The sequence below is a fragment of the Nicotiana sylvestris genome, chromosome 12 (assembly GCF_000393655.2).
Source record: "Nicotiana sylvestris chromosome 12, ASM39365v2, whole genome shotgun sequence".
Lineage (NCBI taxonomy): Eukaryota > Viridiplantae > Streptophyta > Magnoliopsida > Solanales > Solanaceae > Nicotiana > Nicotiana sylvestris.
In genome coordinates, this window is record NC_091068.1 from 132,706,130 (window position 1) to 132,778,218 (window position 72,089).

The 72,089-nt window shown below is 37.6% G+C and overlaps 3 protein-coding genes across 4 annotated transcripts; 1 reads left to right on the forward strand and 2 right to left on the reverse strand.

The window, feature by feature from the left end:
• Positions 1–45,741: 45,741 nt before the first annotated feature.
• LOC104231107 (oxysterol-binding protein-related protein 3A) lies at positions 45,742–54,600 on the forward strand. The gene is made up of 10 exons (XM_009784045.2): positions 45,742–46,071; positions 47,433–47,526; positions 48,367–48,483; positions 48,558–48,630; positions 48,727–48,845; positions 48,963–49,084; positions 49,787–49,963; positions 50,713–50,857; positions 51,903–52,081; positions 54,168–54,600. Exons 1-10 carry the CDS (start codon positions 45,956–45,958, stop codon positions 54,415–54,417), a joined length of 1,392 nt encoding a protein of 463 aa, XP_009782347.1. The 5' UTR covers positions 45,742–45,955; the 3' UTR covers positions 54,418–54,600.
• Positions 54,601–59,386: 4,786 nt separating this feature from the next.
• On the reverse strand, positions 59,387–61,234 carry LOC104231106 (UPF0161 protein At3g09310). 2 transcript variants are annotated; one of them, XM_009784043.2, is made up of 5 exons: positions 61,021–61,231; positions 60,867–60,936; positions 60,355–60,414; positions 60,084–60,224; positions 59,387–59,925 (listed from the first exon to the last, which is right to left on the reverse strand). In XM_009784043.2, exons 1-5 carry the CDS (start codon positions 61,132–61,134, stop codon positions 59,867–59,869), a joined length of 444 nt encoding a protein of 147 aa, XP_009782345.1. In that variant the 5' UTR covers positions 61,135–61,231; the 3' UTR covers positions 59,387–59,866. The 2 variants fall into 2 exon arrangements, with proteins under 2 accessions (XP_009782345.1, XP_009782346.1); XM_009784044.2 differs by lacking the exon at positions 60,867–60,936 and having other exon boundaries at positions 61,021–61,234.
• A 5,388-nt stretch (positions 61,235–66,622) lies between these two features.
• Positions 66,623–70,943, reverse strand: LOC104231105 (probable protein S-acyltransferase 16). The gene is made up of 7 exons (XM_009784042.2): positions 70,519–70,943; positions 68,349–68,441; positions 68,164–68,265; positions 67,870–67,947; positions 67,692–67,790; positions 67,512–67,607; positions 66,623–67,318 (listed from the first exon to the last, which is right to left on the reverse strand). The coding sequence occupies exons 1-7, from the start codon at positions 70,789–70,791 to the stop codon at positions 67,205–67,207; spliced, it is 855 nt and encodes a 284-aa protein (XP_009782344.1). The 5' UTR covers positions 70,792–70,943; the 3' UTR covers positions 66,623–67,204.
• Between the last annotated feature and the right edge of the window lie 1,146 nt (positions 70,944–72,089).

The window sequence follows — 72,089 nt, forward strand, 5'->3', positions numbered from 1 at the left end:
TTCAGGATAGTGTAAAAACAAGATTGGGAAACAGGTTTAAGGACAGAATCACACATAGAACAGAGGCAAACACATTGAAACTAAATAGACTCGAAACTAAAAGGTTTGAAACAGGCTGACAAAGAACATTTTTTAAACATGCTTCACAAAAACAATAAAGAGTTCAAAATGGGATAACTTATATTAAATCAATCATGAATCAATAGGCATATTGGTTATTAATAGACGTTAACAAAGAGGGAGCAACATGGTGGGAACAGGATCAAGTAAATACATGGTAACAGACTTAGCAGTAAGCTGAAGAGTTTACATGGTGAATTAGTGTCACAAACACAATTAATACCAAATGGCAGTCGTAAGTTACACACATTCACACAAGTTCATCAATTAATTCTCAGAGTTTAAACCTATCTAAAACACATAGAGCAATGAATCTAATAACAGTAGCATATTGGGCAAGTGACATAGTAGGGAAATTTTAATAACTTACTAGGTTAGATGAAACAAAAAGAAGCTAGGTAGTGTAGCAATAATCATCAACAACAGTAAACAGCAAGAAGGTTTTTGGCCTTGGCTTCCAGCCGGCAAAGAATTAAAGTAGAGTAGAATATAGTATCTAGTTTCAGTAGTGAGAGATACTCTGATCCTTAAGGGGGAATGAGGGGAGAGGTTTAAATAGCACTAGACTAGGCACATAAATATGGCAATAATCAATCAAGAAAACATCTAATAGTCAATTAAGGGAAGAAAACTCAGAACCCTATTTAAGGTAAGCTAGAAGTAACAAGTGCATAGATGTGTAAAACATAGAGTCAGAGATTTTAACACGGTAATTAGGGACTCAAACAGATTTGAGGGATCAAAGACTCCTAAGTTTAGGATAAGTAAAATTGGTCAACATTTAACAGCAAGAATCATAAAACATATAGACAGAATCACTAAAGGAAACAATGAAAGAAAGAATCAAAAACCCTATTTTTAGGGTAAGTAAAATTAGTCAGAAATTAATGGCAAGAATCATAATAAAGATGCATAGAGACATATAGACAGTAATAATTAAAGATTGAACCGGATTTGGTCCGATTTCAAAGAATCAAAACCCTAATTTTTAGGGTAAGTAAAAATTAATGAGAAATATCTACGAAAAATCATAATAGAGATGCACATAGATAGATATACGGAAACATTACAGAGAAATAATTAACAAAAATAGAAAACTATAACAGATCTTGAAAGATCTGAACCCTAGCTTTAGGGTATATGAAGAGTCGAGAAAATCTCAGAGATTCATATCATAAAGAGACAAAGAATGAACATAGATGGAAAGAAGCAAAGATCTGAACCAGATTTGATTCAAAATAAGAGAGTTCTGCTTGCCATGTTAGGCAAACAATTATGTAACACCATAAATGGGTAGCCAGTAGCGAGACAATATGAATAAGTTAAGAAGATCGTTGATGGATTCCATGTCTGGATTGGAATCAAATGGGAGATGGGGCTACAGCGCTAGGGTTTCTTCACGCGGGGCTGTAAAATGATTAGGGTTAGGGGTTTCGTTAGGTTAAAAGGGGCGAGTGTAACGTGGACCGTTGATCTTAAAGATCAACGGTCCTGATTTAAGGGATCCTGGATCGGATATTAAATAGGTATGGGGACTGGGCTGATAAGTATCGGGATGGTGTAAAGGTGTTGGGCTTGTGTATTGGGTAGTTTTAGGTCTGAAAATAGGAGTAATTTATGGCTAGTTTTTAAATACCCAACATTTAATAAATAAATAATTTATAAAAGTGATTAATAAATATAAAAAATATCATTTGTGCACTAAAATGATTAAGAGTAATTACTTAACATTATAAATATGTAACAACTCATTTTCTACATAAATAATATAATTATACTTGCATATGGGCTATTATTGCAAAGATGTGCAATTTGGCTTTAAAAATGCAAATGTAATTATAAAAAATGTCCTAAAAAAATATTTAAATATTATATTGGCATAAATGATAAATTTAGATGATTAAATCATCATAAAAATAATATGAAGGATGATTATTTGATTTTTATATAATAAATGCAGGAAGAAATTGATTTAAAGCCTTTAAAAACTATGGAAAATTATGAAAAATGCTTGTATACATTTATAAACCAAGTGATGATGCATGTGCACAATATATATATATATATATATATATATATATATGTGTGTGTGTGTGTGTGTGTGTGTGTGTGTGTGTGTGCGTGCGTGCGTGCGTGTGTGTGTGTGTGTGTGTGGAAAATATGAGGGAAAATTGGGTATCAACACCAGCAAGTAAAATATGAGCATCAGAGACCGGGTGGATTGCTTCAGAGGTTAGAGATTCTAGAGTGGAAATGGGAGTGGATCACCATGGATTTTGTAGTTGGGCTCCCACAGACTTCGAGGAAGTTTGATGCTATTTGGGTTATTGTAGATAGGCTGACCAAGTCTGAATACTTCATTCCAGTTGGTACTACTTATTCTTCAGATCGGTTGGCTGAGATTTGCATCCGAGAGATTGTTCACCTTTACGGTGTGCCAGTTCTATCATTTCAGATAGAGACACGCAGTTTACATCACAGTTTTGGAGAGTCGTGCAGTGAGAGTTTGGCACCCAAGTTGAATTGAGTACTACATTTTACCCTCAGACGGACGGACAGTCCGAGCGCACTATTCAGATATTGGAGGATATGCTACGCGCGTATGCCATTGATTTTGGGGTTCATGGGACCAGTTTCTGCCACTCGCGGAGTCTGCTTACTACAACAGCTACCAGTCGAGCATTTAGATGGCTCCGTATGAGGATTTATATGGGAGGCGGTGTAGATCTCCGATGGGTTGGTTTAAGCCGGGTGAGGCTAGGCTACTGGGTATAGACTTGGTTCAGGATGCTCTGGATAAGGTTAAATTGATTCATGAGCGGCTTCGCACGGTGCAGTCTAGACAGAAGAGTTATGCCGATAGGAAGGTCAGTGATGTTGCTTACATGGTTGGGGAGAAGGTTCTACTGAAGGTTTCACCGATGAAGGGTGTTATGAGGTTCGGGAAGAAGGGCAAGTTGAGCCCTCGGTTCATTGGGCCTTTTGAGGTACTGTAGAGGATTAGAGAGTTGGCTTACAAGCTTGCCTTTCCACCTAATTTGTCAAGTGTGCATCCAGTATTTCATGTTTTTATGCTTCGGAAGTATGTCGGCGATCCATCTCATGTTTTGGATTTCAACACAATTTAGTTGGATGGTGATTTCACTTATGATGTGTAGCTGGTGGCCATTTTGGATCGGCAGGTTCGAAAGTTGAGGTCAAAGGATATAGCTTCAGTGAACAATGAAGAGGTCAGCCCAATGAGGAAGCTACTTGGGAGACCAAGCGGGAGATGCAGAGCAAATATCCACACCTATTTTGACTCCAAATATGTTTCTAGACTCGTTCGAGGACAAACATTTGCTTAAGAGGGGAAGGATGTTACGACCCGGCCAGTCATTTTGAGAGTTGTAGTCTCGTTTCCCTATTTACTACTCATTTTGTGCTCTACAGGTGTTATATGACTTACCGGGTTAGTTGGTTCAGGTCCGGAGAGATTTCAGAGTGAATTAAGATACTTAGTCTCTTAATTGAAAGCTCAAGTTGGAAAATTTGAGTGAATGTTGACTTATGTGTAAACGACTCCGGATTCGAGTTTTGAGGATTCCGTTAGCTCCATTGAGTGATTTTGGACTTAGGAGCGTGTACGGATTGTGATTTGGAGGTCTGTAGTAGAATTAGGCTTAAAATAGGAAAATTTAAAATTTTAGAAAGTTTGACCGGGGGTGGACTTATTAATATCGGGGTCGGATTGGATTTCCGGAAGTTGGAGTAGGTTTGTGGTGTCACTTATGACTTCTGTGCCAAATTTGAGGTCAATCAGACGTGATTTGATAGGTTTCAACATCGTTTGTAGAATTTGAAAATTTCAATGTGCATTAGGCTTGAATTGGGGTGTGATACATGTTTTTGATGTTGTTTGAAGTGATTTGAAGGCTCGACTAAGTTCGTATCGTGATTTAGGACTTGTTGGTATGTATGGTTGAGGTCCCGGAGTCGTCGGGTTGATTTCGGGTGGCTAACGGATCAAAGTTGGATGTTATAGGATTGTTGAAGTGTGATTCCTGCTGGTGTAATCGCACCTGCAGACAGGGAACTACAGGTGCGAGCTGGCAGAAGCGGGAAGGAAGCCGCATAAACGGCCAAGGAAGTGAGGCAGCAAATGGTCGCAGGCGCGATGGTTTTGCGCATCTGCGTGACCGCAGAAGCGGATTTGGCCGTGTAGCTGGTCTCCATAGAAACGAATATTCGTCTCGTAGACGCGAGTCCGCATGAGCAGAAACTTGGACGCAGGTGCAGAGTTAGCCACAGAAGCGGGCTCTGAAGCGCACCTGTGAGGTCGCAGAAGCGGTTAAGTTGTCGTAGGTGCAGAAAGCCTAGGCAGAACCTATATAAACGAAGGTTCCGAGATTTTTTCCATTTCTAACATTTTGAGCTCGAATTTTTGAGGTTTTTGAGAGGGTTTTTGAAGAGATTGTTGAGGTAATCTTCTCGTATCCATTTTTCTTCAATAATTATGTTTCCCCACTGATTTTTCACCTAGTTGGTATGTTTTTGAGGTGAAATTTGAGAGTTTGAGGTTAGGAATTTGGAGAGTTGATTTTGGGAGTTTTAGTGGAGAAATGATATTGGATTTTGATAAATTGTATGCTTAGACTCGTGAGTGAATGGGATTTCGGTTTTTTTGACTTTTGTTGGATTTCAGTTTTTTTGGGCCCGGGGGCCGAGTTTGAGTCGATTTCGAATTTTTGAGTTATAGCTTCGTAATTTCTTATAGAATTCATTGCTTTAGCCCATATTGATTGTATTGTACTGCTTGTGACTAGATTCAGGTCATTTGGAGGTGGATTTGCGAGGTTAATAGTTTTGCCCGGATTGAGGTAAGTAACACTTCTAAACTTGGTTCTGAGGGTTCGAAACCCCGAATTATATGTTATATGATTGGTATTGAGGTGACACACATGACAAGCGACGGCTGTGCAGGAGTGCACTGTGAGAATTATGATTTGGTCGATTCTATGGCACTGTATAGTGGTTCTATTTTGTTGATATCCGTGTTTTCATCATGTGATAAAGTAATTGAGCTATCGATCATGCTAGATATCATGTTTAAACTTTACACCGGTACTATTAGGACCATAGTGGTCGTTTCTTATTGTTGTCTTACTGACTTTATTGATATTTCGTACTCAGTCATATTCATTCATTCATATCATATCTCAGTCTCTATTGTTAATTATTGATACATCATATCATTATTTTCGGGCTAGTTTCATGACATTATTAGCCCGTGAGTGAGAACAGAGAGATTGATGACTGAGTGAGGCCGAGAGCCTGATTATGAATGACAGTTATGAGATCGGGCTGCACGCTGTAGCGGTTATACTGATTTATGATAGCGTTTGGGCTGAAGGAGCCCCTCTAGAGTCTGCACACACCCCTAGTGAGCGCGGTTGATTATATTGAGGGATGGATCTTCCTTGAACATGGATCTTGTCCGAAACATTATATACCTGGAGATGAATCTTCTCCGTGGGTTGGATTGGCTCAACTCGGTAATGGGTGACTGATGGTCATTGATGTATATATTCCGAGATACAGTACCGAGTGATTGACCATTTGAGAGTGTGAGCACATAAGGCTGTCGACATGGTGTATCACATACAGTATGTGCATTGGCATGTAGAAGTAGAGGAGTTATATTCTTCATACCATACATATTTACTCTATTTTTAGTGTTTGAGTTATCTATTGAACTTGAAAGCATGCCTACGTTTCTCCACTGTTATTTTTATATTGAATTGTGTCGGTTGAGTTCGTCACTACCTTTCAGTAGGGTTGTGCATTTGGATCGGATATCCGAAATCCGATCCGATCCACTCTATTTCGGATTTTCGGATTTCAAATTTCGGATTTTCGGATTGGATACGAATTGTGTTTTATGAAATTTCGGATTTTCGGATTGGATTCGGATTGCTATGATTTTAATTCGATCCGATCCGATATCCGAAATTATATGTACCTATATAAATACACACTAAAATTTTAGGGTTATGCTTATTCATTTTTCACACACCCCCTCACTCACTTAGATTTTTCCGCCTCTCTTGCACCTCTCTTCTCTTTAGTGAAGACTAAAAGAGTCTCAATGACTCAAACTTCCGATTTTACTTTGATTTTAAGTCTCTTTCTTCCGCCTCTCTTCTCTTCTCTTCTGTCTTTTATGTCTATTTCATGTTCTATTCTTCAACTTTTGATTTTATTTTGATTTTTTTGTTTGGTTTGGTAGATGGAAGATGAGATAGAGACACCGAATGAACTTTAAATTGTTGAAATTTTTTGTGACAATCCAATCCGACAATCCGAAAAATTATCCGATCCAAAGTTTAAAATCCGATCCAATCCAATGTTAATTCGGATCGGATTCGGATTGCCCTTTTCAGAATCCGAAATCCGAATCTGAAATAGGCTAAATCCGATCCAATCTGATCCGTGCACAACCCTACCTTTCAGTCCAAAGTTTGGATTTGTTATTTATTGAGTTATTTGTGCTCACGCTACACCCTGCACCTCGCGTGCAGATCCAGGTGCTTCCGATCACGACGGCTGTTGAGTGAGGAGTTGAGATCTTAGAGACTATCGAGGTAAATTGCATGGCGTTCTTAGGCCTTGACTCTCCTTCATTATCTTTATTTGTATTTCAGTTCTTATTCCCTAGACATTATAGTAGACTGTATCCCGGTATAGATGTTTATGTACTCAGTGAGACCCCGATTTTGGGATAGTTGTATTGTGTTGCAGATTTATTTCTGTTTCAAAAAGGTTTTACTTTAATATAAATTGCTTCCATATATATTTTCAAAGCCTTTACTGTGTTGAAATGATTGAGTAGTGGTTTGCCTAGTTCCACAATAGGCGCCATCACAACGGTTAGTTTTGACCTCCCAGAAGCTTGGCTGGGAGAAAAGGCTTTTTTTTAATTAAGAAAATACTTATTTTATAGAATTGAGGTGTTTGATAAGATTTAACGAAAAGAATAAATGCTTATGAGAGCAGAATTTATTTTTTTGAAGTTGAAAAAGTGCTTTTCAAATCGATTAATCAAACACAAACTACTATTCTTCAAAAGTACTTTTGATTAAAAAATAATTTTTAAAATAAGCAGATTTTGAAAGTTTGGCTAAACACACTATTACTTTTTTCTTAAAAAAGAAAAAAGAAAAAAGAAAAAAGGAGTTAGAATAAGTTTAAGCTATTTACTTTCACATTATGAAGGGGAGCATTGGCTTAACTGGTAAAATTGATGTCATGTGACCAGGAGGTCACGGGTTCGCGTCGTGAAAACAGCCTCCTGCAAAAAATGTTTGATAAGACTGCGTACAATAGATCTTTGTCATCCGGTCCTTTCTCGGATTCCGCATATTGCGAGAACTTAGTGCAATGCCCGCCCTTTTTTTACTTTCCCATTATCATTTGGACGGTCCCGAACTTTTCAAAAATAGAGTTGGTGCCATATTGTGATTTTTAGATGTTTCGGATGCTTTTGTCTACCAAGCTAGTACACCAATTAAGTCAATCGTAGCAGAATTAGAAGACATGGAGACAAAGAACCTGAAAGTGCTATTGTTGTAAACTTTAACTATTGGGTGGACATAATTTTAAGTTGACATTTACTTTAAGCAATGAAGTCCAAAAAATCCAATACTGAGATAATTACTGTCTCCTGCTACGCTTGTGCAAGCAACTGTATTTTAATGGGCAAATAAATTGGGCGTTTGGACATAAGAATTGTAAAATTTCTATTAAAAAAAAAAGTGAATTTTTCTTTCAAGTGAAAACGGCATTTGAAAATCAGAGTTGTGTTTGGACATGAATATAATTTTGGACTGTTTTTGAATTTTTGTAAGTGATCTGAGTGAAAATTTTGAAATACAGCTTTTTGGAGTTTTTCAAATTTTCGAAAAAATTCCAAAATTCATTTTCAAGTGAAAATTAAGAATTTTATGACCAAACACTAATTTCGAAAAAAGTTAAAGATTTCGGAAAAAAAAAAATTAATGGCCAAACAGGTTCTTTAAGAACTAGTAAAGAGATTGGGATGACACCCATTAGAAATGGGTAAAGTGGCGGATTTGCCCCCATTCCTAACTGTTGGGACTTTATTACAATAGTGGCCATTATTTAGACATTAGCACATTCTGATTTTGACAAATAATGACATTTTGAAAATTTCGTGGCAATTCAGAATTTAAAATTTATGAATTTTTATTACGATTTTAAGTTAATATATAATTATAAGTAGATTTACAATTAAATATTTAAAAATATTCGATAGTAGATTTCTTAATACATATACAATAACCACGTTTTATTTCGTGGATCCATCCCTTTGGCTATTTCATTAGAGATAAACGTTTATTTGTTCATATCTGTAAATATCATCGGGGAAAGGATTAAGAGCACACATTTTTCTTTTGTTCAAACCACACAAGTGTAGCAAGTTCCTTAATTCTCTTACCTTTGCCCGAAAAATCATGATACTAAAAAATGTGTTAGAAAAAAAATAGTAGAATATCGGAAATTAGGCCTTGATAGTGTAATTACTGTCTTTAAAAAATTTAAGTCTTTCAATTTTGTTGCTGCAGGAATTATGGCAGAATTCCTCTAGGATTCTATAAAGTCTCTGAAATTCGAGTGTCAGCAATTAACTCGAATTTTCACTAAAACAAACTTTATGAATTGTAGATAACAGAAAGAGAAAAAGATGGAAAAACTGTTATTTTTCTGATGATTTTCATTTTGGAGAGAAATGGGGTATTTATAAACCGTTTTAGATGTCTATTAGAATTAACAGACTCAACCTTTGCTAGCATGCACCTATTAAAACCAATAGTGACCTTTTTGAATTTAAAAGAAAATGTTAAAAATGTTTTTCTGAAATTTAATTAAAAACATTCAAATTAATTAATAAAATAGTAGGTGATTAAAATATTAATTTCGGGATACTTAATTGGCCCCAAGTACTTAAGTGCGTGGCCAATCTTGACTATTAATAATATAGTCAAATTCCAATTTCCCTCCAAAACATCCTCAAAAATATTCAAAATATATAAGACAAAGAAATGGTTTTAAATACCTCTTCCTTTCTTTCTTTTTCCAATGAGAGACAAAACAACATCTTCTCAAATACTCTCATCAAACACTAACTAATCTAACAAAATGATCAACAAACATCTGGATATTATATCAGAAGACACAATTTACGGTCACAATACAACATGTACGATAATTTTAAGGGAAAAAAAAAAGACATTTTCCATGCTTTATTGAGACAAACGACCTTATTGTTAGAGTTTGATAACTCTAACAAACTATGATAAGCAATAGTATTAAATAAAGACATATTTATCGTATCTTCCGATTCCTTAATATATTTATAAAATCTTGGCCAGCTCATTCATGGGTTGTATCGACAGTTAGCTTAGATCACTGGTCATGTTCTAAACCATGTGCCCATGTGGCTAACATGCTAAAGTTGAAGCCGTAGAGGTTGTGCCACTAAGTTGAGAGGACATAATGCACCCCAATAATGACGCACAAACCGAAGATTATATATATATATATATATATATATATATATATATATATATATATATATATATATATATATATAAATTTATGGAAAAATGCTTGAACTTCGGTCATTTCTGTCTTAAGTTCACGCAAAAATACCTAAAGTTTGCATGCTATCAAATTGTCTAAAGATAGGCAACTTGGCCGAACTTCTGGGACGAATGCATGGGTGGATTTAGGGGCCCAAATAACGGGCACGTGACCTCATGATTTTTTTGTGATATTAGATATTTTATAAAATTACTCTATTATTCATCGTCTTTATGCTTTAAAAGGACTGAATAATGCACTCTTTACCCAAAGAAATTAATATAACATTGGGCCACTGTATAAGATAAAATACGTTCGTATTAAATGTTCGCATGATAAAGCGTCGTGCCGCTGAAGACAGAAGGCAATCAGGTCTGAAGGCAACGATCTCGGTTGTTCTCGGCAATGGCGGATCTAGAATTTTTAAGTCATGGATGTTGAACTATTACTTATCTAAAAATTACTATTAAGACTGGGTGCTCAAGTAATATATTTGTAAAAATTACTAGCTTTTTCATATAAATAATAGTTCACGATTCCAAAAGTAATAGGTGCTTGAGCACCCATAACCATCCACATACATCCACCATTGGCTTTCGGAGGGCATGGTGTTCATAAAGGCGAAATGAATGTATGTCACCTGGTAGCATTTAATGGGTGTTGAACTATTACTTATCTAAAAATTACTATTAAGATTGAGTGCTCAAGTAATATATTTGTAAGAATTACTAGTTTGTTCATATAAATAATAGTTCACGATTCCAAAAGTAATGGGTGCTCATAATCATCCACATACATCCACCATTGGCTTTCGGGGGGCATGGTGTTCATAAAGGCGAAATGAATGTATGTCACCTAGTAGCATTTAATGGAGAATATTCTATAGCATTAAGTATATGATCCGTTACAGAGAATATGGCATTCACTGAACCTTAGTGAGAGAAACTCTACATTCTCACTAACCTACAGAACATCTTCATCTTCTCTTTTCAATCATTAAAATGACTACAAACATCAACCTCCATATCCCCCCTAAACCACCAGTTAAGGACACTACCACCCAAAAAGAAGAAATTAAAAGCTTCAAAGAAAAACTGATCGAAGGAGTAGATCATTCCCTAACGATTGTTGAGACCTCTACAAATATGGATACTGCTGCTAAGGTCCAAGAATCTTTTGCTATGCCAAATCACCAAATGATGATAGATGACAAGAGAATTCAACTCACATAGGAAGATCAAGCACGTATATATCAACCTTGGAAATATTCTCTCATTATCAAGCTAATTGGTAAGAAAATTCAACACCATATACTAAAAAAGAAAATCCAGAAAGCCTGGAAAATTATAGATAATTTCTCCCTCATTGATTTGGGAGCAGACTACTACATAGCCAAATTAAAATGTGAAGAACACATGATTAAAGTCTTAAATGTTGGCCCATGGTTCATATTTGGCCATTTCCTCTCTATTCAAAGATGGAAGCCAAACTTTGTGGCAATAGAAGTTAAGAGCTCCCTCACAGCCATTTGGATCCGTCTGCCCCAGTCACCAACCGAGTTTTATGATGGTACCATCTTGGCAAAAATTGAAAATGCCATTGGTAAAATTACTAAAGGTTGATGTGTGCACCTCTTCCACTCTTAGGGGTCGCTATGCCAGATTATGCATAGAGCTTCCTCTTGAAGTCCCAGTAATCTCATTATCAACATTGGCCATCATAAACAAATCATCCAATATGAGGGGGAGAATACCCTATGCAAACAATGTGGAAGACTAGGTCATGTTGCATTGAAGTGTTTTTATGCTAAAACATTACTGTCATCAAACAACTCTATGGTTAATAATAGTCCTATGCCTAAAGAGGTGAGCAACGACAGTGAAGTAAATGAACTAGCATGGCAAACAGTTAAGTTCCCAAAGAAGAAAAGGACCAATGGGAGAAATTCTGGAAATAACCAAAACCCAAGTATTCAAGCAAAACCTTTTCATCCAATGCCAGGTAAGTACTCTTCCTCTACCCCTAATAATATGTATATCCCCATTAACACTCAATTTTTGAATAACAATAAATCTACAAACAATGATTTCTATCTTTCTCAAGGAAATCTTGTGGATTGCAACAACAAATTTTCCACCTTGGTTAATCCACCCATAGAAATAAAAATAAAAGAAAACTATTTACAAAAGTCTAATAAATTTTCTAAGTTAAACATTGATAACGTGTCTTTACCTAGCTCTCCTAATCACAACGTGGCTGACATGGAGGTCACTGATTTACTTTACATGAAAGCCCAAATTACCACTCCTAATCAAATTATGGAAGATAACAAGGCTACTAAAAATAATATTACCCTAAAAACAATAGATGCTCTTTCCGAAAATTTTCCACTAAACCTTCCTATCAACACTAATTCTTCCACTAACCTCTGCATGGTAAAAGACCAGGCCTCACAACACTTGTCTCACATGCCCCCACCTCCTAGCCAAATGGCCAATAGTGATCACCACGTGCTTGTCCCTACCGATGCACCAAATCCCCTTAAAATATATTCTCCTGGATGCAAAGAAAGCATACAAATAGACCCAATCATTGGCACCCTAGATAACCATTCTACTGAAACCCTTCTATCTTCCTTTGTACAACCCATCACAGAAAATATAAATCACTCTCTAAGTAATCAATATGCCAAAATTTCCTCTATCTCAATGAAAAAGATACAGCCTTGTCCAAATCCTAAGGCATCAAAGAGCTCACTCAATGGCAAACCCACCCCTAAATGTGGACAATCCACAGGGAAATCAAATAGTATTCTTCATCAAACCACCACTCCCTCAAGATCACCAACCTCTTTTGTGGATAGAACAGGCACTGATGGGTCATGCAGTAACATTCAACATGATGTTAGATGGCCAAGAAACTGTGATCATCCTCTAAAACTCTCACTTCCTAGCAAAACTTGTCAGCGAAGGAATGCATATGGCCATGAGCAATTACCACAACCATGTTTGGCTAAACAATATACTTCAACATTTAGCCCCTAACTTGAATGCTCAACAAGCCCAAGTCATGAGGAATCGGTGGAACCTCCCTCACCACTTCTTTCGCCCAGGGGAGATTCAAAACTTGAACCCAATCTTCATGCCATGGGCAGTAGCCCCCCCACTTTCAACAGAACCAAGCTCAAGCAGCCCCCCAGTAAACTATCCACCTCCACAACCAAAAAACCCCAATGTGCAAGAACACGTAGAGCCACCAGTAGAGAATGTAGATGAAATGAACTTACTAGGGTCAGAAGAGATAATAGAATTCTCAAGTCTAAACGATGTAAAAGTCTATCTTTTTAGAGAGATGCAAGAGAAGAGATATGTGCTCAGTTGCCCACCAACATTGTACAAGTTCTCAATGGACATCAGACCTCCTCAAGATCCAACGGTTGGGAACCATGCAATGATACTAGTTCTATCCATGAGGAGGAACCCAGTGCTCCATGCAAGAATGGAGAACAACTCAATCAACAACCATGTATCAATGATGTATAGGACTACTAGTATAATCATTTGGAATATTCGCGGTGGAAACAATGACAACTTTCGTATCAACTTTAGGGAGATGGTTGATACTCACAAATCCTGCATGGTTACCTTGTTAGAAACTCGTATGGAAACCATACCACCCTTCTTAATGACTTTCCCTTCACAAATATGGTCGAGGTTCCAGTAGAGGGCCAAGCGGGGGGTATGGTCATCATGTGGGATGCCAGCATAGTGAAAGTGCATGATTTTGTTAGGAGGAACCAAGAAATCCACGCCAACATTGAGGTAACTCCCTTTAATACTGTTTGGTTATTCTCCTCAGTTTACGCGAGTACTAGCTTAGGGAAAAGATGTACGCTGTGGAATAATATAGAACAAATCCATTTAAATAACTCCAAGTCTTGGCTCCTATGGGGAGATTTTAATAATATTTTTTATGCAAATGATAAGTTTGGAGGGAATCCTATAAACCGTAGAAGAAGTAACACCCTATGGAATAGTATCAACAAATACAACCTCTTAGACCTAGGGTATAAAGGTTGTAAATATACTTGGACTAATAATAGGAAAAAATCTAGAGGCCTTATAATGGAGAGATTAGATAGAATTTTTATTAATAATGATTGGCTATCCCTTTTTCCAAAAGCTATGGTCATTCATTTGTCCAGAACCCACTCCGATCATAGTCCGTTATTAGTTGTATTAAATCCTAGTAATATCAATTTCTCTAATAAACCTTTTAGACTTGAGACTATTTGGTGTAGGCATCGGATTTTATTAACATAGTCAAAACTTGTTGGTCCAACAATTGCTTAACAGAAGTTCAAACAACTTTTAAAAGCACGATAGTAAACTGGAAAAATGAAACATTTGGTGACATCTTTAAAAAGAAAAAAATCATGCTAGCCTGGCTAAATGGAATTCAAACATCTCCCTCTTACCATAGAAGTTTCTTCCTGCAAGACCTTGAATCTAAGTTCCAATTAAAATATAATAGTATATTAAAAATGGAGCAAGACTTTTGGAAACTACGATCAAGGATCTCTTGGTTGAACGATGGGGATGCAAATACAAGGTTCTACCATGTTATGGCCTCTAATCTAAGCGTTGTAATGCCATCATGTATTTTAAAAACAACAATGGTGATTGGATTATTGACCCCCTTCCATCCTTAGCCATACTCTAGACTTCTTTAGAAATGTTTTCACAACTTCAAAAACCTCCTCACATAGGAAGGACACCCTAGGGATCCATCAAGCCTTAATAAAATTGATTTAGCTAGCCTTGACAAGGCTTTAACAAATGAGTAAAACAAATGCTGATTTTTCATTCAAACCCTTTAAAGCACCTGGGCCGGATGGAATTCACCCTTTTTTTATCAAAAATACTGGCACATCATCAAACTCAGTAGAGTCTTACTGTCGCAAGGTTTTTGATACTCAAACTCTGCCTAGTGGTATAAATTCAGAAATAACTTATAATTCTGGAGGTTCTCTAAGCAGCTACTGGAAATTTTGTTAGGATTTTGGTTATTTCGAATAGCCCAATTAAAATCATTGAAGTTGTGATAGGTCTTTTTTGATTCTGGGCTGAAAATGAGTTGAGTTCTGGATATTTTTAAAACTGGTTTGGTTTTATTGTTGGGAAATACTGTTTCATTGCTAGTTTGAGCTGATTTCACTATTCCATTGACTGATTCTGGACTGATTCCTACTATTTGCTACTGATAACCTTCCATCTCTTAATTCTGTTCATTTTCAGGTATTCTCCTCAACGATTGAGTGGCCAACGAACCTTTGAAAGAGATTTGTTATGTATAGACGATAGAGGATTCTCTGAAAATGTAATTAGATTATTCTCTACTTGAAGTTTGTGTTTTCCTTAAGTTAATATGAGTTATTCAGTCTTGTCTAGTTCTCTTCCTTCTTTCTTAAATGGCTTATATGGATAATGGTAAATGTATAACTAGTTTCATGCTGAAATATTTAAGTTTTGTGCTAAACTATGAAGTAAGGTTCTGATTTGTTGTTGTTCAAGAGATGCTCTACATGTAATTCTTAAATTGCATATGTTACTTTAGGACTCCTTTGCTACTGATGTGTTGTTGGAATGAATTCATGAAGTTAAAGATTTGATTTACCATTTAGAGACTCAAGGGAAATATAATTGTTTCCCTGTATCTTGTTATTGGTAGTGAAAGAGGGCCTACAAGTTCCCTACGATCATCTTATAAGACCAGTTTTGAAATTGAGTGCAGACCTATACACCTGTAGGTTTGTTTATTGATTGAGAATGAGCCCATGTATTTGGTGTAATAAGTTATTTACTTTTGAGATTTTGTACCGGTGGGGACTCGAATGGGGATTTCGTTGCTGGATTTTTCACGATGGGTTGGGCCTAAAAGAGCTTGAATGTTAATATTCATAAGTTAGCTGGATCGGTTCACATTTAATTGGGTGAAGTTTAGAAATAATTGAATCGGTTTGTTTTCCTGTTTTCCTATAGTTTCTTTTTCGTTAATTGGCATTAACTGACCGAGCGAGGGTTTGATTTTGAGGAATGGGCCAACGTTGGCCCAATTGAGGAATATCATGACAGCCTTGGTAGTCTATCTCCTGCCATTTGGGCGTCTCTTCCATTCAGAGGTGGACTTCCCATTAGGCCCAAACCTAAGATTAATGTATATGGAATTCATAAATGTTGGTTTGACGAGTCGAGTTTGAATTGCAGTTTAACGTAATTTTCCATCTTTGCAAATAATCTTCGGTTAGTCAATTATGTTCTTTATATAGGTAAAGTTGGGAGGCGAGCCATATTGAGCAAAGCACAGTCTATGGCCCTCATGGCTTCAAGATAAGGAATTTTAGGCAATTAAGTGAGGTGTGTCATATTAAGTAAAAATAGTTTATGACCCTCTCAATGTAATTTGATGTCCCTATTAAAATCAGAACTGAGGTGCGCTGTGCCAAACCAAATTTTAAATGCACGGCCCTCATTTAATTAGTGTGTTTGCTTTAGAAATCGAGGTGTTCCATTTAGCGAATTTTCGGCCCTCGCAAAGTTGCAAATGCGTAGTTGCTTTAGGTGCGTTCTTTAATAATCTACTTCCTTAAACTCGGGTGTGCATTTCATGTGACCCAAATCCAAATCTCAACAACGTTGAATAAAATGTGTTTTGGATTGCGGGTGTATGGCGCCATCCAAAGACATGTTTTAGACGACGTTAAATCTTCGTTAAAATGAATAAAAGTGGTTTTAAGGTTAAAATGCACATAGGTTCAAAACGTCTTAAAATCAGATAATTATGCCAATTATAGTAGTTGAGCGACCGTGCTAGAACCATGGAACTCGAAAATGCCTAACACCTTCTCCTGGGTTAACAGAATTCCTTATCCGGATTTCTGGTTCACGGACTGTAATACAGAGTTAATCCTGGAAAAAGCTTTTGATAGATTAGAGTGATCATTTGTCTACAAAACTCTTAGATTCTTCAATTTCCTCCCAAAAATCAGTAAATTAATTATGCATTACATCACTACCAGCTCTATGGGAATCCTGGTTAACGGGGCAACTACTGAGTTCTGTAGTCCTAGTAGGGGTATCCGACAAGGTGACCCCCTATCACCCTATATATTCATACTTTGCATAGTATTACTTTCAAAACTCATCAATTATCAAACAGACATTTTAAATTGGGATCCCATTAAAATCTCTCAAAAAGGCCCTTTTTCATGTCCTATTTGCGGATGATATCACCCTAATGGGTAAGGCTAACAAAAAAAACTGGTCATTGTATTAAGGTTAGTATGGATTTTTTCAGCTCACAATCAGGCTTATCCATCAATTACACAAAGTCCAAAATTATCCTTCCAAAATTCAGTCCTCCTCATATCTCCTCCTACTTCTCAAACCTCTTTGGAATGAAAGTTGCACATGATTTTAGAAAATACCTAGGCTTCCCAATTCTAAACCATAGTCCAAAGCCAAGAGATTTCAAATTCATAATTGACAAGCTTCATAGCAAAATGTCCCACTGGAAATATTCTTTTCTAAATATAGCCGGTCGTGCAACTCTTGCAACTAGCACTCTAAATTCTATCCCTTCCTACTCCATGCAATACACTTATCTACCTAGTAAAATACTAAAGCAAATCGACAAGATTCAAAGGGATTTCATTTGGGGGAGTACTAGCTCTACTAAAAAAACTCCATTTAGTGAATTGAAACCTCGTCACCAATAGTAAACAGGAAGGAGGCCTTGGCATCCAAAAAGCCTCCTCCAAAAATATTGCCTTACTAACAGGTCTTTCATGGAGGCTTTTACAAAATTCAAACACTCCTAGGACTCAACACATCACCTATAAATATGCCAATAAAAAAACTGTCAATCCTTCTTCTTTTATTTGGAAATTCATCCTAAAGGGATGGAATTTTTGCAATAATGGTATCTTATGGCATCCACACTCAAATTCTAAAATGAACATTTGGTCTTCAAATTGGATCCATGACTCCAGTTCTCTGAGAAAAAATTTATGTGGTCCAATAAATAAAAAGGACCTTAATATCCCCATCAAGGATATTATAAAAGACGGCAATTGGAATCTCACTAATATCTCCTTTAATATTCCTATTACCCTTATGAAAAAAATTATGGCTACCCCTTTACCTAATAAGTTTATTAAAAAAGATACTATGACATAGGGTATTACCTCTAGTGGTCTTTTCATTACTAAATCATGCTACTCTCTCATAAACCCTTTTACCCCACCTAAGTTAGATTTTGAGTGGATTTGGGATCTTCAATGCCCAAACAAAATCAAGTTCTTCTTCTAGAAATATATGTATAATCATATCCCTTGCAGAGCTTTCTTATCCCACATTGGTATGAACATCGATAAGGTTTGCACCATTTGTAGAATTAATGTTGAAAGTGTTGAACATATTTTTATAGACTGCCCTATCACTCAACCTTGTTGGGAAAAATTGGGCATCACAAATTTGCAATTAAAAGATGGCACCCACTAGCTATTGAGACTGAAAGATATTTTTATTCAAAAAAACCTTTATTCTAATAACTGAAAAACCATTCTCCCCTTTGCCATTTGGAATATATGGAAAAATAAAAATAACAATAATATTAATAACTTTAGCAATAAGGTCTATCACACGGATATCCTCCAACAAGCCTGGGAATACAACTTCTTCACAGAAAAGAATCTCTTTAAGGAGAACAGGATTCAAATTGAGATCAGATGGAACAAACCTCCCCAAAATACAATCAAACTGAATATTGATGGAGCTTTCTCCAAATCTACTCTGGAAGCTGGCCTGGGTGGAGTTTTCAGAAACAAAAATGGCGACTGGATTTTTGGGTACTGCAAATCAACTTATGCATCATCAGTCATGCATTGTGAACTAATGGCTCTACATGAAGGATTAAAGATTGCTCAACAACTTGATCTTCCTAATATCGAAATAGAGACAGACTCAACGGATACCATATCAATGCTTAATGAAAATAACCGTAACTTTTACAATCTAATTTTGGAATGCATGTTGTTAATGAACCAGTTAAAGCACCCAATTCTGAGGCATAACTTTAGGGAAGGAAATGTGATAGCCCACCTCTTGGAGAAGGAAGCAGTGAAAAATTTCAAAGTTTTAAAATGTGTCCACCATCCACGTCCACCTTGTTTCGTTGAACCTTAGTTGCTAAAGGAAAAGTATGGCTATAGTATTAGGTCAAAGTTTGTTTCTACTACTGTCTGTGAAAAACTTGCCAATTTTGGCAATGAAAATGTCCTAAGGGACTATGTAAGAACTGTGTAATGTTTGTGTTTGTGTTAGTAATACAATATTATCTTTTGCTTTTAAAAAAAGAATATGACATTCACTGCCTATCATTACACAAATTCAATGGCTCTCATAATTGTTATTTAAGAGGGGCTTGATCTTAGGACCTTGTTCACTAGGTACAACTATAATAGTGAGTCCTACAACCATTGTAAGGACACGAATTTTCTAACAAGCATATACTATACTTTGTTCAAAGCTCAATAATATTTTATTTTCTTGCTTATTAATATTGTTACTATTGCCTTTGGAAGCTCTGCTCCCAGAACCAGGATTTCTGCTGCTTTATCTCGATTTCAACGCTAAGTCCTATATTCTTGTTTAATGTATTTATCATTTTAGGGTCAAATCGATTCACTTAATAGACCGCGTATAAATTCAACTATATCATTTACGAGTAAACATGCACTTGGTTAAATGTTAAGTTATTTATTCAACGAAAGATTGATTAATTTTCACTAAATATATTCTTTTTTATTCTTTCTTTAGTGTGGGCGCTCATGTTCTATAAACCCTAGATCTGCCTCGGAAGAATGTCTGAATTTCAGACATCGGATATTTGAAGTTGATTTAAAGCAAATAAACTTGTAAAATTTTAGAAACTTCAGATACTTAAATGAGGTCTGGAAATACTATAAATGCCGTATTTTTTATTTGTGGTAATAATAAGAGAGGCTAAAAACTATATTGACCATGGTCCAAAGCTAAATTGGGTGACGATTCGGGTCTAATATTTTATACGGTCAAAATCGGGCTTGCCCTTTTTGTATGACTAATCGAGACTGGAATGTGACAGGTCAAGGTTCGACCCCATGTTATATCGGACCAAGATGCAAAGTTAGATTGCCGAGCTCGTGACCCAGAGACCGATCGAGATCGAGATTAGCCAAGATCGAGACCGAGCAAGATAGAGATCGAGCAAGATCGAGGAAAGCTTACCGAACCAAATAACGGAAAGCCAAAATATCCGCGATCGGGCGAGGATCACGACGAAAATCTCATCACGTACCAAGAAGAGGCTGATTAATTAACTAATCATGGGATTTCTTATTGTATTTAGAATTGTATCAACAGTAGGACTCCCCTACTATTTAAAGGGGGTCTAATCATTTATAAAACAGATCACATTCACGCAATACAAAGAAATATACTACCTTTCTCTAGTTTTCATTATCTTGTTACTCTGCTCTTATATCGACCGAAACTTCACTTGGTTCAAGGGTGATCGAACTCGAGGGCCAAGACTATTCGATTCGTTTGGTTTGCATTTATTTCTTTTACAGTTAATTTTGATATTAATATTTATCTTCTTAATTTGTGCCAAGTTATATCACGTATCCTTAAAACCACATATAAATTCAATTGTTATCCGATTTTAGGGTAAACAGTTTGGCGCCCATTGTGGGGCTAAGGATAATAGTGGTTACTCGGTACAAACTTTCATAACACACACTATTTCCACTTGTTCTTTGAAGTATCTTTGATTCCAGGATCAGAATGTCGAACTCTCAATCAGTACCCCTTAACATCGGCAATAGTTCTGGCCACCACGGCAAGAATGATAACATATCACCAGGACACAACATACCCCTAGTTGGCCTTGATGGAGTTCTGGCTGTAGATCCAATCAACATCAGCGCACATATAGGCCTCAACGCTAATTTGGCAGTCAACCCCGAGGGCAGCGTCTGCGGGACAACTGATCAGCTACTCAAAGTGCACGTGGCGGCGAGTACGGTGGGGTCAACCTACAAGTGATCTTCGAAATGCTGCAGGCCCAACAGGCAGCGTTAGCCTAGCTCCAAAATCAGAATCACACACCAAGCAGGGTTGAGCTCGAGCCATCCCAGGAAGTTGTACACATGATCGAATTCGTTTCAAGGAGATCGAGCGATAAAGAGTCGAAGACCAATCATGCCATCATGAAGATGCTCAAAGAACTGACAAAGAGAATCGAGTTAGGGGAAAAGAAGATTGAGGAAAACGACAAGAAGGTGAAAACTTATAACTCCAGGGTTGATCAAATCCCGGGAGCACCACCAATATTGAAGAGACTGGATTCCAAAAAATTCATACAAAAACCTTTCCCACCGAGTGCAGCTCCGAAGCCAATCTCCAAGAAGTTCTACATGCCCAAGATTCTTAAGTATAGTGGGATGACCGATCTGAACGAGCATGTTACCTCTTATACGTGCGCTATCAAATGGAATGACCTTGAGGATGACGAAATCGAATCCATCCTACTAAAGAAATATGGAGAGACCTTGTCGAAGGGTGCTATGATATGGTACCATAATTTACCGCCTAATTATATTAACACATTTATTATTCTTGTAGATTCTTTTGTAAAGGCACACGCCAGAGCCATCAAGGTTGAAACTAGGAAGTCGAACCTTTTCAAGGTAAGGCAAAAGGACAACGAGATGCTTAGAGAGTTCTTGTCTCGATTCCAAATGGAACGGATGGACTTGCCACTGGTCACCGTCGATTGGGCTGTTCAAGCTTTCACTCAAGTTCTCAACGAAATTCAGTGGCTTCACAATAGTTGGAGCAGAATTTGATAGAATACGTAGATGTCACTTGGGCCGATGTGTATAATCGGTGTCAATCGAAGATTAGAATCGAGGACGATCAACTCGGGGCCCTTTCTGGGTCCGTTTATCCTATTAGACCCTTCAACGGTGTTAAGAGGGACATTGATCGAGAAATAAGGTCGAACAAAGATCGATACCAGCCATATAGTGGAGATCGCAGGAACAATGGACCTGGGCAGAATCTTGTACGGAATGAAAGGAGAAGTGATCGAGGTCAGAGCTTATCGAGGCAAGAGCAACTTCGACAAGCTTATCGGGTCCAATGAAGCACCTCCATTGTCAAAATGCAACTTTAATGTCAATACGGCCGCCATCATATCGGCTATCGGGCGCATCAAGGATACTAGGTGGCCTCGACCTATACAAATCGATCCAGCTTGAAGGGATCCCAACCAAAGGTGCGAATATCACGGCACTCATGGTCACAGAATGGAAGATTGTCGGCAATTAAGAGAAGTGGCTTGGTTATTCAACAACGGGCATCATCGGGAGTTTCTGAGCGACTGATCTAAGAATCACTTCAGAAATAAGGACTCCAACAAACAAAATGAACAAGACAAACCCCAGCACCATATGATCATCGGAGGAATCAATGTCTCTCAAGGCCCAATGTTTAAGCGCACCAAAGTATCAATCACGAGGGAAAAACGAATTCGAGATTATGTACCATAAGGAACCTTATTATTTCAATGATAAGGATGCGAAAGGAATCACACGGCCCTATAATGATGCACTAGTAATATTTGTACTCATGAATAAAACTTGAGTTAAATGTATGTTAGTTGATCCAGGTAGTTCAGCCAATATTATGCGATCGAGGGTTGTAGAACAACTCGGCCTACTGGACCAGATCATACCCACGAACTGAATGCTAAATGGATTAAACATGGCTTGCAAAACTACTAAGAGAGAAATAATGTTGCCGGTGAACTTGGCCGCGAACTTCAGGAGATGAAGTTCTATGTGATCGAGGGCAACATGAGGTATAACGCCCTATTTGAGAGACCATGGATCCACAACATGAGGGCAGTGCCCTTGACCCTTCACCAAGTATTAAAATTTCCGACACTAGAGGGGACAAAAATGGTTTATGGAGAACAACCCGCCACAAAAGAGATGTTCACTGGCGATGAACTTATTCCAATATCAACATTCTCATCGACAAAGGACTCTGGTTTGAAAGTGAAACAGGAAGTCAAATAGCAATCATTGATGCCAGCATCGACCCAACAGGACGAATAGGGGACTAACAAAGACGATGATTACGGGGTTCCTCGATCCTTCATAATCCTTGATGATTCTGAGGCTACCAAATCAACAGTCGAAGAGCTGGAGCAAGTCACACTGATCGAGCATTATCCCGATCAAAAGGTATAATTGGGCACGGGGTTAATCCCCAAGCTCAGGAAAAATCTTATTCAATTTCTTATAACTAACATGGACTGCTTTGCTTGGTCCCATCTCGATATGAATGGGATCCCATCGAAAATCACCGCCCATAAATTAAGCTTTGACTCGAAGTTCCATCCAGTGAAGCAGAAAAGAAGACCCTAGTCCGAGATCAAACACGCCTTTATCAAAGACGGGGTATCCAAGCTTCTCAAAATAGGGTTCATCCGGAAGTAAAATACCCCGATTGGTTAGAAAACATGGTAGTAGTCCCTAAGAAAGGGAACAAACTTAGAATGTGTGTAGATTACAAGGATTTAAATAAAGCGTGTCCCAAAGATTCTTTTCCTCTACCTAATATCGATCGCATGATCGATGCCACGGCCGGCCACGAGATTCTCAATTTTCTCGATGCCTATTCGAGGTACAACCAAATTCAAATGGACCCGGATGATCAGGAAAAGACCTCGTTCATCACTAAATATGGTACTTACTGCTATAACGTAATGCCCTTTGGATTAAAAAATGTTGGTGCCACTTACCAATGCCTAGTAAACTGGTTGTTCGAAGAACAAATAGTGAAATCAATGGAAGTTTACATTGATGATATGTTAGTTAAATCCCTGTGAGCAGAGGACCATTTGAAGCATTTGCAGGAAACCTTCAGTATATTGAAGAAGTATAACATGAAGCTGAATCCAAAAAAATACACATTCGGGGTCGGGTCAGGTAAGTTCTTCGGGTTCATGGTATCTAACCGAGGGATTGAGATCAACCCCGACAAGAACAAAGTTATTGAGGACATCACGGTAGTAGATAATATAAAGGCCGTCCAGAGGCTAACCGGGCGCATAGCGGCCCTGGGGCGATTCATCTCGATGCCCTCAGATAAGAGCCACCGATTTTTCTCGTTGCTAAAGAAGAAAAATATCTTCGCATGGACTTCGGAATGTCAACAAGCATTGGAAGATCTTAAACGATACTTATCGAGCCCGCCATTGCTTTATACGCCAAGGGCAAACAAATATCTCTACTTATATTTGGCAGTATCAGAAATATCATAAGTGGAGTCTTAGTTCGGGAAGAACAAGATACGTAATTTCCTATTTATTATGTTAGTCAAACCTTAGGTGAGGCCGAGACCAGATATCCCCACCTAGAAAAGTTAGCGTTCGCTTTGATAAGTGCCTCTAGGAAACTAAAGTCATACTTTAAATGTCACCCCCTATGTGTTGTAACAACTTATCCACTTTGGAATATTATGCACAAACCCGAACTTTCGGGGCGATTGGACAAATAGGCCGTAGAATCAGTGGGTATGATATTGAATATCGACCCTGAACATTCATTAGGTCTCAAATTTTAGCAGACTTCATGGTTGACTTCACGCCGGCTCTAGTGCCCAAGGTCGAAAGAGAGTTGTTGGTAAGCTCGGGTACGTCCGTATGTATCTGGACCCTCTTTATGGCCGGTGCTTCGAAAGTAAAAGGGTCTGGACTCGATATCGTGCTAAAACTACCCACAGGCAATGTGGTTAGGCAATCTATTAGAACTGTGAAATTGACTTACAATGAGGTCGAATATGAGGTCATGATTGCAGGTCTTGAACTTGCCAAAGGCTTGGGGGCGGAGGTGATCGAAGCCAAATGCGACTCCCTCCTCGTGGTAAATCAGGTTAATACTTTCGACTTTAGAGAAGAACGAATGCAAAGATACCTAGATAAGTTACAAGTAACTTTGCATCGATTTAAGGAGTGGACTTTGCAACATGTACCTCGAGATCAGGCCGATGTGCTCGCAAACTTAGGGTCATCGGTCGAGGACAACGAGCTCAATTAGGGGGCCTTCGTGTAACTCATGAGGTTGGTAGTTGAATAAGGTCACGCCGAGATAAACTCTACAAGCTTGACATGGGATTAGAGAAATAAGTATATAGAGTATTCGAAGATCGGGAAGCTTCCCTCAGATCCAAAAGAATCGAGGGACCTGCACACAAAGGCAGCACGATTCACCTGGTCTGAAGATGGATCCTTGTTCAGGAAAATGTTCGACGGTCCACTAGCGATATGTTTGGGACCGGGTGATACCGAGTATATTCTGAGGGAAGTTCATGAGGGCACTTGTGGAAATCATTCCGGTGCCAAATCATTGATCCAAAAGATAACCAGAGTCGGCTATTACTGGATCAACATGGAAAAGGATGCGAAAGAGTTTATCCAAAAATGTGACAAGTGTCAAAGACATGCACCGATAATTCACCAGCCCGGGGAACTAGTTCATTCGGTCTTTTTGCCATGGCCATTCATGAAGTGGGGAATGGACATCGTTGGCCCTCTTTCATGGGCACCGGGTAAAGCTCAATTCATTTTATTTATAACTGACTATTTTTCTAAGTGGGTTGAAGTACAAGCCTTCGAGAAAGTTAGGGAAAAGGAGGTCATCGGCTTCATTTGGGACCACATTATATGTCGATTTGGGATGCCATCCGAAATTGTGTGTGACAATGGGAAACATTTCATCGGCAGCAAAATATCCAAATTTCTCGAAGATAACAAAATCAAAAGAATCCTATCGACAACTTATCATCCTAGCGGAAACGGGCAAGCCGAATCGACCAACAAAACCATCATCCAGAATCTTAAGAAGAGGTTGTTCGATGCCAAGGGAAAGTGGAAGGAAATTCTACTAGAAGTTCTTTAGGCATACCGCACAGCCTTGAAATCCAGTACTGGGGCTACCCCATTCTCTTTGGTTTATGGTGTCGAAGCTCTAATACCGGTCGAAGTCAGAGAGCCGAGTGTCAGGTTCCAATATGCAACAAAGGAATCAAATGATGAGTCCATGTATATGAGCCTAGAATTATTATATGAAAGGCATGAAGCTGCCCTCATCCGATTAGCTACCTAAAAATAACGGATTGAGAGATACTACAATCGAAGAGCCAATTTTCGATACTTTAATGTCAGAGACTTAGTGCTAAGGAAAGTCACCCTCAACACCCGAAATCTGAACGAATGGAAATTAGGCCCGAACTAGGAAGGACCATATCAAGTCCTCGAGGTCACTGGGAAAGGATCCTACAAACTTGGAATGCTGAACGGGAAACCACTGCCGAGCAATTGGAATGTAACTCACCTAAAACGATACTACTGTTAAGTTATGACCCCTTTTTGTTTCCTCACTTGCAGGTGATCGACAAGATACAACATGAAGTATTTATGTCTGAAAGCACGCATTGTACTCTTTGTTTTAGACCGATTTTGTCCCAAATAGGTTTTTCGGCGAGGTTTTAACGAGGCAACAATAGATCGTGCTAACTTAGAATCAATGGCCGATCACGAATCGGTATTGAAGATTCTGTTTACAATATCTGAGATTTCTCTATAATCAACCTCGAATACTGGGGGGGCTCGAATATCGAATTGCTCTAGCAAAGAAGTTATTTCGTAATGGAAGGGTCTAGATAGGTAGGATTTGTTGTAAGGGCCAAACGGTCGAATGAACTGTGCCCACATAGGTTGCTCGAGCCCTAACATAAAACATGTATGCATGTATGAATATTTTTTACAAGAATAAAGAGAAGTACTTTCCTTGCAACTATCTTATGTCTTAGAAAAATTTCCACTTTACAATTTCGGACTTTCAACCTCTTAAGGAAACGAGCTCAAGGGTCGATTATAACCAAAGTTCGGATGGCCACTCCCTCACTCGAGGGCTGCCGTCCGGAAATGAACTCGAACAGATCGAACTATTAAAATATCGGGAATGCAAGACCTATTAGAAAATCCCCAATTTTAAAGGCCACAGCCATACCCACTCGGGGACTGTTATCTTAGGCAAGTCTGGATAACTCGAGGAATCAAGCCCATTGGGCTACACCCGAAATTAAAATTCCATGACCATATTTACATGACTCAGAGACTTCCGAGAACCATAACAAAAATAGGTCTTCAAAATTTTCATAACCGGCTCTAAAGGCTAACCCTCGACAAACTATATTTTGAATTACTTATCTCGGGAGAAAGTACCCGTTGACACCAAACCCAAAACGCCTCAAAACTAAATAATGTAAAGGCAGGGTTTGTTCAAACTTACATAACTTAAGTTATTTTGTGATGAGGTACTCCGACCTTTGTGAACATAAGAGATAAAACAAAGGAAAAGTTTGAAAGCCGAAAGGGAAAAAAAGTCTTGTATATATTTAAACAATCTTTTTACAAAGGCTAGATCAGCCAAATACAAGAATTTATAACGGCCAAAATGACCTCAAAAAAGATACAAAAGAAAGCAAAAATATAAAGGCCTAAGCAGCCTGATCTTCATCGGAGGCAGCATCTCAATCCTCGGGATCTTCCTAGTCTTCGGACTTGCTCAAGCTCTCAGATTCTTCCTTGGTAAAGGCCAACTTTTGGGCCCTGGCTTCCTCTGCTTTGGCATTCTCGATTTCGGCCATAACATCAAAACTTAAGCTTGAACCTCCTCAAGGGCTTCACTTCGAGCTTGCCATTTTGCATGATCCACCATGCTCTTGGCCTTCGCCTGGATGGCCTTGACGTCAACCTTATATTGGGCCACTTTGGCATCAGTTTTGGTGTTGATCGTGGCCGCCTCAGATTTAGCCTCCTCGAGCTCATTGGCCAAGTTTGCTTTATTATTGGCCAAGTTTGCTTTATCGGAGATAGCCAAGTCCAGTTGAGACTGAAGATCCTAGATTTTCTTAACCTGCATCGAGGCCTTCTCTCTTGCAGCCCAGAGTTGGGACTCGGCCGACTCCAACTCTGCTTAAACGCCCTCTTTTTTCGAGGCTAAGATGTCCATATTCTTCTTGACTTCAGCCTCGGTTCGTATATAATCTATTTGTCTCTAGAGGTCCTTGATCTGTTCAAGCCTCTATCAGATCTGCAGAATCAGGTTGTTAGTTGTTATCTCCAATTCATCTTCACTATCGTAAAGCACTTAGAATACCTGCTCGGCTATCTCAGCATGCTCATCCCCAGCTATCACTAAATCTGCCTGAAGCTTCTCACTGAGAAGCTTATAAGTGTCACTTTTCATAGTGAGGTCCCAAGCCTCAGCCTTGCGCTCCTCCCGGATTCGAAGGAAAGCCTTGTGATGCAACATCGAAGCCTACAAGTAAGGAAGAAAATGTTAGAATTACCTACAACTCAAAGTTTAAAAGAGATAATGGAATGGACCTCGAGTTACCCGATTTAGAGCATGTTGGGCCTCGTTGAATAGGCAAGCAACTCCCACCGCATTCATCATGGCTTGGTCTTCCTCGATCACCAAGCATCTGAGGTAGGGAGTGATCCCCACCAGGGGAGAGAAGACCCGTGCATCCTCCGGGGACAGAAATCACAATGTTTCGCCTATGATCGGGGTTAACACTAGGGGTCGGGAATCGGTCCACTAGTTTTGGGCTCGATGAAGACCCATCGACGTCTGGTGACAGTATTTTCTTTGGCACTGATAAGTCACCAAACCCGGTGACATCTTCCAAAGCTTTGAACTCTACCCTATCTAGGAAGCCGTGGATGTCAACTGCCCCCTAAGGACCCTCGCAAGAGCGACCTTCTAAGTTAGTGTCCTCACAGATCTTGGCATCCGAAAATTGAGGGGACTCGGAGATATCAATCACTTCGAGATCATCCCTCGAGACAACTTCAGCTACTCAAGAAGCCTCGCCCCCGGTTTATCCCTCGACCATCTCGGCTTGGGACGGAGCGGCCTCGACTCCTTCTAGTTCAGGAACTTCAGTTGAGGCTCCCTCATCAACCTCATCTGTTTGGAGGGCTTTTGTGCGGTGACACCGGCCCGCACGTGGGTCACCAGTTTGGAACTATTATCCTCCTCCTCGTCTTCAGAATCATACCTTAATCGGAGGATCCAGTCTGAAAGCATGAAACCGGTATTTTTCTTAGGTTTACGAGACCTCCTTGCATGTCTTTTCTTTTCCAGGCCGAGGGGACTTAGAGCCCCTTTTATTTTCTTCTCCTTGGCCTGCTTCGGAGCAAGTGGTGGGGGAAGTACTTCTTCTTCGGCAGAAGAAAGATGAGTTAGCTCGAGAAAAAACCCAAACGGTAACCTTTCTAAGAAAGAGATTTACCATGATTGCGGGCCTCCCATTGGCCCTTCGACAACTCCATCCAGGCGCGTTCTGAATAGGGTCTCTGTGACACTAGGCCTTCGACCCATTGCTTGAGTTCTAGAATTGGTTCCGGCATCTGGGCCATAGCTGCAGCACCAAATCACAGATGAACAAAGAAGATAGAAAGTAAAACAGCAAATTAAACATTCAAGGTGAAGTATACTTACATTCCATGTTCCACTTCTCAGGAAATGATGACCTCGCCCAACTATGCCTTATAAAAAGAACTAAGCGATCGATGCAAATATATTCCGGTTAACAGTCTAGAGTCGAATCCCACAAGGAATTAACCTATCAATCAGAGCTATTGGACTCACAGAATTTTACATATTCAATCTTCAGAGATATTTGAGTAACAAGTTGGGTGTTTATTAACTAAATATTACGTAATAAAAGTGTAGTAATTAAGAACTAGCTACAAACGGTTTATAAGAGAGATTGGGAATGGTCTAAGGTTCTGATTTCCCCTGTTGTCAGAATCCTTTTCGCTATGTTTACTATAAATTTGCCTAAGTCTTCTCTATCTATCATGAGCACTCTAACTGTCATAACTTTCTCCCAAGTAATTACAACAATATACTAGACATATTCTCCCGAATTACACTATCTAGCTTTTTAAGTACAACTCACTTAGATCGCAGCCAAGGTTTCGTTATCCCTAATCTCACCTTTAAACCATTCGTATTGATCACTCATATACGTTAGGAGTGATGATGTTCAACAACTACCTAAATTTGAACTCTCTCTCGAGTAATCCACACTAAATAGGAACAATTAATTGAGGGCCCTTCAATCAACAACAATAAGCATGTAGTTAAACAAATAGAGATAATACTATGTTAAATCTATATTAACATTATAAGAAAATCATCTTTCACCAGGTTCCATCAAAACACTAGATTAGGAGTTTAGCTACGCATAATCGTTTTCACAATCATTAACGATAGAATTCATCATCAATGATAAAAAAAAAGGCAAAAACTTTATGTCGAATCTTACGCCTTGCTTCTTGCCTGCTCTTGCCTTCAAAATCCCTTCAAAAACCTCCCCTCCTCTTTTTAGGTGAGTTAGGCTTCTTATAGGTCAAGGAGAGTCGTCCTGGAAATTACACAATTGGCCTTGAATGTTTTTTGCTCCGAACAACCCATCCGCAGTCGTGGATTGGACCGCGGATAGACCTCGGATTTGACACAACTTTTGCCCGCAGCCACAGACCTGACTGCGGATTTGGTCCTTGCTCTTTCTTCTCCTTTTCGATCATGTTATCCTTCGATTGGCCTTACATGCTCCATATTGCCTCCAAAACACTCTTTTGGCTTCCTCCTAGCTCGAAATGGATCCTGCAAAGCATAAAACTTTTAATTAGAGCATTTTGTTATCTTTTACATTCAAACATTGATAAAGTGTGGCCAAATTGGAGTGTAAGTATTATCTAAATTGCATGATTATCGTCTACTATCAATACCCCACACTTAAACCTTTGCTCATCCTCGAGCAATCAAAACACAATCTATAATAGCCCAACTTTACTGAGCGACTCCCCTAACTTGTCACACTAAGAACATTTCACAAGAATTGAGCCTAGTAGTGTAACATCTTCGCCTCAAGAGCTGACTCTCCCATGTCACGCAATATTCCTAACTTTACTCACTTACTCTAACGCAGAGGTTAAAACTCACCTTTCCTTCATGAATCAGTGCCCTTTCATAACAAACGAGAGTGGTTCCACACACAATAACAGTTCAAAACAATTAGGAACTCAAGATAGAAAGAATTCACTCAATCTCAGAAAGAACATTCATATGCCATAAAAAATGCACCATAGGCTTGCCTGTAGTGTACTACTCCACTAATCGAGCTCATTTAGTCTAGGATCAATTAGGACTTCATTTGGTTGTAATGTAGGCTGCAGGACGGGTAAGATACATGTAGATATAAGAGTGACTATATTTCCCTAAGCACTTTAATATATATACTTTAACATTTAAAACCCCACACTCATGTCAGACCAAACCCCACCTTCACATCACTATATATTAACTCCATTCTTCTTTAAGTACATTTACATCAAGAGCCACTACTTATCAAGGGATATTTTTCACAACAATTCAACTATTTTTTTTTCTTTTTTTTTTCCAATTCAAATGGCTCTTACTTTTTTCAAAACAATGCACCATTCTCCTTATTTTATTAGTTCCACTCAAAAGTCAAACCAACCACCCCACACTTTAACTTTTACAAGGTTCATAACAATTCAAGTGCTCATGAGAGGTGAAAAGGTCCAAATAGATGGTTAATTCAAACAAAGGGGTCAGGCTTATAATGTGGTTACCAAAGAAACTGGATTACATGCTTAAAGGAGTTAACTACGATACATAATAATTAGGCGGGTAAAATATATATATCTGGCTTAACAAAGAAATGCATATATCACTTCCAAGACTGAACAAACTACTATTTCGCTTTGTAAATACACGGGGAAAGTTCTAGGCATCCAATGCAGTGCACAAAATACAACAATCCTCACACACACATCGCATATGACTCACTCCAGATTGGATCATCGAAATACTCTAGTCAGAGTACTTACGCCAAGTTAAGAACATACAATTTAAGGCACTCTAATAAGAATCAACAACTGAGCCTAAGCGTCACACTAAACCATCTACTACATTCAAGGCACAATGACATTAAGAGATCCTCCTTCCATATAAGCCCTTAGCCCACAAGTACCTAATTAAAAATTAAAAACTAACTAACCCGGTTCAAAGAAAGACCCTTGGAAAAGAATCGCGATCCAAAGAAAAATCAAGGGGTAATTGATACACTACCTACAAAATAAATATTTTTTTTTTATATATCGACTTAGACCCTCAAGAAACCCGTTGAGTGATATCCGTCGTCGAGACAAGTCGAAAATATTCACACATTCAGACAACTATCCAAAGACCAAAATCAAACTAACTATATCACGCAGAATCAAGATACATTCCTATATATATATATACAACATACAAACGAAGTAGCCCCCACCCCACACTTAAAAAGATGTCACGTCCTCATGTCATAAAATAGAAAGTAATGCGAGGCAAAAGAACTTCTCTAGAATATTAGTCTTGATCAGAGACAATGTCGGGTTGTAAGTGACAAGCCCTTCCTAGAGCACGCAGCCAACCATGATTTTCTTCTCTGATTTAGCAGGTTGGGTGGCCAAGGCATCAACTCTAGTCCCCAAGTCTGTGACAGTAGTATGCAGCCCTGCCATTTCCTGCTCTAAAGCTGCCAACCGTGTAACCCGATCGACCCCGGACGGCCCTTCAGCTTCCGCAACATGCTCATGGGAGGGCGACCCAGCCCCCACTACATCGTGCTCATCATCTCCCTCCTCGGATGCCTCAGAATCATCACTATCAGTTGAACTGGATGCCATCGTCTCTTTCCCAATGGTCACTTTGAAAGCCCGGAACATTGTTTCTTTCTTCACCTTGCTGTCCACATTGGAGTTCCCTGATACCCCTACAACCCGACATAATCTAATGACCAGAGATGGGAAGAAGAACCCATACCTCCTCAGTGTTGAATGGATGAACATTTCAGAGTGAATAACCTTGGCCACATAAAAATCGTGGACATTCATAAAGCACCAGATCAAAGCAGCTCGCGGTCCATTGACTTCAGTGGTGTTGTGGGATGGCAGCAGTCGACTATTAGTGATGTAAGAGGCGGAGTGCAACTTCGATCCCTGAACAACCCACACTACTTCCTTGTCTATTTTACAGATAGTTTGGAAAAACAATTGCCAATTTGTGGGTTCTCGCTTGTAAGTATCATAGTAATCCACCTCCCCAGTAAATGCAGGCAAGTGATACACTCTCTTGATGGCTTCAATCGAGGCATTCGCCCTCTTTTGTTGAACAATTCAAATGTGATCCTCATGTTTGGAACAGTTAGAGTAGAATTCCCTAACAAGCAACAAATTACCGTCCTCCGGCTCCTCGAAGAAGATGTCGAGCTTACGCCTAATCAGCTCCCTATACATATTAGGGCACTCATCCTGGAGAGAACCCCTTTCAACTCTCCTTTCTAGAACCGGCTTTCTAATCACCTTATCACCGAAATGGTCTTGGGCAGCTCTGGAGACAAACCTGGTGGTATCAAACTGCCCTGAACTGGCTGATGCCCATGTCCGGGACGAACCACCGGTAGTACGTTTCTTCTTTGAAGTTCTCATTGTACCTACAGAACAACCACCATTATCAAGAATCAGCAGAATAGGTGAACCAAGGGCGGTTACTCAGACTTCACTCACCCCCTGGGTCACAATTTATACTAGAAAGTTCATTGTGGCAATTCAACAAACACCTTTTGTGTATATGCCCCCCAATGTACCAAATGACCCAATTAAACTCTCATTCCTCACAAATCAAAAATGTTTTCCCAACCCAACCAACCTAATGTCCTCACATATCAACAAATATACCAACAAATACAACATAGATAAGAGTACCTAGATTTCTACTTTCTTACACCTACAATAGAAGAGACAAAGAATGAAAAGAAAAGAAAAAATCGAAAAGAACACAACAAAAGAAACTAAAAGAAGAGAGTATAATCATGTACTTACTTGAGAATCTTGTGATGACCGGAGATAGAAGAGTGGGTGAGTAGAGAGGAGGGAGAAGAGAAGGGGATTTGGTGAAGAAGGAGGAGGGGCTGCGTTAGAATTTGGGGAAGGGGGAGGGTTTTGTTTTGTTTTTGTGTTGTTGTTTATAGCTGTAGAGGGAATAAAAGAAAAGGGGAAATGCGGATGAATGGTGGTTCTAATTAAAGAAAAAAACTAATTAAAAGGGGGGGAGAAAATAAAAAAAATTAGAATTTTACACCTGATCGTCGCCAGGTCCGCGGCAGAATCAGCGGTCAGATCCGCAGTCGCGGATAGAAGATTTGCAAAATCCGCGGTTGATCCACGATCAGATCCGCGGCTGCGGATGAGGCGTCCACAATTTTTTTTTTGCTTTTTCGCATTTTTGCCTACCTCCAGGATACTTTCGTCACCCTGAGCCCTTCTGTTGCGTATGTTTTTGTTCCTGCACCTTAATAGACCGATCAAAGTGAAAATATTTGATGGGTTGCCTCCGAACAAGTGCCTGATTTAACGTCACAGTACGACGAATACAACAAATCAATGGGTTTCCTCCCATGAAGCATCTGGTTTAACGTCACGACACGACGCAAATAAGCATATTTTAAGTACGCTCAACTTTGGAGGCTTGATCAAATAGGTCACTGACACTTCCTTTGCTTCCTTCATGCCCACATAATGTTTTAATCTATGCCCATTGACTCTAAACGTGCCAGAGTCATTACTCGTAGCAATCTCTACGGCACCCGTGGGGTGAATTTCAACCACACAAAAAGGCCCTGACATCGTGATTTCAATTTGCCCGGAAACAACCTTAGACGTGAGTTGTATAGCAATACTGTATCTCCAAGTTTAAAATTCCACTCAATAATATTTCTATTATGTATCGTCTTCATTCTCTCTTTGTATAATCTTGTGCTCTCAAAAGCGTGATATCTAAACTCATCAAGCTCGTGCAACTCCGTTACTCTACTTGTTCCTGCAACTTCACTATCAAGATTCAACTGTCTCAATGCCCACCAAGCTCTATGCTCCAACTCTACTAGTAAATGGCACGCCTTCCTAAACACCAACTTGTATGGCGACATGCCAATTAGAGTTTTGAAAGCGGTTCGATACGCCCAAAGTGCATCATCTAACTTCCTTGCCCAATTTGTTCAGGTTGCATTCACAGTTTTAGTCAGCACACTCTTTATTTCTCTATTCGAGACTTCCACTTGCCCGCTTTTTTGTGGATGATATGAGGTGACCACCTTGTGGCGTACATCATACTTCTCCAACAACTTTGCAAAGGCTCGATTACAAAAGTGAGTGCCGTTGTCACTAATTATTGCCCTTGGGGTGCCAAATCGGGTGAATGTGTTCTTTCTAAAAAAAACCAATTACCCCCTTTGCATCATTTGTAGGAAGTGTTGCAACTTCTACACATTTGGACACGTAGTCCACAGCGACTAGTATGTACTTGTTGCCATATGAGCTGACGAAAGGCCCCATGAAGTCGATCCCCCATACATCAAACACTTCTACCTCCTGAATTGGGTTCATGGGCATCTCATGTCCGCGGGAAATGTTCCTGGTTCGTTGGCATTCGTCACAACCTTTTATCCATAGATGTGCATCTTTGAACGGTGTTGGCCAGTAGAACCCTAACTCAAAGACTTTCGCAACTGTCCTTACTCCCCCGAAGTGCCCACCATATGATTATGTGTGACATGCCTGCAAAATAGAAGACTAGTCTATCTCAGGGATACATCTCCGGCTCATGTTATTAACACAAACCCTGAACAGATAAGGCTCATCCCAATAATACATGCAATAATCACGAAAGAACTTTTTCTTTTGAGCAGATGAAGGTCATAAGGAACAATACCGCTCGCCAGGTAGTTTGCAATGTCTACATACCATGTCGCTTCCTCGAGACTCGTGGCTAGCAGTTGTTCATCTGGAAAAGTTTCCAGAATTTATTCTACCTCAACCTTCTTTTCAACTCCTTCCAGCCTGGATAAATGGTCAGCTACTTGGTTCTCCGTTTTCTTTTGGTCACGGATCTCCAAATAAAATTCTTGCAGCAGTAGCACCCATCGAATCAGCCGCGGTTTGACTCCTTCTTCTCAATTGAGTACCTAAGAGCAGCATGGTCAGTATAAACAATTACCTTTGAGCCTATCAGGTATGACCTAAACTTGTCAAATGCGAATACCACTGCCAATATCTCTTTCTCGGTCACAGTGTAATTTAGTTGGGCTCCACTCAGCGTTCTACTTGCATAGTATATTGGATGTATGATTTTATCTTTTTGCTGTCCAAGAACTACTCCCATAACATAGTCACTCGCATCACACATCAGCTCAAATGATTTCTCCCAGTCGGGCGCAACTATGATAGGTGTTGTTACCTATCTCTTCTTTAATTCCTCAAAAGCTACCCTGCAGTCATCAGAAAACACAAAAGGGTGATCTTTTTCAAGCAATTTACACAAGGGGTTAGTACTTTTAGAAAAATCCTTTATAAATCTCCTATATAAACCAGCGTGCCCAAGAAAATTTCTGATTTCTTTGACGGAGGTGGGTGGTGGAAGTTTTTCTATCACATCAACCTTTGCACGATCCACCTCAATACCTTTACTTGACAATAAGTGCCCCAAGACTATAACTTTCTGTACCATGAAATGGCACTTTTCCCAGTTGAGTACCAGATTAGCCTTGATACACCTTTTCAAAACTCTTCTCAAGTACACAAGGCAGTCATCGAATGAGTCCCCCACCACTGAGAAGTCATCTATGAAAACCTCCATTATCTACTCTACCATATCTGTGAAGATGTCCATCATTTTGGAATGTGGCGAGGTGCGTTGCACATGCCAAAATGGCATTCACCGAAAAGCGTAGATTCCATAAGGGCAAGTGAGCGACGTTTTCTCTCTATCCTCTGAGGCAATAGAAATCTGATTATACCCCGAGTACCCATCCAGAAAGCAAAAGTGAGACCTCCTTGCCATCTATCTAGCATCTAATTAATGAATGGAGTGGGAAATAGTCCTTCTTGGTAGCCAAGTTCAACTTCCTATAATCCATACAGATTCCAACTTGTGACTGTTTGTGTAGAGATCAACCTGTTTTTCTCATTTTTCACTACCGTCATACCTCCCTTTTTTGGTATACACTGCACTGGGCTAACCCAGTTGCTGTCAGAGATAGGGAATATGATTCCCACATCTAACTATTTAATCACTTCCTTTTTCACCACTTCTTTCATGTTGGGGTTCAGCCTTCTTTGATGTTCTCTGGAAGGTTTGTACCCATCTTCTAGAAGAATATTATGCATATAAAAGGCCGGGCTGATCCCGTTAATGTCTGCAATGGTCCACCCAATTGCAGTCTTGCACTCAGACAGTACCGGCAAAAGTTGTTCTGCCTGCACGTCTAACAAACTAGCTAAGATAATAACAAGTAAATTTGAGTCAGGTCCTAAGAATGCATATCTGAGATGGGATGGCAGTGGCTTCAGTTCCAACTTTGGTGGCTCTTCTATTGATGGCTTAGCCAGAGGAGTTTCTCTTTCCTCTAAGTGCAAAGGCTCAAATTCAAGCTCCCTTCTCTAAAAACCTTGGCCTTCAAAAACAAGTACCCACTCTGCCAAGTCTTCACCATTAGTTTCGTCTAAGTTTATGAGACAAGCTGCTAGAAGGTTTTTAATGTTCAAAGCCTCATCTTACTCCTCCAAGACTACATCCACTGCATCTATTAGAGAGCAATTAGCAAATTCATTTGGTCTCCGCATAGATTTCTACACTTTGAAATGTTATCTCTTTATCGTTTAATCTCATCTTGAGCTCTCCAATTTCACAATCAATTAAGGCTCTCCCAGTGGCCAAGAATGGCCTTCCCAAAATTATGGGAATTTCCTCGTCAACTCGACAATCAAGGATGACAAAATTTGCTGGGAACATAAAATTCCCAACCTGTAACAATACATCATTTAGAATCCCAGAGGGCCTCTTTACTGTTCAATCAGCCAGTTGTAATAACATAGACATGGGTCTAGCTCTTCCAATGCCTAGCCTTTTGTATATAGCAAGGGGCATAAGGTTTATGCTTGCTCCCAGATCACACAGTGCCTTAGTAAATGCAAAGTTATCTATTGTGCAAGGAATTGTGAAACTCCTTGGGTCTGACAGCTTCTCAGCTATGGGTTTCATTACAACTGCACTACAGGTCTAAGTCAGTGTAACTGTGGCCAAGTCTTGAAAGTCGAACTTGCGGGATATCAAGTCCTTCATCATCTTCGCATAACCATGCATCTTCTTTAAAGCATCAATCAGTGGAATGTTTACCTGAATTTGCTTCAACATCTCCAAGAATTTCTTGTACTGCTCATCTTTCTAATACTTCTCCAATCTCTATGGGAATGGTGTTGGTGGTCGCTTCTTCCCTGTGGCTTGATTTTTCTCTTGTTCAGACTCTGCTTCTATTGTCTGCTCCAATGCAACCTCCATCTCTTTCACAACCCCTTCTTCTTTGTTGGTGTTCTCTTGCTCTCAGTTAACCCTACTGAATTGTCTAGATCAACAGGTACTGGCACCAATGTCTCTGTCGGTCTACTTTCACGAGCAATTTCTTGCTCCAGATCTAAGTCTCTACCATTTCTGAGACTTACTACCATCAGCTGCTTCGGGCCCTACTCTTTTGGATTGATTTGGATGTCTGTAGGTAACGTCCCATAAGGATGATTATTTAAGGCCATGGAAATCTGTCCTAATTGGATCTCAATATTCTTTAGTGCTGACTCGTGTAAATCTATTCTGTCAGTTAGTTTTCCAGTGGATCCAATCATTTGTTGCATCATTCCCTCAAGTTTAGCAAACTCATCTTCATGTCTCACAATCTGTTGTTGTAGAGGTTATTGATAAGCCTGCTGCTGATTTTGCTGGTTATACCCTTGTTACCTTTGGTAAGGCACCATTTGCCCTTGTGGTCGCATAGCCCCATGGTTGTTGTGATATACTGTTATTGAGCTGGTCTATATTGTTGATTATGCTAACCCCAATTCTGAGCACCTGGTCTCGGTCCCCCATAGTTGGCCATACAATTCATGTTTTCCTGATATTGTTGGTTATCACCTTCAGCACTCCATGAGCAGACATATGGTTGATTAATGCATGATGTACATAAGCCCTTATTCGTTGCATCAACTATGTGTACCTGCTGCTTCTGGCCTAATTCTTCAACCTTTTTGGTGAGGATGCTCATTTGTGTCAGTAGAGTAGCCATATTTTAAGCTATGGAGTTAGCCGGGTCTAGAGCCACGGAGTGAACCACATGAGTGATTGAAGCGTTTCTTGTTGTCCATCCTAAGTTTTGTGCCATATTGTCAAGTAGGATCTTGCTCTCTCTGAATGTTTTGCTAAAAAATGTTCCACCTGTTGAAGCATCAACATTGGCTTTCAAACTATCTGCCAAACCCATGTAAAATCTCTGCCCCAACATCTGCTTCAGAATACCATGATGTGGACACGTAACCAGCAGACCCTCGAATCGCTCCCACGTTTCTTGTAGTGTCTTAGTTGGTTTTTGTCTGAAGCTCAATATCTCATCAATTTGCTGAGCAGTCTTGTTGGGTGGATGAATTTTGTTCAAATATTGCTTAACTAATTCCTCCCAAGTAGTGATGGAGTTTATGGGGAGTGAATTAAGCCAAGTTAGAGCTGCTCCTGTCACTGATAATGGAAACAACAACAAATGTATTGCTTCTGGTGTCATGTTATGTTGCCTCTGCATGGTGCAGATTGACAGTAAATTCTTCAGATGCTGCTGTGGATCTTTAACGTATGACCCAGAGAACAGTCCTTTGTTCTGCAATAAATGTAGCATGTTATTTGTGATCTGGAACAAATTTGCTTGTATTTGAGGGACTACAATGGTAGTTGCTAAGTTGTCAGCGGTGGGTTGTGCCCAATCATATAGTGTTGCTTCTGGCACAAGAGGTGCCACACCTTGATCGTTTGGGTCATTCACGTTGTTTTTATTGTTTGGGTCATTCACGTTGTCTCTGTTGTTTAGAATATTGTCTTCCATGTCTGGTTCAATTTTTTCGATTGAGTTCTGTTGTTGTTTGCCTTTCCTGTTTGCACGGTTCAATGCCTTGAACACCTTCTCAGGATCTGATAATTCTTCGAATAATTCACTAGCTCTTGAGGAGTTTCTAGGCATGCACCTGTAACAACCACGACTACAAACGTTAGAATTTCAATGATTAGTTCAAATTGAAAAAAATTGACTACAGTAAGAATTTTTGCACTTCTTTTTAACTGCAATTAATAACACCGTTAACTTTCCGGCAACGACGCCAAAATTTGATCACGCTCAACTATGCCTTATAAAAAGGACTAAGCGGTCGCTGCAAATATATTTTGGTTAACAGTCCATAGTCGAATCCCACAGGGAATTAACCTATCAATCACAGCTATTGGACTCACAGAAATTCACGTATTCAATCTTCAGAGATATTTGAGTAACAAATTGGGTGTTTATTAACTAAATATTACGTAATAAAAGTGCATTAATTAAGAACTAGCTATAAACGATTTGTAAGCAAGATTGGAGATGGTCTAAGGTTCTGAATTCTGATTTCCCCTGTTGTCAAAATTCTTTTCGCTAAGTTTGCTATAAATTTGCCTAAGTCTTCTCTATCGATCATGAGCACTCTGACTATCGTAACTCTCTCCCGAGTAATTACAACAATATCTAGACATATTCTCCAGAATTACACTAGCTAGCTTTTAAGTACAACTCACTTAGATCGCACCCAAGGTTTCGTTATCTCTAATCCCACCTTTAAATCCTTCGTATTGATCCCTCATATACGTTAGGAGTGATGATGTTCAACAACTACTTAAATATGAACTCTCTCCCGAGTAATCCACAATGAATAGGAACAGTTAATTGAGGGCCCTTCAATCAACAACAATAAACATGTAGTTGAACAAATAGAGATAATACTATGGCAAGTCTATATTAACATAACGAGAAAATCATCTTTCAACAGGTTCCATCAAAACCCTAGACTAGGAGTTTAGCTACGCATAATCGTTTTCACAATCATAATGATAGAATTCATCATCAATGATAAAAATAAGAAGAAGAAAGGTAAAAACTCTATGCTGAATCTTTCGCCTTGCTTCTTGCCTGTTCTTGACTTTAAAATCCCTTCAAAAACCTCCCCTCCTCTTTTTGGGCGAGCTGGGCTTCTTATAGGTCAAGGAGAGTCGTCCTGAAAATTACACAATTGGCCTTGAATTTTTTTTGCTCCAAACAACCCGTCCGCGGCCGCGGATTGGACCGCGATAAAGCGCGGATTTGACACAACTTCTGTCTACGGCCGCAGACCTGACCGCTGATTTGGTCCTTGCTCTTTCGTCTCCTTTTCGATTGTGTTATCCTCTGATTGGCCTTCCATGCTCCATATTGACTCCAAAACACTCTTTTAGGTTCCTCCTAGCTCGGAATGGCTCATGCAACGCATAAAACTCTTAATTAGAGCATTTTGTTATCTTTTACATTCAAACATTGATAAAGTGTGGTCAAATTGGATTGTAAATATTATCTAAATTGCATGATTATCGTCTACTATCAAATGATATATCTTCAGCAAGGATTAGGTCTGAAGTCCTTATTCAGACAAATCGTTCCCATCCAGCCTCGATCCCGAGACTTGTCTATGCTGGAGAACAAGGCTCTACTGGCCCAAGAGGCAAGCTTAATCAGTCCTCCTTGATAGAGCCGGGGACTGTAGAGGAGCATGAGGTGATTGAGGGTGAAGGGACATCCCTCGATTTTGCTTGTGAAGAAACGTAGTAGAATGACTATTCTCCATAATTAAGGGTGGATTTGGCCGAGGGTGACATCGTACCTCTTGCAAAAGGCGATGATGATGGAGTCTAAGGGACCCATCATGAAGAGGTAAGTGTAAACACTTAGATACCCCTCCACGTGAGTGGTGATCGATTCTTCAAGAGAAGGAACTACTACATCCTTGTTCACCCAGTTACACTCCCCTTTTACCTTTTTTAGGATGTCTTTGGTGATGGTGCATATATACCTCGAGACTGGTTCATATCGGCCCGGCACCGAGGGAGTCTTTTCGATCTTAAAGTCAGTGGTGGTTGGGCACCCTACCGGAATGAATTCCTCAGGGTAGGGCTCCATCGGAGCCTCACCGCCGGCAGGTCGTGATGAAGAAGCGACCTCCTTTTGCTGCACGGTTTTGGAAGTTTTAGCCATCGATGAACAAGAGAAAAGATAATTGGAATGGTACGCAGTTTGATTAGGGTTCAAGGAATTTAGGTATGAAAATTGTAAAGCAAAGGGATTTGTTGAAGAAAAAGCAAGAGTAGGAAGAACTTTGAGTGTAAAAGTTTGAATGAGGAAAGGCTAGAGGTTTTATAGATAGCTGGCGACGGTTCAGAACCGGTAGTGGACGACAACAACTGACAAGCATTTAATGCCTCGGTACCCGAATAGACGGGACATTTCAGTATCCACTTATCGCTGACATCATAGTTGTGATCGTCGCTTACGTCATGACCCATCGAGACAGGATTGGGAAAGTTCATATCGTTTCTCGTCATCTTCTCTCCAAGAAACGAGGGGACTATCTATATACGGTCAAAATCGGGCTTCCCCTTTTTGTATGACTAATCGAGACTAGAACGTGGCAGGACAAGGTTCGACCCCACGTTATATCGGACCAAGATGCGAAGTCAAATTGACGAGCTCGTGATCCGGAGACCGATTGAGATCGAGATCAGCCAAGATCGAGACTGATCAGGATAGAGATCGAGCAAGATCGAGGGAAGCTTACCGAGCCAAATAACGGAAAGCTAAAATATCCACGATCGGGCGAGGATCACGGTAAAAATCTCGGCACGTATCAAGAAGAGGCCAATTAATTAGCTAATCATGGGATTTCTTATTGTATTTAGAATTGTATCAACAGTAGGACTTCCTACTATTTAAAGGGGATCTGATCATTTGTAAAACAGATCACATTCACGCAATACAAAGCAGTATACTGCCTTTCTCTAGTTTTCATTATCTTGTTACTCTGCTCTTATATCGACCGACACTTGGTTCAAGGGTAATCGAACTCTAGGGCCAAGGCTATTCGATTCGTTTGGTTTGCATTTATTTCTTTTACAATCAATTTCGATATTAATATTTATCTTCTTAATTTGTGCCAAGTTATATCACGTATCATTAAAATCACATATAAATTCAATTGTTATCCGATTTTAGGGTAAACAAATATTCAAAGGAAATTGACTTCTATGCATTGGCCGGACTTTCCAAAGCAATTAGCAATGCATACAAAAAATGACACGCAAGATTCATTGGCAGCACTAATTCGTTATTCACAAACTTCTATTGAATAAAATAATGAGCTCATCTTTAATTGGTCTAGCTGTGTCACGCTACTCTCAATCATGTGGGTCCTTTCTGATTATTTATGTTCAAAAGAAAAAATTTATTTTATTATTTCTGTTTATATTTGCCTTTCTTCAAGCTTGCATGGAGGGAAGAAATGATCTTGTATGACTGCCAACAGGCATGATGCAGTAGATGAGACTGTTCTTCCCTTAATCAGAGGTCTTGAGTTTGCCGTGGGTATAGAAGAATCTTTGGTAAGGAGCTCTTTCCCCGAATGGAGCCCTACGCAGCGCGAATCCAGATATAATCGTCCTCCAATGCGGGTACCGCACATTAGGTGGGAAACCCAAAAAGAAGAAGAAAAGAAATGATCTTATATGCATACTTATAATTTGAATAGAAAAAAATAATCTAGAAAGATTTTTTCTTTATTATTTTTATTTCTTTCTTATATAAAAGGTCATATAACTTAAATAAACATTTATATATAAAATCTAAATCTCTGCATGAGCGCGGAGCTTTTTGAAACTAAATTCTGCCTTCACCAAGATATTTTCTTCTTTATATTACTTGCTAAACTTTTCATGATAAGAGTAATATTGCCAATATATTAAAACTAATTTTATACTTTTGGAATATCAAGAATATGTAAGGGGTAATAGTGTTTTCAAGAGGATTGAGAAAAATGGATAAAAATATTCCATATTTCTTTTTCTTTCCCCTTTTCAAACAATGATAATCCAATGTCACGAGTATAATATTGCGTTTGGGCCGTCTCTAAAGTAGCCGCCAAGCTGAAAGGCAAAATTAAAGTAGGAAATTACACTTAATAAACTTTAAAATGGATAATCTTGAATTTTCATAAAGCATTATCTTTTAGTAGTACTATTTGCTATATTACGGATTATAGATACTTTTTATGTGGTTATAAGATGTATTTGATGTATTTAAGTTATTATATTCATGAATACAGTAACAAAAATAGGCGTGAATCAGAGAAGTCCAGCTAATCAGTTGTTGTATTCGAGTGTATTCAACTATATTCATGGAGTGAAACATGAGATTACAGCGGGACAGATTATTGTATTCGACTGTATTTACGGCGTGAAATAAGGGATTACACTGTTTTTAAAACGGAAAGTGAATCAATTAACATAATAGACTCCTAATATAATTAACAAACTCAATTATAACACACAATTTTTGTATTTTTAGTTATAAAAAAGATTCTCAACCGAAAAATACCCTAAAAACATAGCAATGTTCAGAGATATTATATAATACATCTGAATACATAAATTATATTAATTAAAAAAAACTTATGAATACATTCATGGCATATAGCGAGACAGTGAATACAATGAAATACATAGAATACAGCGGGATACATTCAAATACAATGAGTAAAAAAGACAGTGAATACAATGAAATACATGGAAACAACGAGATATATTGAATTACAATGGAAAAAAAAAGACAATGAATACAATGAAATATATGAAAATACATTGAAATATATTAATAGAACATCAAGTTGTTCAGCCCCAAACTCCATAGTGTCTTTGTTCAAGAACAAACCCTAATTTATGGTGAATCTGCCGTTCACCGGAAGCCGGTAATGAAAACCCAACCGGATTTAAAGGGCTAAGGATTTTGAAAGAATCAAAATAGGGCCATCAGGATTTTGAAAGAATCAATGTGTCATGATAATTCTGCTACTAACACAAACACACCAACTTTATTTCCAGAACAAAGTGATTGGTTTGGTGATTTTAGTGACTCGTTCCCCGCGGAGAACGAGCATTGCTTTGCTGCCTTTCCAATACCAATTCTACAATTGAACCCCACAACCCAGAAAACAAAACTGAAACTATTCCAAACACTCCACTTATTGTAGAACACGAGGAGTAGAAGAACAAGAAGGCAAGAGGTTCAATGCAATTATCAAGAATTGAAGAAGGCAAGGCGTTTTCTTATCGTGGAAAGAGTACGGAAAGACATGAAATATTGACTGAGAAATTGAGTGAGGCAGATCAATGGAGATGGAGAAAGTGAACCTGCTCTGAAGTGGGCTTTGCACAAATTCAATGGAAGGAGGAGGATATTGGAAATTTTAATGGGATGAAGGAAGGGAATGAGATGTATCAAAGTAGAGAGAAAGAAATATTTTGCTTAAATGGTAGTATTTATTTTAAAATTTCCTTTTTAAAACCTCGAGTTCTGCTCATAAAATAAGAAGAATCAAAAAATTAAAAATTGCCCCGAAGTATTCTATTTGTGCAAAATCACCCAAATCAAAATTGAAAAATACAAAGAATATTAACATGATATGATAGGATTAAAATCTTAGAGACGCGTAAGGAAGATTCATTGCACAAGCTGTGTAAAAATTGTCATTTTTGACTTCAAACATATAAAGGAGAGTTAGAGGACCCGCCACTGACCTCACCTCCCTTCCTCCTCTCTTCTTTCTTCTAGTCTCCTTTTACAAATACCACCCACAAAATTCCCCCCTTTTAATTTTCCTCAAGTTTTCTTCTCAAAATTCTGGTTTCTATTAGATCTTTCTTCAAATCTTGAAAAAAAAAAGAATTTGTTTTTAATCGATGGCGTCCAACAATGATGAGAAACAAAGCGGTAGCAGTGGTGGTGGCGGTTTCTTTTCCTCAATAGCATCGAGCTTGTCCAATTTAGGCAGTGTTATGTCTAAATCTGTTAATGGGTAAAAAACCCTAATTTATCCCCTCTTGTGATTATTAATTTTATTCATGCCGGAGTTTAGTGTCAAATTGAAAATATCCTGCAGATCCGAAACTTTTGATTTATTTACTGTTTTTATTGTTCCTTAATTCCCCCCCTAATATTCCTAAGTTGAAAATTTTGCTCGTCTTTACCTCAAAAAATTCATTTGTTTGATTAGGTGCTTTGCTGATGTGGCAAGTTCAAAATTATATATATTTTTTTGTTTTATTTTGCTTTGGGTGCTCAAAGAATCTTCATTTTTCATTGATGTGTTTAAGATTATAATTTTTTTTTCATTTCTATAGTAGTTGAAATGCAACTTGAACTTGTAACAATGGTAGTTATGTTAATAAGTTATTTCTGTATAACTGCTTAGCTGTTTAGGTTACAGAATTAGCCTATGAAAGTTGTTTAAATGAAATTAGCTGTAAGCTTGAAGGAGCTATGCCTTATTTCTTGAATTAGCTGATCTGGCAAGCATATTGATGTGATTCCAACTGAGGTTAATAAACTAAATATTTCTCTAAGATGCCGCTTAATTGATGCACAATGCACTTGACAACAGATGGAAATTGAGAAGCGTAGAGGTTAAAACTTTTTTTTAGATAAGGTAATGGATTAAACAGAGGTTAAAACTTGATGCCTATACGAGATGTATTTCAAGAGTTAAACTTTCCTCGAACTAGTTAGAATTAAATGGAGTAGTAGCTGAGTTAGCACAATTAAAATATGAACAGGAAAGTTGTTGGGCTATCTTTGTCTTGTACGAAAACATGACCCTCACCAACCTGTTTACGATCCCTGTACTTTTTCTGGCGCGAAATAAGAGATGTGGATGATAAAAGTAAATTTTTCCTCCCTTTCAAACATGAAGGTACAAGAAAATTTAAGTTATGGTGACGGTTTACCCTGCATGTAACTGCGGCATTATCTTGTTACTCAATAGTATGCATGCTGATAATAAATTGCTTTCTGTCTCCCTACCTCTTGAAATTTATTGATCTTAGAAAGACTTCCCACATACGATACCAGATGAGGCAGCATACAGACGTTTATATTGATGCACAGAATGTATTTATCGTTTTACATATTACTTCCAACACATGAGCTGAAGATTTTAATATCTTGCTACAGAAAGTGTGAAGTTTTATCTATAGTGATTATGATTCGTTTTTTGGTCTTATTGTGCTTTAGTGAATATATGACCAATTTCCATTAAATCTGCAACACTCTGTCATTTAGAAAAATTGAAATCTTATGATATGTCATATCTTTCCCTTGGTTTTAGTAACTTTTGATTTCTATGGGCGTTTTTGTCATAAGCTGTTATTCCTGTTCCAGCATGCTTGGTTATGAAGGGCTGGAAGTCGTAAATCCCGAAGGAGGCAATGAAGATGCTGGTGCTGAAGCCCAACGAGGAAGATGGAAGGCGGAGGTATTAGTCCTCTTCCTCTCGTAATCCTGAAGTGTTGGATGTGTCTTAGGTGTTTTGAGTAGCTGTCTCATTATTTATCCGTTTGCTATAATCTGTAAAGAGAATGGGGTTTTCTAGTTTCCCTGCTCCCTTTTTGGTTCAATCAATTGTTTATACCTCCCCTATATTTTGGGGGGAAATGTTGCCCTGACTGATACCTGCGAAAAAGACAAAAGCTTAGTAACTGCACCCTTCCTCATAATTATCCAAAACTCTAGGAGACACACTGCAGCTTTGCGTCAGCTCCTTTTGCAGCCACCTCCAAATAGAACTTTCCATTCAGATACAGATTATGCTGTTGGCTTTTGAAGTTACCAGATATTCCTTGGAAAGCTATTTACTCGGGTAAATTCTAGTTTCCGGGTGGTTAATATACTTGACGTCTTTCATGCAATTATGAACTCCATGGAAATTTTATCAATGCCAACACAACTTAACCTTTGGAGCTGACGTAACACACTACACGGTCCTTCCCTTTTGAAGGAAGCTTGTGAAGTGCAGATTGATGGATCTTCTGAAGAAGAATAAAAATCTATACTAGACCTTTCCTTATGGGAGAACCAAGCAAGGGATGCGTGCTAGTACTAAATCTGTTGTTTCTTTCCCCTTTGGCCACATTTGACTCCTATAACAATTATATTAACTTAGTTACAAAATTTGAAAGCGAATACTTTCAGATTTTTATGATCAACCGACTTTTGTCAATGGGCAACTAAATAGGAGCTGCAGCACCAATGATTTTTTTTGGGGGCAATGTAGAGTTTTTGTTGAGCACATTCACATTTCTGAGGTTTCTTGCAGGATCGCGATAATTATTGGAAAATGATGCAGAAGTACATAGGTGCTGATGTTACCTCGTTGGTGACATTGCCAGTTATTATTTGTGAGCCTATGACCAACCTTCAAAAAATGGCAGAGGTGTGCAGCTTACTGCTGTATTTTGCTTTATTTTTTAGTTGAGGATTATACTGATGTAGCAATTCTACTGACAGTTGATGGAGTATGCCCATCTACTGGACTTGGCAGATGAGTGTGAGGACCCGCACATGAGATTAGTGTATTCTGGTAAACAATCTATTGCAGCAGTGCTTAGCATCACTCTTATTTTAAATCCAGTATCTCTTGCTTAAATATGCTACAGCTAACAATTTGATTTTCCAGCCTCATGGTTCATATCCGTGTACAATGCCTTACAACGCACATGGAAGCCCTTCAACCCCATTCTGGGTGAAACTTATGAATTGGTTAACCACGCTGGAATCACATTTATTGCCGAGCAGGTGAGTCGTGGAGTGAATGCTTCCCCAGGATCAAATTTAACTAAGATGGTTTCCTTGTCAGATGTGGACAATTATTATTACTCTTTGTGCTGACAATAGTAACTCTTGTACTATCAGGTTAGTCATCACCCCCCAATGGGTGCAGCACATGCAGAAAATGAACATTTCATTTATGATATAACCTCGAAGGTGAAGACCAAGTTCTTGGGAAATTCAGTTGAAGTTTATCCGCTTGGCAGGTACGACCTATTATATTGAATTCCAGTTTAAGAGAGCATGTTCGGTTGCTTTGTTGGTAAGGCCTTAAGCAGAACCTTAAAAATACCGAGAATACTGGTGAGGGAGACATTAATAGTTCTTCAATATTCACAAGGAGTTTGGGCGGTTTCTCTTAAAGGACCTTAAAAATAGAGGCATCTTCGTTTAACCACTAGGGGTCTGTTCGAAACATGTCAATATTTGTGTAACAGATATAATAATGCAAGTTCTTACAAGTTTACTTCTGGTTAGATGAGGGTTCCTCTTGTTTTTTGCCAAGTCTGGGTGATGCTTAATTGTAGAATTGGAACTATTTAGTTAGCTTCAGGTAGAGGCGGAAATGTTCACTAGCATGCAAGGATAATGTTTCAGATAAATTTTTTGATAGCTAATTATCTATGAGGTGATTTGGAAGATGAAATTCATGCCTTTTTGCAACCTGTCCCCAAAGTAACAGCTGAGAAGACAGCATTCACAAACTTGATACTTTGAGAGATCATCAATTCATCTGTTACTCTTTTTTCTCTCCCTGTTACATTATCCACTCTATTACTTAATTAGGAGACGATTTCAACAGTTACCTAACCCCTATTTCTGGTTCCAGCTAAAAATGTTTGGTTATGTTGCAAACTGTGGACCTTCTGTCTTTATCCTCAATTTTGGTTCATTCTATTGATATGCAGGTCAAGGCTCACACTGAAAAAGTCTGGTGTTGTCCTAGACTTGGTGCCTCCTCCAACAAAAGTTCACAATCTTATATTTGGGAGAACTTGGATCGATTCACCTGGGGAGATGATCTTGACGAACCTGACGACAGGGGATAAAGTGTTATTGTATTTTCAACCTTGTGGCTGGTTTGGGTATGATTGATATCATCGCTCTTCTCTTCACCTGTTTACTGTTTCATTACAGCAAAGTGCTTAGAACACTTACCCTTTCCGTGGATGAATCTTTTTCAAGACACCTGTTAGATCAATTAAGAACCAAGCAGTACCTTGTGTAAAAAGATGGTTTTCCGACAAATTTCTTTCACTTATTCTGGTAATGCTCAGCAAAAAAGTACCGATTGCTCTCATTCTTCACCTCCAAGTAGTTCTTTGTGGACCTTACTCAAATTAGCGCAGAGTGGAAGAGAGAGTTCAAGGGATAAATGCCCGCTATCAAAGAAACTATCCTTTTTTTGCCGTCTTTGGCTTTATTAAAAGATGTCAACTAATGTTATCGTTTACTCTATTTCTTCGAGTAAAAATGTTGATATTTCTAGCTCTCGTTTATATGGTTGTAAGACTAGCTTTAAACTAAAAGCATATTATGGCCTTATTGTACTTCGCTCATGGCGGGCTACGAAGCTGTCCTATACCAAGTCCTATTTCCAGGTGAACGGGTTCATTACCTACCAGAATGGTCTTTCTGTATCTGGGTCCTAAGACAGCTAAATTACATACTCGTTGCCAATTGAGAGGTTGTACAGAAGATGTTCTCACTTAAATTCCCTTTGCTTCTTATCTTGTCTGTGTTTTTGTATTTATAAAACTGATTGCCTATCAAATATTTTCCTTGTCTTCCCTTTTTTCATTTTGATTTTTCTGAACTGTCGTGTTTTTGGCAGTGCTGGTCGCTATGAAGTTGATGGATATGTTTACAACAGTGAGGAAGAACCCAAAATTTTGATGACTGGAAAATGGAATGAATCTTTGAGTTATCAACCCTGTGATTTGGAAGGGGAACCCCTGCCAGGCAGCACAATGAAAGAGGTGAAATTCAGCTTTCTTTCTTTTGATAGTAACCCCTGGTCCAATGCAACTTTCTTTTGCCTTCTTTTTCTAAGCTGAAATTCCATTGGCTTTGTTTTTAAACCATAACCCCTGGTATTATCCTTCTTTTGTTTTGTTTTTTCCCCCTCTTCACAAGTTGAAGTGTGTCGAGTCCTCCAGAGTTTGCAATATCATTTCAAGTTTCTCAACCTAGATTAGTTAGACTAAAGTATGCGTCATGTTTGCCATTTTCAAATTGTAGCTAGCATAGATTACAGTATACACCGCGCTTGATTTGGAAATCTCTTCTCCTGCTAAAGCAAGCCATAGAGTCCAAATTTCTGAAGAATCGAAGTTAAACAGAATATTCTTAAAATATAAATTTTGCTGTTGTAGACTTGTAGTTAGCGTGATAAATTTGCTACTTTTGACCTTTAAACCCCCTTATAAAGAAAGAAAGAAAGGAAAGAGGAGAACTTACAGAAATAGACATAGTTACCTGCTTTGCTGAAAATGTCTGACATAAGCTACAATATCTCTCATTGAGATTTTCTTACTTCCCTAGTCTGTATTCCTTTGATTTACTGAACTTTAAAAATTCTGTTTAGCATCCAAGTAAGTATCTCATCGGTGGAGCAAATAATGCCTAGGACATTGATGTACAGATACTGCTATGACTACATTTTAGAAATAAAAACGTTGAAAGTTGAAGAAAAAAGAATAAAAAAGAAACACTAGGCCATTTTAGCAATACATCTTATACACAGGTGCTGCCGTGACTCATTTAGAAACAGAGACATTAAAAGTGGAGGCAAAGACTCTCTAGGCCTGTGCACATGTATGAAAATCATCGAGGTTGGGAAAATTTATATTTTTAAATTTTGAACGCTTGAATTTGTTTAATCTGAAACTTTATGGGGTGCAAATGTTTGGTTCATCAGGTTGCATCTTATGATATCTACAGTGATGATAATTGTGGTCAAGTCAAAATCATGGACTATTAATTCACTCAAATTTTCACATGCAAGTTCTTCCCTTGTTTCAGGTCTGGAGAGCCGCTGATGCTCCTAAAAATGACAAATTTCAGTATACATATTTTGCACACAAGATTAACAGCTTTGATACTGCACCTAAGAAACTATTAGCATCTGATTCTCGCTTGCGCCCTGATCGTTATGCACTTGAGAAAGGTGACTTATCCAAAGCTAGTTCAGAAAAGAGCCGGTATGTCCTCTCTCTCTCTCTCTGTAAGGTGTCTTTTTGTCGATGTATATGTTACTTTCTTTAGTTTTCTGTGTGCACAGTGATTTTTTAGAAATTTGAAATCAATCTAGCTCATTGGACCTTTCTGTGGCATGAAATTGTTGTTAGAACAATAGAACTCCACTTTTCCTTTGATCATACCCTTGTTTTACAGTGAGTCCCATTTGCACACGTGAGTCTTGTTGTTAAAAGATAACCATCCAGTCTGTTACCTTTGGTGTATCAATTGTCATCCTGGGGTGGACTTCAGGGTTTCTCCAACGGTCTCATGTCCTTGTTTTGTTCATAGACATTAAAAAAAGGCAAAATACATCGACAACTCCTTAACGTTGTCCACATTTTTTACACCATCTTAAATTCGTTCCATTGAACACTCCAACCACATCCCAAATGTGTCATTTATACACAAAATTGATAGGCAGTCAAATACAAAAGATGCACACGCTAGAATAACGAATAAGACGGGAACACGTGGATTTAACTTGAACAAATTAAAAAAAAAAAAAACTTTGGAAAAAAAGAAAAAAATTTAAAGAAAAACAAGAACCCACCCCAACCCTTTTTCATCTTCCCCAATGACTCTCCCTCGTTCCTTCCGTCTTCTTCTTCCAAAAGAAAAGAACAGAGGTACAAACTCACTCCTGCCGCCACTCTTTTTCCTCCCAATCTCCACCTCCAACCCTCTACAATATTAAGAACATGCATAAGACATAGAAATCAACTAATATTTCTGTCATGGAGGATTAATTCCAGATTGTCCGAAAACAAAATCCACCACAACAAACTTCACCCTCGCTATCAGAGATCTTCTGGAATCGACAATATATACCAAATACACCATATATTCTGTCATGGAGCAATTTCTGTCAAAAAAATTTCTTTTTTTGTTGAAAATTCATTCTATTACTAATTTTTTGAAATCTTTGACCAAGAATGATTCCCTAGAGATCATTTCTGAATTTTGAGTTCCGGTAAATCTGAGATTTTTAAAACTCTATTGGTGTTGGTAATTTATAGTTTGTTAGCTATTGATAGATGGTGTTCAGATTGAAAATTTCGAACTGTTTTGTTGGGTTGCGAAATCTGCTAATAACGGTCTGTGAATCTCATTGTTTGGTTTGAAAACTTTCGTATCTGCCTCTGAGCATATGAATGTTGAAGTTTGAATCCTAAAATTTTTGGAGCTTTGGTTATTGGGAAAAAAATCATCTGGTTTATTAGTTGGTAACTGAAATCGTCTATTGACTTAGTTCTTGGTAATCCAAATTCATTTTATATATTGTTGGGGTTCGAATCTTTAGTGGAGAAGAAACAAGGAAGAATAAAATGTTTGAGGTTTTTCTGTCGATTTCCATTTATTCCGGCAATGAAAACTAAGATAGTAAGGTGATGGTGGTGGACTGGTGGAGGAAGAGAGAGGAAGGTGGTGACCAGTGCTGTGTGAAAGAATAGGAAGAAAATGAAAAAAAAAAGAAAAACTTTAAAAAGGTAAAATTGAATTTTCACGTCTGAAAAATGGTGTAATACACGCACTATGCCACCTCATTATATTGTGTCTAAATGACACATTTAGAAGGTGGTTGGAGCATTCAAATGGAGCGGATTTAAGATGGAGTGTGTAAGTGAAAAGTGTGGACGCCTTTAAGGGCTGTTGATGTATTTTGCCTAAAAAATATTATTTATATGTATGTGTGATATAAAACTTGCCACAAGGTAATGACTTGTAAAATTGAGTGCTGATCTACTCTAGCTTCATCATCGCACTTTAATTGGAAAGAGGAGACAAAAGAAACAAAAATACCAGACTGCTAAACAAGTTAATATTACACGGCTAAACAAGCAGTCCATGCTTAACAACTTGCACCATAAAGTTCTTGTTTTTACCACCAGCAAAATATTCTTGTTGGAACAGAAAATAACAAGCCCTCTCCTGTCTCCATGTCTAAAGATCACGTCTTCCGTCAGTGAATCTTTAATTTTTTGCTATTTGGCTGCAATTTTCTAAGCCTCTTACCCTTTACTGGTGTATTTGATTTGATTAATTCAGTTTGGAGGAAAGGCAGAGAGCTGACAGGAGAACAAGAGAGGCCAAGGGCGATGAATTCAAACCAAAATGGTTCAACTTATCAAATGAAGTTTGCCCTACACCTTGGGGTGACTTGGAGGTGTACGAGTACAATGGCAAATATCATGAACATCGTGCTGCTATTGATAGTTCTGATCATGCTGAAGAGGCTGACGTTAAGACGACTGAGTTCAACCCCTGGCAATACGAAGATTCAGTAGCTTCTGCATAATAGTTGTTTCTCTTGTCTGTATTTTGTGCTTTTCTTGCATTACCTTTTTTCTTTTAATGTATTAGACCATATTAGGTCTGCATTCTTTCTGCAAGGAGTTAATTCCTACATTTTATCTACTTGAAATTGATAAAAATTTTGTACATATAGTTGCACTAAGAGTATGGCTCAGAGATTTTCTTATGTCCACTCTAGGTTGAGAGACATAACTTCATAGCTGGGAACAGATTTCCTGAATCATCCAGCTATTCCCGGTGAAAAGTTATCACCTTTTCACATCTTATATTCTGAAATTGTGACTTATAGCTTATGGTTCGAGTAAAAGGTGCCTAAGAATCAGAATATCTTTACTCCCTTGTTTTACAAGGTTATGGTAGATGTGTCTTAAATTTCCTTTTTATTTATTGGTGTTTATTATTCAGACATAATAGGAAGAAGGTATATGAAATGAACATGATATAGAAATCATATCTGTGTAAAATGGGATAGTGGGTCAGTTTTTGGAGTTCGTTTTGTTTCTTAATGGTAAATCTCGCATAGCTTTTAACTTAAGCACAAGTGCCGGAAAGGTATGGGTAGTGACATATGCGAACTTGCGTTAATTGATTGGAACTAGTGGCTTAGAACGTAATTAACGTGCTTATATTATGATAACTTCCCAATTAATTGATGTACTCTCTATGTCATTCGCAAGTCTATCAATTAAGCTTGTTTAAGCAGATTATTCAGCAGGCGTCAAGTGTAATTTGACTTATCAAGCATGTATCTAAGACTACTGCTTCAACCATTAATCGGTACTATCTACAACTAGGACTCAGTCCCAAACAAGTTCGGGTCGGTGATATGAGTTCTCGTTTCTTTCTTAAAGCTCAACTCAATCATCATTACCAAATAAAATACCAGTGAAAATAAGAAACTAAGATAAATATATAACTAATGACCCAGCAGATTTGAGACTACACCTATATTCTTCTTACCTGACTCCAGAAATTGTTGGAAGGTTGCATCTTATTGTACCAATAACTAATGAGCTAGCAGAGACACGGTCATGAATAACCAGTGCGCTAGGCAAGCAGTAGGGAAACACTTCTGAACAAACTAAGAAACTGAATCAAGTCTTGGTATTAGCTTGTAATAATAGACTTATAGACTAGTCTTAGCAGAAATGCAAGTGTAAAAGAAAAGAGTTGCACACTTTTGGTCATTGTGAAATAGGTTCAAATGTGCCACTTCAAATACATTGTAGGGCTAAAAGTGCTACTACGGTATCACAGGGTAGGGAGACCAAATGCAAATGATACAGTCTTGAGCATAACTTTTACTCCAACTGAAGCTATTTGACTAAGATTTTTTATGCAGGCTCAGTTTAGAAGTTTCATGTCCGCACCCACATTTGATCTTAATGTCCTTTCACTCTATTTCTGTAAAAGTAGATTATTATTGGAAGGGGCCATATGAAGATGGACGTGTACCACAATTCCCAACCAGAGTGCTAGAACTAAGCACACAAAGAGTTGACACAATATGCTGCATAGTAGAAGTATGATGTTTGCTAACTAAACTGAAGCAAATCAGGAATAGTTCTGAATATGCAGTTTCCCTAATCAGGAGTTACTTTTTTGGATGTCATAGTGAAGTTAAACATTGGTGAAGGAATCACCAACTAACAAAAGTTAATTTGCAATAGTGGTCTGCTGCAGGTTTGGTTTGGATGTGCTTTCCCTAATGCTTAATAATACCAGTCCAAAAACACTGAAGATATGCTCTTTCTCTAGAATATTCTTTTAGAGTAAAAATGTCAGGAACCTTGAACTTCTTTTTAAGGTTTCTCCTTCCAACAAAACGAAAGATTTATATTGACCAATAAATGATGGAACAGATGCTCGTACCATGGAAAGTCATGTTTTTGTACTAGATATACATTAAAATCAAGCTATTTAATCTTAGGTGTTAAAATTTAAAGTAAAAGCATATCAACTAACAAAGGTTAAGTGATAAATATGTATACGAAAAGTATATCTTGCATTTATTGATTAGATATAAAGCCAAGTGTGGATAGATTTTTACCCATATTCAAGCAATAACTAAACAACTTCTTGATGATGATAATTACTATGAAGATGATAACTATGAGACTTATGGAGAAAAATGTGAGTATAAAGACACTTATGCTTCTAATAATGAAGATGGTGATGCTTCAAGGTATGATTCTTCTACATACTACTCTTGTGATAAAGATAATAATGAAAAAAGTGATTATGAGCTTGATGATGAAACTACTGGGAATATTCTTAGTTATTTTTTTCTTTTAACAAAGACAAGCTCAGTGCGAACTACAAGAGTGAGGGGTGGGGTAGGGGGGAGGCTCTTGAGGTACCCAAACTCACCTAAAGACAAGACAAAATGACTTCGGAAAATTTCACTCGAAAAGATTATTCTGGAGAATCAATTGTCTAAGGTGTCACCCTCTTTCTCTAGAATATTCTTTTAGAATGAAAATCTCAGAAACGTTGAACTTCTTTTTAAAGTTTCTCCATTTGACAGAATGAAAGATATATATTTATAGTTACCAATTCAAAAAAAAAAAAAATAGTATATATTTACCAATAAGTTATGGATCATATTCATATATTAATGAACAATTAAATTGACATGATTAGACAATACCAATTGCTTGATAAGTTAAAACTCTAGTTGGCTAACGCCTTGCTGAATAAAAGAAGGTAGCCCGGTGCACTAAGCTCCGGCTATGTGCGGGGTCCAAGCAGGAGTCGGACCACAAGGGTCTATTATACGCAACATTGCCCTGCATTTCTGCAAGAGACTGATTCCACAACTCGAACCCGTGACCTCCTGGTCACATGGCATCAACTTTACCAGTTACGCAAAAGCTCTCATTCAACGCCTTGCTGGATGATTTGCTAAATTAATGAATTTAAAATGCTTAAAGACGGAATAGTAATTTATCGTGTGCCATAAAACAATCACAGTAAATACATACTAAGCTTATAGTTCCGCTCAATTAAAGTACATTTTTCTTTGAGGTATTTGTCATAAACTGTATCTTTACAGGACGTGCTTTAGTGAAGGAGCACGTGGAATTATTAGCTTATGTACTTACCGTGGTTGTTTTATGGCACATAGTTAAATGACATTCTGTATTTAAGCATTTTTTAAGTCTATTAAGTAAGACTGTTTAAGCAACTCATTCAACAACAGGAGTTTTAATTATCAAGCATTGGTAGAAACCTTAAAAAGTAGTTCAAGATTTCTAAGATTTTCCCTCCAAAAGAATATTCTAGAGAAAGCGCAGGTGAGTGACACCTTAAAAAAAATGATTCTCTAGAATATTATTTTAGAGTGAAATTTTCCCAAGCCATTCGGTCTTATATCTCTAAGCAACTTTGGGTAACTCAAGAGTCCTCCCATCTTTGCAATTTTCATCGAGCTTATCTCCGTTAAATGAAAAAAAAAATAAGAAAACAAACAAGAATATTCTGTAATAATCTCCTAATCATCATTATCATGCTCATCATCAATTTCTTAACTATTACGTTGACCACAAGAAGAGTATATAGAAGGATCGCACCTTAAAACATCACCATCTTCGGTCATTGTTAGAAGCATAAGAGTTGTCATGCTCACATTCTTCTCCACAAGCCCCATAGCCATCATCTCCATACTAGTTGTCATCATCAAGAAATTGAGTACTTATCACTTGTATACGGATAAAAACTTATCCCACACTTGGTGTGCATCTAATCAATAAAATGCAAGACGTATTCTTCATATACACATTTATCACTTAACCATTGTTAAGTCATAGTTAAGTGATATGGTGCTAAGATTAAATAGCTTGGCTAGGTGTAAACACCTCCACGACCCCACTTATGGGATTTTACTGGGTTGTTGTTGTTGTTGTAGGTGTAAACACCTAGTACAAAACATGTCTCTCCATGAGCTTTCTTAACCATGACTCTTAAGATAGTTCAACACTCGGACATGTAGTAAAATCATCAAACTTAGATGTGGGTATGAGACGGTACAATAATATATTTAACACTTTCTAGCTTTTAGCTTGGGCAGCAAACAGCAACTTCATCACAAAGTTTATTTCATTTAGCTATAGAATACTGGTTGAACAGAGCAGAGCTGTTCAATTACAATTGGGAATTGCAAGATGAATCACTGTTATTTCTGTCCACTTCAACGAAAATTTGACTGAGAATGGCCTCCAGATTTGAGACTACACCTATAATTCTTCTTACAAGACTTCAGAAAGTTTTCAAAGGTTACATTTTATTGTACCAATATCTAATGAGCTAGCAAAGACCATAACCACTTACCTAAGCAAGCAGTATGGAAACGCTTCAGAACAAACTAAGAAACTCAATCAAGTCTTGATATTAGCTTGTGAGAATAGACTAGTCTTACCAGAATCCAAGTGTAAAGGGATCATTTAAACTTCATTTTATGGTCCAATTGATCTTAACGTTGAATTAATATTTAAATCGAGATATTAGGCACAACAAAAGTGACTCATCACCTCATATGCATCCAAAAGAAAAGAGTTCTGCGCTTTTGGTCCTTGTGAAATAGGATAAAATGTGCCACTTCAAGTACATTCAGGGCTAAAAGTGTTTCTAGGGTATCACAAGTTAGGGGGACCAAATGCAATATCTCCTTGTTGATACAGTCTCGAGCATAACTTTAACTCACAATTGAAGCTAACTTTGACTAGGATTCTATTTGCACACTCAGTTTAAAAGTTTCATGTCCACATTAATTGGGTCATCACATTTGATCTCAAAGTCCCGCCACTCTATTGTATAGAAGTAATTGTGAAAATCGGCCATATGAAAATGGATCTGTACCACAATTCCCAATCACATTGCTAGAATGTTAGGCACACAAAGAGCATAATAACTTGGAGACATTATGCTATAAGTAAAGTATGACATTCGCTAACTTTTCTGAAGCAAATCAGGAATAATTCTTAAATTTCATTTCTTTATCAGGAGTTACTTTCCTCAATGTGCCATTTTGTTACAATGATGAATTTAAACTTTGGTGTATAAATCTCCAAATAACAGAAGTAGACAACTTTCAAATGTATGCTGCTGCAGATTTGGTTTAGATGTGATGTTCTAATGCTTAGTACTACCCCTCTAAGAATACCGGAGACTCACATTCTATAAGAATTGGACAAACCTTCATCATTAACAGACTTTTTGCTCGCATTGATTGTGTAAAGCCAACTAGAATACAAACTATTAAAAGACAGCTGAACTGGATCGAGAAAATTATGATACATTCTATCTAATATCAGCTAAAGAAATATGCTACTTTGACTGCATAATTGAATACCATAACAATGCTTATATATTTTTTCCTCCTGCATTTGCATTGCCAAAAGTTATATACCTGTATTTATATCTGATAACAAGTGTCATTCCAGTGGTGGACTTTCCTCGCCGAACCATCTTGGGGGATCAAAGCCAGATCCTCCTGTCATATTTGAAAATACACGATGAGCGACATACTAAGATATCATTCCAAGACTTTATCAACAAAACAAATAGTATCTCACTCAAAGCTAAGAATAGCTCCTGTAAAGATTCAGAGTGAGCTCAGAAATTTAAGCCGGCAATGAAACATCATTTTACCTAGAGGGTTACAGCGACAAAGACGCCACGCTGTCAAGACTGTCCCTTTAACAACTCCATATTTCTTGTAAGCTATCATGGAGTATTCACTGCATGTTGGTACATAGCGACAACTTTTTGGCATTATTGGCGAGATTTCCCCTGCTTAATAGTCAATGGTTACACATGTCCTCCTGGTCTTGATAATATAAACGTAAGAACAACAAAATAGCTCAACAGAATCAGGAGAACTAGAATGTCAAATTTTAGCTTAAGCGTACCAACAACTTACTTTTATAGAACTTGAGCATTGTCAATGCAGCTTTGACTCCTAAATTATCTTCTTCATCATCTGAATCCAAAAGGCAAGCACCAAATTTAACCATGATTATATTAAGGTAAACAAACAACTTAATTTAAAGTAAATTTATAAAATATAGGCATTTAACTTTATGAATGGCCGTTAACTTTTTTTTTATAGCACAAAAGACATCAAATTATTTTTTGTAATCATAAGCCAGTCAACTTCACCAAAGTATGAAAGTCAGTAAACTATTTTTTGTAATAAAAAAATCACTTAGCTTTACCTAAGTATCAAATAAAGTCACTAGGAGGAAACAAAAGAGACATTTTTGGTGATTCTTAGACAAAGTTGAGTGACTTCTGAGTTAGATATAATTATTTAGCGACTTTTCATTCGGGCAAAGATGGTGATTTTCGTCAGAAAAATAGTTTAGTTGCTCTAGTGCAATAAAATAAAAAGTTGAATGAAACTAGCATTAATGGTTGGGTACAGCCGGAAACCTTGAGAATTGCTTTCGCCGGAATCCGACCCACTAACGATACATAGGGCCCGACTCTGCCGCCTATATTTCTACAAGAAAAAGAGGGGAAAGTCTACATTATGATTAATTGAAAATGGAGAAAGTAAGAATTGGAGTTGTGAAAAGGAAGGTACTTTTCTCAAAAGAAAGAGAAGATTTGATTGCTGCTTCCTGTAAGATGACAAACTGGAGATGGAATCTGTTGGAGAAAAGGGTTTGTTGCTGGCTAGGGACAAAGCTAGCGCCATTGATGAAGAGCTTTGAAGGCATTTGGTGGCAGTGGAATTTGTGGTGAGAACGGAATGGCTATAATTTGTTTGTTAAGTACTCCTTTAATTTAGATTAGATAAGAAAGTTTTAAAATATATAGACCGAGATGATGCTATAATATTTCTTCTTATAATTACATCATCAATCAGATCTTTTGAAAGATGTGTATCATTAATCTTTTATAAACAGTGAAATATATAATCTTGAAAATTAGGTTGATTCCGTAATAAGTGTGAGCTGATAATGTATAAATTTTTAAACGAACTATAAAAGTCAGCCCAACGCACTAGTGGAAGGAATGACCACAAGGGTGTATCTCATAGTACAAGTTTAGCTTAGTAAGTTAGGTTTGGATATAGATTTGGTTGAAACTTAAAAAAAAAGAATCTTGTTTGAAAAATAATTTTTGAAAGTTGAAGTTATATTTGGACATGCATTTTACTTGAAAAAAATTAAAGTTTTATAAGTGAAAGAAAAATTTTCATCCAAAAACTAGCCCAAACCATTTTTGGAATTTGAAAAAAATAATCAAAAAATTTTTTCTTCAAAAACTAATTAAGTTCCATGAACAAATAATATTTCTTTTTTTTTCTAAAAAAAAAGTTAAAATAAAATATCTAACTTACACTCAAATCCTTGTTACACACCTGTTGACCACGGGTATAACTTTACACACCAAACCTTTCAAATATGTGTCAGTTACACACTACTTTTGACCAACCCTGTTAATATTCAATGTTGTGTATAAACGTGCTTATTTAAAATAAAAAACAAATGATTCTTTAATTAAAATGGACAAACTGACCCTTTTCTTAATTCCGGCCCAAAAAAGATCTGACCCTGTTAATTAAAAACAACTACGCGACCAAATTAACAAACATAATTCCATTTTCAAATCCCTGTTCTTCAGCCCTAACCTTTGAAGCGAATCCGACGAGAACACATCTGCTCTTTATTGTTGTTACTTTCTTCATTTTCAGGTTAGTATTCTCATTTTAGGTTGTTCAACCATTTTGATTTAGATGGGTGAGTCGAAATAGTTAGGGTTTATTTGGGTATTTCGTCATGAGTATTTTTAGGGTTTAATACATCTTTATAGGGAATCTCTTGTCATTGTCTACTGAAACCTTTGTCTTTTGAGCTCGTATTGTCTTTTTCTTTCTTTATTCTGTTATATCTTTCTTTATTGTCCATTTTGATTTCTTTATTGTTTGTTTGCATGTGAAATTGAAACCTGTTGTCTGCTTCTTTCAAAGACAATGTCTTTTAAAATTGTTACTTTAAAGTGATATCACGGGGGCTGAGTTAATTATTGGTCCTTTTAGTAGATATGTGGGGGCAGTCAAACCTTGACTTTAGACGTGGATGTAGATAGGATTTCCTTCTTTGAGCTTATGGATTACACTAGGGAGATGGGCCTAACTAACGTGGTTGAGCTATATATATGCCTGATGGATAGGATTGACAAGCTGATAAATGTATTGACTGATAAGGATATTTTAGACATTTGCAATCAGTTAGAGGATGGGGATACACTAAAAATATATATGACTCATGCTGCCCCTTTATCAGTGCATGACCCCGTTGAAAATAGGGAAAGTGTGAGTTGTAGTAAGGCTTCTGGAAAAAGGCCTATAGAGGTCCAAGAGGTTGAAGAGGTAGATGATGAAGATGCTGATGACATGCACTACACTTCAGATAGTTCTGCTGCTTCTGATGGAAATCCTTCTGATGATGGAAGTGCTTCTAAGATGGAAGTGCTTCTGATGATGGAGATGCTTCTGATGATGGAGATGCTTCTGATGCTGCTGCTTACAACTTTTCTACTTCTGATGATGCTAGGAATGAAGGAGAAGTAGACATAGACTGGACTTCTGATAGTTCTGATGATGTTCACTTAAATGTTCCTGATGAGAATGACCTTCAATCTGATATCCATGAGGAGTTGGGTGAAGGTAGAGAGAAGGTGAAGAGAAACAGGAGAAAAAGAAGTGAAAAGCCTAAAGGGAGAGGTGATATAAACATAGATAAAGCAGGTGTAGACATTGGGTTTGATGAGCTGCGTACATGTAGTAAGCAAAATAGGTATGGAGGTCTAATTGGGACTGATGAGCCATACTTTGGTTCTTCAGATGCTGAAAGCTTTGCATCAGATGTAGAAGGTGAAGATGGTGAAGAACATAAAAAGAAAATGGAGGAAAAAAAGAAAAAAAAGAGATTGATCTTTGATCCCACTGCCAAGAAAATCAATTGCTAGCATGCATTTCAAGGACATGGAACCTATTCACCACATTGCACATTGCTATCGTAAGTCCACTTACTTGAAGGCTTATTCAACCTTTATCCAGCCTGTGCCATGTATGAAACAATGGTCATCTTCAGGCCACCCCTTATTGAACCTCCCCCTATTAGAAACATGCCTGGCGGACCAAAAAAAAATAGGAAAAGAGAAGAAACTGAACATCCAAAATCTGGGAAGCTTTCAAGGAGAGGTATGGAGATGACTTGTTCCCTTTGTGGTGTGTGTGGACACAACAAGAGGGGATGCCCCAGTAAAAAATCTGTTGCTGCTAGAAATGCTACTGCTGGAAATGGTAGAGGAAGAGGAAGAGCAAGAGGAACTAGTACTACTACAACATCTAGTTCACAATCAGCAAGAGGCAGAGGTGTTTCTGCAACAGGTAGAAGGGTTGGAAGAGGTAGAGGCAGTGGTTTTGGGTTGTTTCAAGCAAGGAATGGGTTCACTTCTTTTACTGTAAGTGAACTAACTAAAGGTATTATTAGTGTATCTTCTTTCTATTAAATGTAATGTTGTAACTAAGTATACTTTACTTTGGCAGAGTGGAGGACAAAATCCAAGGGTCATTAGCATCGGAACTAAGACTAAGAGATCTACAGCTTCAACAGAGGAATGTTCTTACCAACCAAGAAGTGCAGCTTGAGGTAGATGGGCAAAAAAGCCATAAGCCAAAGACAACTTCAAAGAAATGCAGCATCACAACACAATCTTAGTCAAGCTAGTTCATCATCTCAACCAACGAAGAAGCAGAAAAAGAAATGAAGACTTTGATTGTTGCTTAAGCTTTATGTTTTGTTAAATATTGCTATGGATAATAATGTGTTATGTTTTGTAAAGTGTTGCTATGGACAACCAAGTAAAGTGCTATGTTTTGTAAAGTGTTGCTATGGTCAACCAAGTGCTATATTTTGTAAATTGTTGCTAATCAGTTTTGGTGTCTACTAACGAGCACCTATTTTGTGGAATGAAATATATTTAGGTCTTTTTTTTATACTGCTTTCCTTTGGTTACACAAAGTTTGCATTACCCATGTTTGGTTACCAAAGCTAAATAAGTACATAACACAAGATAAGACTAACAATCTTCAATTACCTAAATAGGCATATAACACAAGAGCTTGAATACATCTCTAATAAAATAGGGAGTGACCCTCATAGACAACAACTTCAATGAGCCAAATACATGAAGACCCAATGCATGGGAATATCATTATACTATATAGCAGTGCTGAGAACTACCAAATACAATGGCCTTAATGAAGATTAATCCTAAAATCAGGAAAAAAAAATTCTCCTCCAGTTCCTCTGTTTTCTGGATTCCTGCAAATGCCCTTCAAGCTGATTCTTCTTCTTAAGCAGACCCAAAATCACCGGCTTCAAGTGTTCATGAGTCGGGGGGTCAAACCATGCGAAATACTTACAACCAGTTTTCTTATCTTTCTGCAAATCCATAAACAATTTGAGATGAAGCTTATAAAATCTTAAAATAACGATTATAACAATCTAAGGTTACCTTGTAATTTTTACAGCCATAGAATCAACGACCAGGATTGTCTGTGCTCCATGAAATTACTAGTTCAACATCATCTCCACATCGACAAAATGGACCCGAATTCTCCATTCAATATGAACTCTAATACGAGAATTGACAGAAGAATAATAATGTATTGCACTTTAATTGAACAAATATAACCAGCTTCAAAATATTAGATGTGGAAGGTGAAGATGAGGGTTGGATTTTTCTGAAATTGGTTTGCCTCCTTTTAATATGAAGAAGATGAAAATGATTGCTTTTAATAAGAAGGAGATGAAGAATTGGGCGTTAGGGTTAAGAAAAATGGGCCCAATTCCAGTAATTAGCCGTTGTAAGTTGTCAGGTGAGGCAGAAAATAACTTTTCATGTGCCGCATTGGTCGTATTTCACACGTCCTAGAGGCTGGTCAAAAGTAGTGTGTAACTGACACACATTTGAAAGGCTTGGTGTGTAAAGTTATACCCGTTGTCAAAAGATGTGTAACAGGGATTTGAGTGTAAGTTGGATGAGTAAACTATGTATTTCGCCAATAATATAATCTTGAAAATTAGATTGATTCGTTATTAAGTGTGAGCTGATAATGTATAAATTTTTAAGTGAACTATAAAAAGGCAGCCTAGTGCACTAAATTTAGCTCCTACTATACGTGGAGCTATACGTAGTATCCGTAGAAGGACTAACCACAAGGGTGTATTTCATAGTACAAGTTTAGCTTAGTCAGCCCGTTGACTTCAAGGGACTAGACTCCGCTGGCTCTGATGCCAAACATAAAAATCTTTTCATAGAAAAATCAATTTATTAGACAAAAATTCAAATTAAGCTAGGTTTGGATATAGATTTGGTTGAAACTTAAAAAAAAAAAGAATCTTGTTTGAAAAATAATTTTTGAAAGTTGAAGTTATATTTGGACATGCATTTTACTTGGAAAAAATTAAAGTTTTATAAGTGAAAGAAAATTTTCATCCAAAAACTAGCCCAAGCCATTTTTGAAATTTGAAAAAAATAATCAAAAAAAAATTTCTTCAAAAACTAATTAAGTTCCATGAACAAATAATATTTCTTTCTTTTTTCGAAAAAAAAAGTTAAAATAAAATATCTATGTTCAAACTTCAAACGGAGCTTATTAAAGGAACACAAAGGGGACTTGTGCTTTTGAAAATTAATTGCTGCTCCCAGAGAAACTCTTATTTCCTGTTTGTGATTAATAAATGTTAAAGTAACGAATTATTTACGCATATTCACTTTGTTTTTTGTTTTTAAATCATAGTAAAAGTTTCTCCCAAGCTGCTATTGGACTTAACCTTTTCTCATTCAAACTTGTGTAACTACAAGGCCATCTTACTTCTCTAAGTTTCCTCTCCTTTTAATCCTTGTGCTTGCTACAATAATCAAAATTTCTTTCTATAGTTACTGTTTTCAATCTCCACAAGAGAGGAAAACCCACGAGCAAAAGGTGAAATAGCTTATATCCCATGTATTACCCCGGGGCGAATGTAGCCTTTTGCTACGGGTTCAACTAAACTTATAATTTTTTACACGAACTATGATTTTGTATGTAAAAACCTACTAAAATTTCAACAAATATTAAATTTGAACTCATAATTTTAACAGTACAATGAGTGCAATGCTTAAAATCTTAAAAGCTGAACCCATTAAATTTAAATCCTTGATTCGCCTCTGGTACTACAAATTATTTTCAATGAAAATATATCCCGATGAAATTATGATTTTATTCATCAGTGGCACAATGCCATTCCTAATTATGCTGGAAAAGAAAACAAAATCCGTCCTACGATATTGCTCAAAAAATTGTTAACCTTAGCCGTAGTTGCATGTATTACAACAATTGAGCTACATAAGATTGCTCTAAGTTAACTCAGAAAGAGCTTCGTCTTGTACACGACTAAGTGAGCACTATAACCCATACTATGAACAAATGTCAGTATCCTATGTGCAATTGCTTCAGTTCTCTCGTTACCTTCAACTACAGTATGACTGCCAATGGGGGACCGAAGATCTCTCAGAATCAACAGAAAACAAAACTTGAAAACCGCTTCTGTGTTGTATCTTTCAGCAATCCGTAACCTGGCTCTTCTTAGCTCCTTTACACGAAGAGTAGAGCTACTTTACAAGGTAAAGCTAGACTTGCACAGCTCCCCCATGCTCCTCTGGCAATTAAACACTTCAACGACTGTCCCAGGATGTTTCAGAAACATTCATTTTGATGCTGCCGCCCCAGGTACGTTATCAAATCCTGTCCGGAAACGAAGGCCAGAACCAATATGTCTTGTGGAGGGGAATGGCCAGCAAAGGACATTTGGACCTAGAACCTGAATTGCCGAGGAAAACAAATTTGATAGAAGTTAAATATCAAGGCAATAAAGTACGTATACCTCAACTGATATTCTATAGCAAAACAAGAAAGATTGATATTAACGATAAAAAGGGAAAGTTGAAGGTTATCATGAGAGAAGAGAGAAGAACCGTGCGGAAAGAAACAAAGAAAGAGGAATGATCTCTTACTGATATCAAATTCTCATATGCACCAAGATCATACGGATGTGAATAGACATAACCTCCCTTTTCAGCAACACACATAGCTCTCACGCCTTCTTGGTACTGCAGAGTGTGAATAACCTTATTAATACATGTAAATATAACATGCCACTGTTAAGAATTGACTAATCTATGTAGTTAACATACCTCAATTGTTGTCTTATTTTGCAAAATCAGGTAAAAATGCCAACCCAGAAAAAAGCTCAGTGCCAAACTTAGAGGGACTAGTATAAGCCCCGAAATGATCTATTAACAGGGATAAAACTTGATCAAATTGAGGAAACGAAGATCACTAAAGAAATAAAAATCATTCATGGGAAATTACATATACAACTCTGTAAGAGCCTTCACTTTCCTCGTCATCCTTTGGAGACTCTAAAGTTATGCTACCAACAAGCAAAACCTGAAGAAATGACAATAAGCTTGTTAAAGGTTGGGGGAGAAAACAAAGGTGTCTAGATCTTCAATTTATGCCTGATCAGCCATATGTACATAATAACAAGCAATGAATTAATAGATGTCAGCAACAACAGAAGATAGAATGTATGTAAGAAACAAAAGACAACCATAGCATCCCAAGATCATATACCGTATAAAGAGCGCCAAAATGCCAACTTACCAGGGAATATATGCAAGCAACAGCAGCATACATAACAAAGATGAAGAAGATCTTGTAGTTCGCGTGGCCCACACAATTATTCATCCACACGCAGTGATGATCCTTATATTCAACATGAAACACTTTTAACTCAATAGCCAGTACATCTCAAGAAAAGACATAAATGAAACATAGACTACGCATACCATTCGTAGTACACATCTATTACATATACGACAATGATGAGCACGTGGAGGCTTATGAAGGGAACACTTTTGGCAGTATCTCAAATCGCCACCCTGCAGATTAGTTCACAGAGAGAAATTACATCCACAAAGTTCGAAATCAAACTTGATATTATCAAGTAAAGAATATTACTTCAGAGCCACAAATGAGAGCTTCATTCCAACCTTTTGTTTTAAAGCAAAATTTTCAAGCAGAATATCAATCTCAGTTAACAAAATATGTAATTTAGCAATACTATTTTTGGTTATGCAAATAGTTTAATATTCTGATAACATTATTGTAGGGATCTTGTAAAAGATTAATTGATTACCAGATGTTAGAAATGTTGAATAACTATCAGGTCCTTAAAATTTCACTGAAAATGGAACAATTAACAAAACTATCATTTGTTAGAGCATCAATCAACTACTTTTCTTGCTAATCATGATTAAAATATGATTAGTTATTAGCATATCCAAAACACAAGCACTACTTGAAGTATGCACAGGCCACACCCATAGAGCATTGTTCGGTCTTAGACTAATAGACTATGCTCTGTGTTTTAAAATGCAGTCAGCCAGCTAGATATTCAGCATCGACAGAGATGGAACACAAACTTGCAATGGTTAATCCGAAATGGAAGAACTAGAATGGTCCTTGAAATTATCGGAAGTTCATTCTTTGCTAATATTTGGAGCAAAGAAGATATTGTTTGTAATTTTGTTCACGTCTCAGTGCATATAAAGAACTTTGAAAATCAACCAGAAAGGACAACAACACAAAACTACGGTCAATTGTGGGATGTTTAAAGTGTACGTCACATCTTTGCAATTAATAATCAACTACATACCACTTGGATAGATCAAGATTAGCCTCGTTAGGGGAATTCCCTTCGGCGAAACTATATCCACAAACTGATTTAGATACTGTATATTCTATTATAGTAGATATAGAATGTAAGTAAAACTAAGACTTCAATCTACACATCAGACAACATATATTTGTTTCAGTTTTCATACTTCACCAGAAAGATCCTACTTGCTTTTAGGTAGCCCCTGAATATGAGATGTTTTGAGGAGGATTAACTCAGTCAAGAAGATAAAATAGTATAGTTTTGCTAGTTCTTTGGTGTAACAAGAAACTGTATTAAGGCAGAATCTATCTTAGACTTCATCCAAAAAGATCTTTCCTACTAGTGTGTGCTGCTTCTCGTAGTAACCTCTAACTCTGTGTATTTGCCAGTTATATTTCCGTCCCAGGCTCAATAACTAAGCTCCTTAATACATGGGGAATTAATCTCCCCAACCTTAAATTTTGGCAACAAGCACAGCGAAGACCCAAACTAGCACACCAAAGATCTCTCCTTTACTTAGCATATGCTACAGAAATCATACGTTATCCACTATAGCAAGATTTTTGGACAATGCTAGTTTTTCCCCAAGTTTTCCAATTATTGAAAGGAGACTTCCATGCAGATAAGGCCTGTGCATTTTTAATATAGGTAAGGAAGGAAGTACCACATCAGATTTACGACTCAAAGAAGTAGTAGTCACTAAATCCAAAAAAGGCTCTAGTAGTCACTAGTCAGTAGTCTGGCATGTAAATTATCATCCTGTAGTCATTTTCATTTCATAAATCAGTAAAAATGACTTCAACACTAAACATTTCTTTAATAATTGAAAATACCACTACACAATAAGTATTAGTATGTTTTTTTTGGAATGGGCATCACTAAACTATAGTATCTTATAGCCAATACTAACTTTTTTTATTAAGTTCTTTACTTTGATGGTGTAAAAATATTTGCATAATCAGGTCATTAACATGTAATTGCAGGTAACATCATATAATAAGTATTGATTGGTAACCTAGAATAAATCATAACCTACTATAATCCGATAAATTAACACTGTCTGTATATATAACTTAGATCCTTACCAGAACTATCCTACTCTTTTTCCCTAATCCAACCAAACACTACAAAATAATTTCTTAAGGTTTCATTTTTCACTGAACAGAGATACAAATTGATGTTATTAATACAAGTATATATAGAATGAGATGAGAATTAAGAAAGTGGCAGGACTGGAAAATAAAAGCTAATAAGTCTAAACAGAAAATAAAAATAAAACTGAAAGAAATGAAAAAAACCTTGCGCTTGATCTCATGAACGATGTGCTCAGGGTCTTCAATGTCGGGTACAAATGAGCTGGGAACGTGACCCGGATCCGTGTAAATAGCAAGGGCATAATTGGAAATGCACATAGCAGCTACAACGGTGAAGAAGACGGCGTTAAGCATACCGGGGGAGGACCAAAGCCCAAACCACTGATCAATGAAGACGAACACCGTTGAGAAGTAGATGAATGCAATGGCGGCTATCACGACGATGACGTGGAAGGAGAATTTGCTGCCACGTTTCATTTCCCGACGTTAGAACGATCACCGCCGGGCGATAATTTAACGGCGGGTTGGATCTGGTTGATACAGTGGGAGCGAGGCTTGTTTGGTGTTTGGGTCGAACTTTCTTTAATTTGATGTCCGGTTGGTCCAACTTCTTAACACTTTCGTCCACCAAATACTATGCGAAATTGTGAAGTATTTTACTACTACCAACCAATTCCATAGTTTTTATTTTTTAAATAAATTCTTCAAACCCAAGTTTCATAAGCTATATTTTATCTATTTTTATTATTGTATAATATGTGCACTTTACGTGTAATCAATTACTAATTTATATTGCAATAATATTTTTCAATCTCCCCCCTCCCCCTAACACACATATATAAACATAATTTCAATGACATGTGGGAGTTATAAATTTTTTTGTTGAGCTTTGTTTTATTAGGCTTTTAGTTGAGTTTAACTTCAACATTTTTCTCTCACCAAACTATAATACTATGTACTTTACTATCGACCAATTTCGTAGTCAATTTTCATAAATTCTTCTAAACAAAGTCCATTGTCGTTTTATTTAAGAATAAACGTGTACTTCTATTTGATATAACTACTTAAATAAGTTTTATTCGTTAAAGTGTAAAAAATAATTATACATGCTAGATGAATTAATTAATTAAAGAAATTAAGTTTTATTCATTAATGATGAAGATGTTAAGTATAATTTGACTGATTTTGCTAAGTAGCTAGAGTTAGTTTTTAAGTGACATATTTATGTGAATAATTTTCTCTGGTTAAATTTTTCGGACAAAAATTATGATTAACGTCAAATAGGTTACTGCTAAAACTAAACTCACCTAAATGAACATGTCTTGAACATCTGATATCAGTTGTCGGGTTAAAACGACTCAAACGTACTCTCGACATAGTGTGATATTGTCCACTTAGGGCCAAACTCTCACGGTTTTTCCCAAAAAGCCTCACACCACCAAGAGTATCCAACTCATTATAAGTAACTTATATTTCTTTTTCACTTTTTACGTGGGGCTTTGTTCACACATACCTAATAATATTTAGGGCCATTTTGTCCATATATTTTTTTCCTCTTTTCGATACTTATCTTCAAAATATTGTTTAATTTTACATTTGACTGAATTTTTAAGATGAGTTTCAAATCTGAAAAAGTGATTACCTCTTTTTCAAGTAAACAATATTTTTCTCGTACAAAACTGTAATATTTTTTTAAATGAAATATATATTCAGATACAATTTCAATTTTCAAGTATCAATTTTTTCAACTTAACTTCCATAAAAAAAATTTGGGG

What these genes read in the sequence shown, in the direction of transcription:
- LOC104231106 (XM_009784043.2), bottom strand. Translation starts at nt 61,134, where the DNA reads ATGGCGCTAGCTTTGTCCCTAGCCAGCAACAAACCCTTTTCTCCAACA. An exon ending in TTCTCTTTCTTTTGAGAAAA is followed by an intron (nt 60,937 to 61,020) that starts GTACCTTCCTTT and finishes TTTTTCTTGTAG; the next exon opens with AAATATAGGCGGCAGAGTCG. An exon ending in TTGTCGCTGTAACCCTCTAG is followed by an intron (nt 59,926 to 60,083) that starts GTAAAATGATGT and finishes CAAATATGACAG; the next exon opens with GAGGATCTGGCTTTGATCCC.
- LOC104231107 (XM_009784045.2), top strand. Translation starts at nt 45,956, where the DNA reads ATGGCGTCCAACAATGATGAGAAACAAAGCGGTAGCAGTGGTGGTGGC. An exon ending in ATGTCTAAATCTGTTAATGG is followed by an intron (nt 46,072 to 47,432) that starts GTAAAAAACCCT and finishes TTCCTGTTCCAG; the next exon opens with CATGCTTGGTTATGAAGGGC. An exon ending in TCACATTTATTGCCGAGCAG is followed by an intron (nt 48,846 to 48,962) that starts GTGAGTCGTGGA and finishes TTGTACTATCAG; the next exon opens with GTTAGTCATCACCCCCCAAT.
- LOC104231105 (XM_009784042.2), bottom strand. Translation starts at nt 70,791, where the DNA reads ATGAAACGTGGCAGCAAATTCTCCTTCCACGTCATCGTCGTGATAGCC. An exon ending in TTGCTTGCATATATTCCCTG is followed by an intron (nt 67,948 to 68,163) that starts GTAAGTTGGCAT and finishes TCATTTCTTCAG; the next exon opens with GTTTTGCTTGTTGGTAGCAT. An exon ending in AAAATAAGACAACAATTGAG is followed by an intron (nt 67,608 to 67,691) that starts GTATGTTAACTA and finishes CACACTCTGCAG; the next exon opens with TACCAAGAAGGCGTGAGAGC.